Source organism: Copadichromis virginalis, linkage group LG3 (assembly GCF_057382275.1).
Source record: "Copadichromis virginalis isolate Kocher_CV1m ecotype Utaka linkage group LG3, C_Virginalis_male_GT1.1, whole genome shotgun sequence".
NCBI lineage: Eukaryota > Metazoa > Chordata > Actinopteri > Cichliformes > Cichlidae > Copadichromis > Copadichromis virginalis.
Genome location: NC_140620.1, coordinates 12,230,981 through 12,303,069, shown reverse-complemented (window position 1 = coordinate 12,303,069; position 72,089 = coordinate 12,230,981). Strand labels below are relative to the sequence as shown.

The 72,089-nt window shown below is 45.5% G+C and overlaps 3 protein-coding genes and 1 long non-coding RNA gene across 4 annotated transcripts; all 4 read right to left on the bottom strand.

Moving 5' to 3' along the window:
• Positions 1 to 7,777: 7,777 nt before the first annotated feature.
• On the bottom strand, positions 7,778 to 9,160 carry LOC146712816 (nuclear factor 7, ovary-like). The gene has a single exon (XM_085437090.1). It carries the CDS (start codon positions 9,158 to 9,160, stop codon positions 7,778 to 7,780), a length of 1,383 nt encoding a protein of 460 aa, XP_085293216.1.
• Positions 9,161 to 36,382: 27,222 nt separating this feature from the next.
• On the bottom strand, positions 36,383 to 38,136 carry LOC146712815 (uncharacterized). The gene is made up of 2 exons (XR_014919260.1): positions 37,371 to 38,136; positions 36,383 to 37,238 (listed from the first exon to the last, which is right to left on the bottom strand). It is a non-coding gene; the product is annotated as an uncharacterized LOC146712815 (long non-coding RNA).
• Positions 38,137 to 48,945: 10,809 nt separating this feature from the next.
• On the bottom strand, positions 48,946 to 50,644 carry LOC146712814 (nuclear factor 7, ovary-like). Its single transcript, XM_085444593.1, has one exon. It carries the CDS (start codon positions 50,642 to 50,644, stop codon positions 49,253 to 49,255), a length of 1,392 nt encoding a protein of 463 aa, XP_085300719.1. The 3' UTR covers positions 48,946 to 49,252.
• A 13,629-nt stretch (positions 50,645 to 64,273) lies between these two features.
• LOC146712813 (zinc-binding protein A33-like) lies at positions 64,274 to 66,424 on the bottom strand. Its single transcript, XM_085452637.1, has one exon. It carries the CDS (start codon positions 66,419 to 66,421, stop codon positions 65,000 to 65,002), a length of 1,422 nt encoding a protein of 473 aa, XP_085308763.1. The 5' UTR covers positions 66,422 to 66,424; the 3' UTR covers positions 64,274 to 64,999.
• Between the last annotated feature and the right edge of the window lie 5,665 nt (positions 66,425 to 72,089).

Genomic DNA, 72,089 nt, shown 5'->3' with positions numbered 1-72,089 from the left:
GTCATACAGAATAGATATCAGAGCTTTACACAGCCTGACTTCTGCTAAATGGGTCAAACTGGGCAGAAAGTCTACAAACACATAACATCCTTATAGAATATGATGTAACACTATAGATCAACTTACCTCGGAATATATAAAACATATAAACAATTACAGCAATATGATGCAACAAACACAGCAGTGCTACTGATCCAAAATATTCAAAGCTTCATAGAACTGAAACAAACATTTATTTTTAGCTCCATTCTGCTGCTGATACATACTTTAGGTTTCTGAATGTTAAACTTGTTTCTGAAAGGCCTTTAAATTGGGCCTTGAAGGATACAGACCCTGAATTGGGATACAGCTTGTAACATCATACCAGCAGTTCTGAATACTTCCTGGAGTGATTTTAACAGTCCAGCAAAGTAAGCACAGCTGGAGCAGATCACACTAACGATGAAACATTTCCATTAACATTGATAAATCATAAAATTCTTGTTGCCTTAGGTAGTGGTGTGTTAGTGCCAGCCTCATATATATGTGAACAACCACTTCTTACCTCATATATAAACAATGGCCCTGTTATGATGTCACAGGTGAGGCCGGAGACAGATATCTGCTCAGAGTGAACAGAGCCAGGTCAATAAAGAGAAACTGGCAGTAAATGTGAGGACTGTCTTCCCACACACCAGGTCTCCCAGTTTGTACTCACTGGCTGGTGTGAAGATCCTCAGCTGTTTGTGGCGTCGCTGGCGTGGTGGCTAATGTTGACCATTTCCTTTCAAAAAGGACAAAGTCTGAACAGCTCTCCTTCGGCTCATCCCCTCACACCCACTCTCTTTCTCACATACACATAAACAGATGGGAGTGCGTGACATACAGAAGTCCACATTAATTATTGACATGCTTTTATGGCGCCATTGGCTCAATAATGTAAAGTTGGGTCCATATTTATTTTGACACTGTGAGGTTTCGTTTTTTTTACTTGCTTACTGAAACACATTTCAATTATAGTTATATAATGAACATAGACATCGAGACTCACAGCTGCATTTGAGGGTATCCACATTTAAACTGGATGAAGGGTTTAGGAGTTTCTGCTCCTGAACATGTCCCACCCTGTTTTTACAAGGGTCAATCTTATCTCTACGTCATCCTCGTCTGCAGTGTTGGGAAACATCCTCTGAGTGAAAAAGTATGTCAAGATGAAATGTTTTCTGAGATTTTTAGAAGTTTAGATTTAAATCAGTTTACATCTGTCACGGCCAGGCGGATCAGCTGCACGCTGATCGCCCTCGGCCCACGCCCTCGGGAGATGAGACACCTGGGTCTCATTAAGGGGAGCAGCATTTAAGCTAGGAGGTGACTGCTGTTTGTCGCTGGATCGTTGTCTACCACGCGTTAGTGAAGTCAAGCTACAGCAAGTTTAGTGAAGAGTGTTTTCCCTCTGTGCGTCGTCCTTAACCCTGTCTCCCTGTCTACAGAACCTCTTGGATTTTTCCCCGTGTGTTTCCCGTGTGGCAGTGTCGGAGTGTGAGCCTGTGATCGTGTGAGTGGATATTCTGAAGAACGTATGCTTTCCCTTGGACTTCCCTGGAGACCCCTTCTTCCCCCACTCAGCTGTATATAACACCCCCCCCCCCCCCCCCCCCCCCCCCGCACATTCTTGTATATACACCTGGTGACTTGTAAATAAACTCTTCTTGTAAGCATCAGTACCGGAGTCCTGCGCTTGAGTCCTCCTCCCAACCGTAACAATAACGTTCCAGCCATCATGGACTCAGCGGACTCAAACCCCACCCAGCAACCCGTCCTCACCCCGGAGGCAATTCTGGAACGCCACGAACACATGCTTCGGCACATAAATCAACAACTGGCCGCACTCACTCAAGCCCTTGCTCAACGTCTACCGCCGGTAAGCCCACCCTCACCCCCTCCGTCTGTTTCTCCTCAGCTATCGGCTCCCAGTCCCTCTGCAGCCGCTCCGCCTGTTTCCCCCACGCCGGCCCCCACGGAACCACCCGAGCGATCGTTACTAGCGCCGGAGCCTTTCTCGGGTGAGTTCGATAAATGTGGTGGATTTTTGACTCAGATCACACTACAATTCCGTCAGTTACGAAGAACATATGAGACAGATGGGGCCAAAATCGCCTTTATGGTTCAACTGTTACGTGGGCAGGCATTAAAATGGGCGCAAGCTGTTTTAAGAACAGCCCCGGACATTTCTTATGAGGACTTCCTCACCAAATTTAAAAGTGTTTTTGAAAGAGGCACCGGAGCGGAGGCGGCTGCCCACAGACTGTTAAATTTAAAGCAGGGGAGGCGGAGTATGGCGGATTTTTCGGTCGAATTCTGGACCTTGGCCGAAGAGACTGGCTGGGGGCAGTCGGCATTGATAAGTACTCTCTTGAATAATGTTTGTGATGAGTTAAAGAGAGAACTGATGATAAGAGATGTTCCTAAGACCTTGTCTGATGTGATTACACTATGTGTGAAGTTGGATGAGCACCTACGGGCGCGTCGGGGAACCGGAAACTACATTTCCCAGAGGCCCCCGGGGCGCATGGAGACGTCAGGTGGGGGCGCGCCTAGCAGCAGTCACTCGTTGGACAGCACGAAAGAAAGTGAACAGCCCATGCAACTGGGCCGCTCCAGACTGTCGCCCAAGGAGCGGTATCTTCGCTGGAGAGCTGGTGAGTGCTATTATTGTGGCCGCAAGGGCCATATTGCCATGGATTGCCAGGCGCGGCCAAAAGACAGCGCCCGCCGGTAGTGAGGGGTGTACGGGTGGGCGAGGTCACATGTTCTCAGTCTCCTCCTCGTCTCATGATTGCGGCTAAGCTAATGGTTCGTCTCAAGACTCATTCTCTCGACGCTCTGATCGATTCCGGGGCAGAACAGAATTTTATTGATGCCTCGCTTGCGCTAAAATTAGGTTTTAGCACGGAGCCTCTGTCTCATTCGCTCCAAGTCACAGCCCTTAGTGGCCAGCGTCTTCCTGACATTACTCATGTCACGGAACCGATTTCCCTGTCTCTTTCTGGCAATCATGTTGAAACCATACAGTTGTATGTCTTTAAAGCCCCACTCACACCACTAGTCCTGGGTTTTCCCTGGCTATATCAACATAACCCAGTGATTGATTGGAGGAAGGAACGTATTTCGGGGTGGGGGGAGGAGTGTCACATGTCCTGTTTAAAAGCCGCCACCCCCGCCATGAGCCTACCACCCAATAGAACTACTTCAGAACCGCCTGATCTGTCCTCCATACCATCTGTTTATCATGACCTGGCGCAAGTGTTTTGTAAAGATAAGGCACGCTCCCTTCCCCCTCACCGGCCTTACGATTGTGGGATTGACCTCCTCCCAGGCGCACCACTCCCGACCAGTAGGTTGTATAGCCTGTCTCGACCGGAGCAGGAAAGCATGGAAAACTACATCAATGAGTCACTTGCCGCTGGTCTCATTCGCCCCTCGTCCTCGCCTGTTGCCGCTGGTTTCTTTTTTGTCACCAAGAAAGACAAAAGTTTACGGCCCTGTATTGACTATCGCGGCCTCAACTCCATCACAGTTTAAAACAAGTATCCCCTCCCTCTGCTGAGTTCCGCGTTCGAGCTTCTCCAGGGTGCCACCATCTTCACAAAGTTGGACTTGCGCAACGCCTACCGTCTGGTGAGGATTAGGGAGGGAGAAGAGTGGAAGACGGCTTTCAACACTCACCTGGGTCATTTCGAATATCTTGTGATGCCTTTCGGTCTCTCCAATGCTCCGGCTGTGTTTCAGGCTCTCGTGAATGACGTGCTCCGGGATTTCATCGACCGTTTCGTTTTCGTTTACTTGGATGACATCCTCATCTTCTCCCAATCTGTCGCCGACCACCAACGCCATGTCAGGCAAGTCCTTCAGCGTCTCCTCGAAAACCGTCTCTTTGTTAAAGGGGAGAAGTGTGAGTTTCATGTCTCAACTATTGCCTTCCTGGGCCACGTCATAGATCGGGGTAACCTCAAGACTGATCCCGCGAAAGTTCAAGCCGTTGTGGCCTGGCCGACCCCTTCCAACCGTAGACAGCTTCAAAGCTTTCTGGGGTTCGCGAACTTTTATCGGCGCTTTGTTCGCAACTACAGTACACTTGCCCTGCCTCTGACCCATCTTACTTCCCCCAAGGTTCCCTTCTGCTGGGATGAGCTGGCTCAACGAGCATTCACCCGTCTGAAGGACCGCTTTGCCTCGGCGCCCATCCTCGTCCAACCCGATCTCGACCGGCAGTTCGTTGTGGAGGTGGACGCCTTGGACGCTGGAGTGGGGGCGGTGCTTTCCCAGCGGCACGGAGGTAAGCTGCATCCCTGTGCCTACTTTTCACGCCGTCTCACCTCCGCAGAGAGCAACTATGACGTGGGAGATCGAGAGCTACTGGCCATCAAGCTAGCCCTGGAGGAGTGGCGCCATTGGCTGGAGGGTGCTGCCCAGCCATTTGTGGTCTGGACCGATCACAAGAACCTGGAGTACATTCGATCGGCAAAACGCCTCAACGCCAGGCAAGCCAGGTGGGCCTTATTTTTTACTAGATTCCAGTTCACGATCACTTACAGACCCAGTTCCCGCAATGTCAAGCCAGACGCCCTCTCACGCCAATTCGCCGCCTCCGAAGACGCGACCCGGGACTCTCCCATTCACTTGTGTAATCGGGGTCCTGACCTGGGAGATCGAGCCGGCTATTCGAGAGGCTCAGCGGACTGAACCGGACCCCGGAACGGGACCTCCAGGGTTGCTCTTCGTCCCCTCCTCAGTAAGGTCACGAGTGTTACATTGGGCTCATACTGCCAGATTCACCTGCCACCCAGGGGTCCACCGCACTGTTACTTTCCTCCAACGTTTCGCCTGGTGGCCTTCCCTTGCCAAGGACGTCCGCGAATATGTTTCCGCATGCTCGACCTGCGCTCAAAACAAGAGCGTCCATCAACCACCCTCTGGCCTCCGTCACACATCGCTGTCGACTTCATCACAGGTCTGCCCGCCTCGTCAGGTAACTCTGTTATTCTCACCATTGTGGACCGCTTCTCCAAAGCTGCTCATTTTGTCACCCTCCCTAAGCTCCCCACTGCTCTAGAAACCGCCTGGCTACTAACTGACCACGTGTTTCGCCTCCATGGAATCCCCGCGGACATTGTGTCGGACAGAGGACCGCAGTTCACGTCGCGTGTCTGGAAGGAGTTCTGCAATGCCCTCGGAGCTCAGGTCAGTCTCTCCTCTGGTTTCCACCCGCAGACAAATGGCCAAACGGAGCGTGCCAACCAGGAGCTCGAAGCGGCTCTCCGGTGCCTGGTCTCCTCTAACCAGTCGACTTGGAGCGAGCAACTGTCATGGATTTAGTATGCTCATAACAGCCTTACCTCCTCTGCCACCGGTGTGTCCCCTTTCGAGGCGTCCTTGGGCTATCAACCGCCGCTCTTCCCGGCCGTCGAGGGTGAGCACTTTGTTCCCTCTGTCCAGCAGCATCTTCGGAGGTGTCGGCGCACCTGGAGAGCGACTCGGGCCTCCCTTCTCCGCACGGCGGAATGCAATAAGCGCCTGGCAGATCGCCACCGGACCCCTGCTCCCACCTACACACCTGGACAGAGGGTTTGGCTGTCTACCAGATTTGTTCCGCTCAGGTCTGAATCCAAGAAGCTGTCTCCCACTTTCATTGGTCCCTTTGAGGTCGACTCTGTGGTTAACCCCGTCTCTGTCCGTCTTAAAACACTTAAACCCCCGGGGAGCAGCCATTTGGCTTTTCTACCTTTAAAACCCGGAGAGCAGCCAAATGGCTTTTAGCTAGGCTTTAGCTTCAGCCAAGTGGAAGCTAAATTGGCTAGTCATTCATATGTATATTAGGTTGTTACCAGGGAATTCTGGAGGGAGGGGAGTGGGGGTGTGTGATTGAGGGGGTGGGGGAGCTGCTAAAAGCTGTGAACTTCCTTTTGTGTTTCATCTTGAAGCATTCTCAATCATCCAGGGAAATAAATCTCCAAAAGTCACCAACTTGGAGTGTTTCAGTTTGCCATCTTAGGGAGAAATCAACACACATGGGTGTATGTCCTTTGTTGCTGAGATTTATTGATAAAAACAGTACAAAAAACCAACCATTTGTACACATATTTACAAATAATAATAAAAAGTGAGTGAGTACATTTCAACATTTTCAGCAATCACTCACAATCCTGGCACTGCCATGGTATCTGTAGTCTGCATTTACCACATGTGTATCTGTTGCAATGAACACATCGCACAGTGGCATGATTGTTCTTGCATTTGTGTTTGACCTGACACATGGCTCTTTTTCCAGGGCTAGGAGTGGAGGGTTGTGTCCAAAGCAACTGTTCTTTTCTTGCCTTCTTTGCAGCTACATGAGAGTGAGCCAACTCTCTTGCAAGCTCCACCAGGAAGTCCACCCGTCTTTCCTTCATCCCGATGCATGCTTGATACAGCACATGTGCATTCAGTGCTGCCATGTCAATCATGTTATAAAACACGGCAACTGGCCAGCGCCGTGTTCCTCTGCGGACAGTGTACTCCCGAACCATCTGGTCCATCACATCCACGCCACACTTTGTTTTGTTGTAAAGGGTGACAGTGTTTGGCTTCCTTTTGGTAGTGTTATCAGTCTGAACCACGCCGTGCATGCTGCTAAGAATATAGACTGTCTTCTTCCGTTTGGCCGCATACGCCGTCAGCGTGGCAGCAGAGGTTGAAAACACCTAAGAAATAAGATAAATTGTTATTTCCATAGCCCTTTTGCACACAATGAAACACATAAACATAGAACCACAAAAGACCTGCAACATACCTGAGATATGCAACATACCTAGGAACCACAGAATAATGTATGAACTAAAAACATAAAACTAAGAAAGTTGGATCAAAATGACCCAGGACCATGACATGGAATATATAAATGATTGGGGAGATAATCTCTCACTCAGAGAACCAAGGTTACAGAGAAACCATATATTCACTACACGTGTTCACAGCTGAAAATCTCACAGTGGTTGGAAAGCATGAAGGAAAATGGTGGAGCAACTTTATTTGTAAAGACTTGCTTTTTTTGCCTGATTGTTGAGTATGGGACTGTCAGCAGGGTGAAAAGATTGATTTTCTCCTCAGATGTTGAATTAAAGCACACATGAAGGGATTATGAATGCAGGTTCATGTTGGATAATCATGTGAAGTTTACAGGATTCAGACTGGAAATGTAAATTCTCTGTAAGGCTCTAAAAGAGCGCTTTGCTACTTTAAATCACTTCCCCTTATTTATTTGTACTGACAGTGAACAGTCTTAGTCCACACACACACTTTCAGTTCTTCTTCTACTGTAAATGAAGGAAAAACGAGCTGATTAAACAAGCTCAGTCATTACAAACTTCCTGCTGATGTTTCCATGTGAAGCAGTCGGAGATATTCCTCTGGCTGGACGACACGCTCTGCTTTGATACAAAATAAAGCTCAGATGATTTTCTCTACACTAGTTTATCTCATGACTTTGAATCCCCCTGAAGATACTGACAGTGAAGCACGTACATAATATTCCAGCCTTTCAACTCTGATCTTATTTAGTTCTATTAATACACTGAAATCTCATTTGTGTCATGAAGAAAGTGTTTAATCAAACAGAATTCAAAGATCAGAAACATTTCATATATGGAGTTAAACATGAATCATTGTTTCACCAATATATTTATTGTTGTCATAAACAGACAAGAAGAGAACAACAAACTGCTCCTGCCATTCAACACATGTCAGTCCATATCCCAGCAAACTAAATCATCTCCATTGACACCTTCATTGGCAACACCTTCATTTTACCATCAGTTTCAATAAATGGAAACATCCTGTGAGTGAAAGTGTGTGTGAAGGTGTGTATGTGTGTGTTAGTATCAGGATCAGAGAACGACAGCTTTCCTCTGTTCCAGTCCAGATTCACTCTGATCCTCTGGAGCTTCTTTGCAATTGGGAGAGCAGTGTATAGAGCTGATTGTGAGAGTGTGTAGTATTTACTTAGACTAAACAATATTGCCCATAATCCAAATGTTATGATTCCCTTCCTCTGCACAGAATCTGCTAACACACCCAGTCTCCACCATGTACTGTCTCCAACATCAACATCCCAGCTGTGAGTCCCTGAGTTAAAGCCCTCAGAGGCAAGAACAGGGAGGAAAAAATCAAACCTCTCTGGATTGTCAGGAAGCTGCTGCCTCTCTTCTCCTCGTGTCACACTGGTCAGATCTTCTGACAGGATGAGCTCTGGATGAGCAGTGTTTGGGTCCAGAATGAGAGGAGTGCAGGAGACGATGTCCTTCATGTTGTTCCAGATGTTGAAGGTCAGATTGCCCAGGTGTTTGGCCTGGTCTATCAGAGCTCCTGAGGGCAGCTGTGGATCATCCAGCAGGGGGCAGCGCTGGACTCTTTCCACTGCAGCCTTGTAGTTGTGCAGGAATGAGACGTCTTCAGCTCTCAGCTCCTCCTCTGTGGCTCTGACTGTGTCTGAAAGAGCTGCTATCTCTCTGCTCAGAGCCTCCATCTTCTCCTTCATCATCCCACTCTTCTGCTCCTCTTCCTCCCTCAGTGCAGCCAGCCTGGCCTCCTCTTCCTCTGCTAGAAACTGCTGAAGCTTCTTAAACTGCTCCTTAATCTGCCTCTCTGTGTGTCGGGCCTGGACCTTAATGTGTTCTGCTGTTTGATCAAACTTCACTTGAACTTCTTCACAAACCTTTAACTTCTTCTTTAAGGGCTCCAGAGTTTCCTGAAGTTCCTTCTTGTGTTGTTGTGCAGCTTCATCGATGGGTCTGAATCTGTGATTGGTGTGTTTTTCTGAGTCTCTGCAGACGACACACACTGGCTGCTGATGGTCCAGACAGAAGAGTTTGAGTTTCTCAGAGTGCAGACTGCAGAGAGCCTCTGAAGCTCTCTGATCTCTCTCCTGTAAGAACGACTCACACAGGTTCCTTAAAGCCAGATTTAAAGGTGGTTTTGACCTTGAAGATCTTCTCTTACAAACTGGACACTCGTGTGTTGGTCTCTCTCTCCACCATCTCTTCAGACAGTCTTTACAGAAGCTGTGGCTACATGACAGAAGAACAGGATCTGTGACGACCTCCTGACAGACAGGACAGCAGAGATCATCCTCTGATCTGGAAGCCATTGAGTCTGTGAGTGAAGCTGAAAACAGCAGACAGGAAGTACAGTCAGTCCTGGCTCCCCTCCCTCCTCTACCACCTTCACTGAAACTTCCTTTGAGTCGTGTTTTTGCTCAAACTCACATTCAGTGTGTGGAGCGTCAGCAGCTTGAAGCAGCAGTGTTGAAGTTTTCCACTTTTCTCTCCTGTAGCTGGACTCACTCAGAGGAAGCTGCTAGTTTGGTCTGAACTCAGTCTGATCGTCTGTGCGTCTCTCTTTAATCAGGAAGAGAAACAGCCTGTTTCCTCGTTTTTCTCAATTGAGTCATGTGAGGGGCAGAGCTTCATACACCTTCCTTTTACAAAGTCTGTGCATCTCTCTTTAATTAGGAAGAGGAACAGCAGATTTCCTGGTTTGTTGCAGGTAAATCATGTCAGGGGTGGATCTTCATTCGCCTTCCTTTTATGTAGGCTGTTTCTTCACTCCTAAACGAGTTTTTCATACCTTAACTTAGACATTTTACCTGGTTGTAGCTGAGAAAAAGGTTTTGGTTGATTTCACTTGCACAGGCCACGACATAAAAACGTTTTTGAATTTTAGAAAATAAAGTGTCATTCACTGGTGTAGCTGTTTGTGAGTTTTTTTTAAAAAAACTGTTACTTGATCTTCAAGTATGTTTTTCTGTTTATTTGACTGCATTACATTAGAGAGTAACGCAGGAATAGAAACATTTGATTTCATGTCTTTAGTGACAAGAATACAAGTAATCAGCTCATTAATTATAAATCCCATGAACTTGTTTCTCAAGTCAGGAATCCTTTTTAAAATTATATTCTTACAGAACACCAGAACAATAAACAGTTACTGAACAGTTAGTGAACATTTACTGAACAAAAATCCAAAACTTTTTCATATTAAGAAAATGTTTGCAAGACATTCAGACTTCAGTTTAATTTACTAAAAGATTAAGAACTGAGGAAACCTGTCAGGGTAAATAGGATTCATCTTTTGGGGTCTGTCATGGTCTGCCCAGCTGGCCCAGGTTGTCTACATGTGTTTTCTTGTTTTCCTTTCTCTCTCAAGCTCACCATGCGTTGCCTGGGTGGATCTCATTGCGGGCTCCTGCCCCTGGCCCTCAAACCTTTAAGTCATCACGTTAAGTCATCATGCACCTGGGGTGCATTACCTTATCAGCATCCACTACATAAGGCTGTGGCTGGGAACCTCTCCACGCTGGACTATTGAATAATCTCGTTAGTAAGCCTTCGTTCGCTTGGTTCTAAGTTTCCTCTTCATGTTTCACTGGTGTGACCTCTTGTTCCTGTGTGCAGGTTTCCCCGTTCCTTGGAGCCCTGGGCGAGCTAAGTCGCTTGTGTGTAGCATTTGGAGCTGTGCAAAGAATCACCCGTGTGTGAAGAGCCTCTATTCCTTGACCTCCCCTGTGCCCCCCTCTGGATTCCCCTCTCTCACCTGTGTATACAAGAACCCGGTGTTGTGTGTAAATAAAAGGAACTGTATTGTGCTTTTCGGTCTGCGCTTGAGTCCTTCCTGCCTTGTGACAGAATAGTCCACAACTATGGACTCTGCAGACTCTGCTTCCCCCGCGCTAGCTGCTGTCACTTTGGAAGGATTACTGCAGCGGCATGAGCTTGTTTGACTTTTTTGTGAAGGCGGAGAAGTGCGAGTTTCAGGTGGACACTGTGGCATTCCTGGGATTCCTCATCACACAAGGAAACTTAAAAATTGACCCAGTGGTCTAAGCAGTTCTGGACTGACCCCAGCCTCCAAACCGTCGACAACGCCAGCGTTTCCTGGGCTTTGCCAATTTTTACAGATGGTTCATTAAAGATTTCAGCCCGATTGTATTAGCGCTCATATATCTCTCCCAAAGTGTGTATTCAGTGGAATAGGGCAGCTCAGGAGGCGTTTACCTGCTTAAAGGAGAGCTAGCTGCTGCTGAGGGTTGTCTTCAACTCCAACCAAAAGTTAATCTACATGGTTAACAAATGTCTGAGCTTTATCCTGTGTATCAGTCTGGCTTGGGCTACCATTATTCTCCTGACAGGAAGTGCTCTCATTCTTCTCATCAGACTTGTCGACAGATGTCACTCATTGCTCAACAGCCCAATGATGACTTTGAATTGATTATAAAAATACAAACGACAACTTCCCTATTACTGATTTGTCTCAAAGGTAATGAATCAGAAGAGTCGACTCCCGTCGAGTGACAAACCTTTTTTTTTAACAAGATTTGCTGTGTTACAACAGCCTTTAACTGTCTTACATCGCATACAGCACCATTTCTATGATGAATATAAACACAGTTATGATCTGTGAAAAAAGTCAAGATTGTGTGTTTTGTGGTTTAATATTTTGTGCCCCGGGTTTCTCATTGGCTCATTTTCTTGCAGAGCCTCAGGACGTGCATGAATGATTTGTTGACAAACAAAGCAAACCCTGCAAACCCTTGGCCTTCTTTTAATGACCTTCATGATGTAGTCAGCTGAAATGGTTTTCACTTCACAGGTGTGCCTTGTCAGGGTTCATTAATGGAATTTCTTTACTTCTTAATGGTGTTCAAACCATCAGTTGTCTTGTGCAGAAGTCAGGTTGGTACACACTGAAAGCCCTGTTTGACAACTGCTAGAATTCATAATATGGTAAGAACCAATAAGCTAAGTAAAGAGAAATGACAGTCCATCATCACTTTAGGAACTGAAGGTCAGTTAATCTATGACGAAACTGGCTCACATGAGGACCACTCCAGGAAAGGAAGACCAAGAGTCACCTCTGCTGCTGAGGATAAATTTATCTAAGTCACCAGCCTCAAAAATCACATGTTAACAGTACCTCAGATTAGAGCTCAGATAAATGCCACACAGAGTTCCAGTAGCAGACACAGCTCTACATCAACTGCTCAGAAGAGACTGCATGATTTGGGGCTTTATGGTCAAATCGCTGCTAAGAAACCTCTACTAAGGTTTCTCTACTAAGTACCAAGATGGCGCGGCCACGTCCAGACGCCTTCCTGACCGCTCCGCTCCGACTATCCACTTTTCTTGTTTTTTACTTATTTTTTGCTCTGGTTTACATCCCAAAATCCTCTAGTCTTATAGTATACGACAGCGGATCACTTGTAAACATCGGTGCCAAGGTTGCACATCTAATCTTGGACACTTTTAAACCTGACCCTTCCTGGCCGCCAGAGATTCTACGCGGCGCGGAGAACAACAAAGGACGGGCCGCTCATCCGAGGCGCAGAACAAAGAAGCGCCGGGGAAAACGCGCTGGTATTAGGAACAGACTGAGACAGCAGGCACATCGCGCACCACTGCCCAGTATCCTACTGGCCAATGTACAATCCATGGAGAACAAGCTCGATGACCTAAGAGCAAGGGTCACCTTCCAACGTGACATGAGGGACTGCAAAATTCTGTGCTTCACGGAGACATGGCTGACCCCCACCGTGCCGGACGAGGCCGTAACTCCGTCGGATTCATTCTTTGTGCTCCGCGCGGACAGAACGGCAGAGTCGAACAAAACCAAAGGTGGAGGAGTGTGTTTCATGGTAAACAGAAAGTGGTGTGATGCCAGGAGCATTTCTACTCTCTCCAGCGGCTGCTCGCCACATCTGGAGTTCCTGAGCATTAAGTGCCGCCCTTTCTATCTGCCCCGTGAGTTCACCTCAGTCATCGCCACGGTGGTCTACATCCCACCCCAAGCGGACACAGGTATGGCTTTGTCCGAATTACATGATGTGCTGAGCTCGCTTCAAAACAAGGACCCGGGCGCAGCCCTCATTGTAGCAGGAGACTTTAACAAAGCGAACCTCAGACAAGTCATGCCAAACTTTTACCAGCATGTCTCGTGTCCAACAAGAGGGGATCGGATTTAGGATCACTGCTACACGCCATACAAGCAGGGCTACAAAGCTGTCTCACACCCGGCTTTTGGGAAGTCTGACCACAACGCCATCTTCCTCATTCCCCAGTATAAACAAAGCATACGGAGGGAAGACGTGACCACGAGGGAGGTAAAACGGTGGACTGCCCAATCAGAAGCTACGCTACAGGACGCACTCAACGACGTCACTGGGACATGTTCAGAGCATGCGCAGTCGACATCAACGAGTTTACGGAAGTAGCAGTATGCTTTGTCAATATGCTAGCGGAGGAGATTATCCCCACTGCGTGAGTCACCACATTCCCAAACCAGAAACCGTGGATGGACAGATCGATCCGCACTGCAGTAAACGCCAGGACCGCCTCCTACAACGCGGGTCTCGCCACTGGCGATATGAGCGCCTACAAAGCGGCCTCATACGGCGTGCGGCGCACGGTGAGAGATGCCAAATGCTGGTACCGGGAACGTGTGGAGTCCCGCTTCCACCAGGGCGACACACGGAGTATGTGGCACGGACTACGCACCATTACGGACTACAAAGCCAGGGACACTGCGCCGATCAACGCCGACTCTGCATTCACCAACGAGCTGAATCGGTTCTACGCCCGTTTCGAGGTTAGCCAGGCGGCTAATGCTATCTACCGCCTGACTACCGAGGACAGTGATGTCATCAGCGAGAGACCGGTGACCAGCATCGCGGAGCATGACGTCCGAGCGGCATTGAGGAGAGTGAACACAAGGAAAGCGGCGGGGCCAGACGGCATCACCGGCCGTCTGCTGCGCTGCTGTGCTGACCAGCTAGCAGGTGTGTTCACTTACATCTTCAACGAGTCCCTGGCGAAGTCTGTGGTCCCCACATGCTTCAAAAGATCCACCATCATCCCTGTGCCCAAGAACAGCAAACCCTCATCCCTGAACGATTACCGGCCAGTTGCACTGACCTCGGAAGTAATGAAGGTGTTTGAGAGGCTGCTGAAGAACATCATCTCCTCCTCCATCCCAGACACCACAGATCTGCTGCAGTTCGCCTACAGATCCAACAGATCCACAGAGGATGCCATCGCCCACGTCCTACACACCACTCTCAGCCACGTGGACAAGAAACAGGGTAACTATGTGCGAATGCTGTTTGTTGATTACAGTTCAGCGTTTAACACAATAGTGCCCTGCAGACTGTTCACAAAGCTCAGGGATCTGGGACATAACAGCCGTCTGTGTGCATGGGTGTTGGACTTCCTCACTGGCAGAACTCAGGTGGTGAGGGTGGGCAGGTGCTTCTCCAACAGCATCACCATCAACACAGGAGCACCTCGGGGATGTGTCCTCTCGCCACTGCTCTACTCCCTCTACACTTCAGACTGTGTGGCCACCCATGGCTCCAACACCATTGTGAAGTTTGCTGACGACACAGTGGTTTTGGGTGCCATCTCCAACAACGATGAGGCGGCCTACATGGATGAAGTGAAGAATCTGGCATCGTGGTGCCAGGACAACCACCTCCAGCTGAACGTCAGCAAGACCAAGGAGCTGGTGGTGGACTTCAGAAGGGGTCAGCACAGAGACTACAAGCCCATTATCATCAATGGAGCTCCAGTGGAGAGGGTGCAGTCCTTCAAGTATCTTGGTGTCCACATCTCCTCAGACCTGACATGGGCTGCCCACATTCAGGTCCAGACCAAAAAGGCTAGGCAGCGCCTGTATCACCTACAACAACTGAGGAAGTTCAGGGTCTCTCCAAAGATCCTCAGGATTTTCTATACAGGCGCTGTGGAGAGCATCCTCACACAGAACATGACATCGTGGTTCGGGAACAGCTGTGTGAAGGACCAAAAAGCTCTCCAGAGAGTGATCCGTACAGCAGAACGCTGCTGCAGGATTGCTCTCCCCCCGCTTCAGGACACCTACACCAGGAGATGCCGGACTAGAGCAGCGCAGATACTGAAGGACCCGTCCCATCCTGGCAACAAACTGTTCCAACTTCTGCAATCTGGTAGAAGGTTCCGCATCATCCGGGCAAGGACAGAGAGACTCAAGAGGAGCTTCTATCCCCAAGCCATCCGTGCCCTAAACACACACACCCGCCCTCTCACATCATCTATAATTGACTGAGACAAGACTCTCTTCCAGACACTCTAAACCAAGGCACAATGTACATTTCAATTCCTTTAATTTTAAATATGTTTATATTGTCTATCCTGTAAAATAGTCAGATATCTATTCATATTAATGTACAGAATTCACCTGCTTGCTGCTACTACTGCACATTCACCCAGTGTATATACTATATGTATATATATATATATATATATGTATATATATATGTATATATATATATATATATATATATATATATATATATATATATATATATATATATATATATATATATATATATATATATATAATATTCTTCCTCTACACCCCCCCCCCATTTTTGCACATGTCGAGGAGCGTGTCAGGCTACATTTCACTGTGTGTTATACTTGTATAACTATGCATGTGACAAATAAAGAACCTTGAACCTTGATTCTTGAACTAAGGAAAAGCAACAAGCATAAGACATTTGTTTGGGCAGTAAAGGTGCAAGAATGGTCTCTACATGCAGGATTCCCACTGTGAAGCATGGGGGAAGAGGTGTGATGAAGTGGGGGTGTGTTGCTGGTGACACTGTTGGGGATTGTGATTGAAATTTCTTCATTTTATGTATTGATCGCATGTTTTAATAATATCACTTTTTTGTCACTTATATAAATATAGTATAGCATCACGAATACATACGCACAGTGGGGCATTCTAAGTTCATGGGAATGTGAGACTCCTTGTCCTCATCTGGGGGAGGGGGGAGGATTCGGGATGTAAATTTTTCAGATGATAGCTAAGTGAAAAATAAAGTCATAACTTTCTCTTTGAAAGGAAGGTTTCAAGGATGGGGCTGAAGGCTTAATAATCTCTGAGCCGAACAACACATGAAGCAATCATAACCTTGATGGTTTATCCTTTCTGTCAGGTTGCGCTGGTTTTGGAATTTCTGCCCGAAATTTCATCATCTGCAGGCTTCTTCAAACAACAGAATACAAACTGTTGGCCCTGGTCTAGGAGAAAACAGGTTGATGAGTATTTATGGGTTTAGTACATGGGACACAGTTTCTGTCATGGCCTTCCAAAGGGGGAACAGTTCTATCTAAATTGTGCAGCAATGCACGGAGACTTTTAAATATAATTTTCTACTTTCACTGAGGGGAAAGGCCACATGAGGTCACTGTCTCAGGCACAGCTGATTTAGATCTCTGTGGTGGCCCAGAATGTTTCAGTTTTGTTTATTGCTCGGGTTTTAGGTTCCCTTGAAAAGTAATATTGTTGATGTTAATTTGGTAATGCATTTTGAATGCATTTAGATTTTCCTTTTATATCAGTTTATGTGTTTTATTCCACAATACTGATAGACCGAATATAATGTGCTCATTTGCTTTAAATTGGAGATTCAGTTTATTTTGTGTTTTTGACATTTTGTTTCCAAATGATTTGTAAATTCTTAGTTTTTGTGTTACAGCACTGGAAGGAGGTAATTTTAAAGCTGCATATCACCAGTGTGTTTCTGCAGTAACTACAGAGGATGGCTGTTTTCATGTTTTGGATTTATTCAAAACTTTTGTTTCCTTATTCAAAGCTGAAAGCCCAAAGTGGGTGTGACTGGGCAGAACCTTGTTGGGGATCTTGTGTGCCTTGGTTTTCTATGTACTGCTGGTTTGACTGCACCGTAGTGTGTGTAAAGATGAGAAGTATATGTGAATTAATAAACTATTTTACACTCTGAAGTATAAAAGACCTGAGTACCTCTTTGGTAATAGATATGGGTGAAACTGGATGAAATTCCCAGGGTGGCGTTGTCAGCTTTTTTTCTTGTAAGAGTAAAGCCTTTGAGCTTGCAGTCACTACACCGCCACACTAGCATGTGTGCATTCCCTTTTTACCCCCTCATTATCGCTCCCACGCGTTGCCACACATGCACACCAGAAAATTCAAATTTCAAATTCAAATTCAAATATTATTTGTCACGTACACAGTCATACACAATACGATATGCAGTGAAATGCTTAGACAACTGCTCGTGACCTAAAGAAAAAAAGAAAAGGCTATGAATAAGATAGGAAATAAATATGAAAATTAAAAAGGGTAACTTTAACTAGGAAGGAATAAAGTAAAATATATAAATTAAAGTTGAAAATAAAATAACTGTACAACAAAATACACAGTATTTTGTGCCTGAGTGACCGAGCCCCAGGCCGAGAGGCCGGGGGCACCCCACCTCCGAAGTGGCCCGAGCGAGCCCCAATAAGCGGCCGCCAAGGAGTGAGCCGGTGTGTACCCGGACGCCCACCCCCAGATACAAAGAACCACCAACGCACCGACACCTGAGGGAGTCCGCCACCGGCAGGGGAAGTGGTGGTGGGTGGAGAAAGTCCTCCAAAGGGCCCGAGATGTCCCCAGAGAGGTGGCGTCTGATACCCAACCTGATATATAGACACAGACATACAGGCACACACAGACACAAACATCCATTCCCACCCTCATGCTCTCATGTGCACTTCACACTCAACCGACGTGGAGACAGACATAAAGAGACGCTGTGATTGAAACTCTACGTGCCGCCATGACCACCCCGTTTCCCTGAATGTAAAAACCTTCGCAATTTAACATCACAAAGGTCTTTAGATTCCACGGACTGGAGATCGCATCAATCTGATGAAATCCCTTGGAGGAGTTTGTCAAAGTACGGTGCCTGAAAAGAGGGGAAAATGTCGCCAAAATTGCACGTTAATTTTAAAATGGCTGACTTCCTGTTGGATTTGGGATATTGCTCCAAGAGACTTTTTTGTACATCTTGATATCTCCTATAAGCTTACCAGGTTTCAGACTCATACATAAAACACAGAGCAGGGGCTGTGGTTTTGAAATTTTGTAGGGGGCACTGTGGAGCCATTTTGAGATATTCAATGAAAATGATCACATAACAAGAAAGCCTTCATCACATTGGAGGTGTGTGCCAAATTTCAAGACTTTTTAAACTTTCCAAGCCTCTGAAAAGCCACTTCATTTTTCATGGTGAACCGCGTTGCCATCACGGTGCGCCATTCAGTTTAAAGTCACAATTTTCGCACTGAAGCATCATGAAGGACTATTGGTGATATTCACCGCTTTTGAGGTGGCCACGATGAACCTGTGAAAATCAGTACAACAAAATTAAAGCCATGACATTTCCTGTTGCCACTAGGTGGCGCTGTGCGTATTCCCGACAATGGGCACATCAATCTGTTCAGGGCGGGTCTGACATCATGCCTGTAAAGTCTGGTACTGATCAGACTGGATTTCACTGAGTTATACTAATTTGTGTCTTCATGGCGAGACATAAAAGTTCGCCATACTGCTGGTGTAACACCCTTTCGCGAAAAGTCACAGTTTTCACTGTAACCCAAGACCAACTCCTTAAGGCTTTCCTGGAGAAATTTGAGGCTGCAGATGTAAAACATCACAATACTGTCCCCCAAAGTGTAAAACATGACATTTCCTGTTCCCACTAGGTGGCGCTGTCCCTGATGTCAAATGTGGCAGTTGAAATATGTTCAGGGGTGGAGCCTTATCACATGTCTGCTCTTTGGTCAAGGTCAGAAAATGTATGACAAAATAAGAGTCAATAAGATTTTCATGGCGAGTCATCGAAATTCGCCATGGCGCCAATGCCTCACCGTATTGTGAAAACTCAAAAGCTCAGCAATTTAAGATGGCCCAGGTGTGTAGTTGACACTGACCAAAGATGAGGCTTATTCCTCAAAAAGGAAATTCATTTCAATGAAAAAATAAATAAATAATAATAATAACAATAATAATAATAATAACAATAATAATAAACGGAGCAGATACAATAGGGCCTTCGCACTCTCAGTGCTCGGGCCCTAATTAATGATGAGAACTACACTGTTCAAGGTTTTCTCCAACTCCAACCAAAAGTTAATCTATATGGTTAACAAATATCTGAGCTTTATCCTGTGTATCATTCTGGCTTGGACTACCATTATTCTTATGCTCATCCCATCACACCTATTAGCAGATGTTATAAGTGTTATATATGTTTTATATTTCAGATTCCTGGCTCATTGCTTTTCTGACAGCTCTGCAAACTGCCTTCTCTTAATGAGCTTCATGATGTAGTCGCCTGAAGTTTTAACTTCACCTGTGTGCATTTTCTGGGTTCATTTGTGGAATTTCCTGGCTTTTTTTTTTTTTTTAGCCTGTCCCGTTTGGCTCTTTTTCCATTAGAATTATTGTCTAAAGGGGAAGAAAGATGCCCAACGGATTTACTTTACGAAATGGACCATCCCAGTGTAACGTCGGGTTGCGTTTAGTAGTTGAGAGGAGGCGGCAAAACACTTAGTAGGGTAGCCAAAAGAATACACACTCACACTGGCGTTGGGAATTCCACAGCGTGTTCTTTAAAATTAATATACCTTCTCTTCATCAACCATATAAGCCCGGTTGAATGGCTGCAGCTTAACAAACATAGCGCACAGTGTTCGTACAGCCCATAATATTGCAACCAAAGGTGTCTGGAGAGGTAAAACATATTGTGTAACTAGTCTGTCAAATGAAATAAATTCTGTTCCTTCTAATATATGTTCTAAATATTTGATTCCTTTACCACTCCAATCTGGAAAGTTGATCGTATTATTGTTTTGTAATATGTCAGGGTTGTTCCAGATAGGTGTACATTTGCATGGGATTAATGAAGACTCCGTCAATTTTAGAAACTCCCACCATGCCACCAATTTCCTGGCTTCTTAGTGGTGTTGGAACCATCAGTTGTGTTGTGTAGAAGTCATTTGGTACACAGCTGACAGCTTTGACAACTGTTAGGATTTATATTATGGCAAGAACCAATCAGCTAAGTAAAGATGGCGCCGGTGAGGTCGGCTGCCGTCACGACTGCTCCGACCACTTTTTCTTTGTCTTTGTTTTTTAAGTTAGTTTTCAGTGTTTCTAAATCGGCAAAATCATCACCATTGGGTACATTAGGTATGACCGTGACACTCTTGTTTCTATTGGTATACAATGTACTCACAATTCAAAGTTTTTAACTCCGGATCCGAGCTGGCCGAGTGAGATCTCGAGGGAGAACAAAGGGAAGCGGCGGCGGCCTAGAGGGAAGCGAGCCGGCGTCAGGAACAGGCTAAGAGCTCGTGCACACCGCACACCTCTGCCTAGCATCCTGCTCGCCAACGTCCAGTCACTGGAGAACAAGCTTGACGACCTCAGGGCCAGGATAAAGTTCCAGAGAGACATTCGGGACTGCAATCTCCTCTGCTTCACCGAGACATGGCTGAACCCAGCGGTGCCGGACCACGCCATCCAGCCGGCCGAGTTCTTCTCGGTTCACCGCATGGACAGGACACGGGACTCGGGGAAGTCAAGGGGAGGCGGCGTGTGTTTAATGGTGAACAACAACTGGTGCAACAGTGCGAACGTTGTTCCTCTCACACGCTCCTGCACACCAAATCTGGAACTACTGTCCATCATGTGTCGTCCTTTTTATCTACCTCGGGAATTTACATCGGTCATTGTAAGTGCCGTTTATATTCCACCACAAGCGGACACGGTCACCGCCTTATGCGAGCTGCATGAGGCACTCACACAGCACCAGACACAACACCGGGATGCTGCGCTTATTGTGACGGGGGACTTTAATAGCGCCAACCTCAAACGCGCAGCGCCGAACTTTTATCAACACATCACCTGCCCCACCAGGGGTGAAAGGACACTGGACCACTGCTACACTACGGTCAAGGACGGCTACAAGGCACAATCCCGCCCCCCGTTTGGCAAATCTGATCACGCCTCCATCTTCCTCATGCCAAAATACAAACAAAGGCTGAAACAGGAAGTTCCGGTTCAGAGGAAGGTCGCGCGCTGGACGGATCAATCGGTGGCCGCGTTACAGGACACACTCGATGACGCAGACTGGGGCATGTTCAGAAACAGCTCCGACGATGACGTCAACGTGTTTACGGAAGCGGTTGTGGGATTCATCGGGAAACTAGCGGATGATACCGTGGAGACAAAGACTATCACAACGTTTCCCAACCAGAAGCCGTGGGTGGATAAAACCATCCGCCACGCTCTGAGATCCCGCACCGCTGCCTACAACACGGGACTCATGACGGGGGACATGGACCCGTACAAAGCCGCGTCATATAACGTGCGGAGGGCGGTGAAAGAGGCGAAGCAGCGCTACGGGAGGAAACTAGAGTCACAACTCCAACAGAGTGACTCTAGGAGCCTGTGGCGGGGACTAAGGACAATAACGGACTATAAAGCACCAACAACCGGTATGACGAACGCGGCCGTGACTGGCAGACGAGCTGAACACTTTCTATGCTCGCTTCGAGGCTGCAGCTAAGGTCTCCAACAATGCTAGTGTTAGCGGCGCTAACGGCTGCAGACAGGAAGATACTGCCAGCACCGGAAACGTGCTCGTCATCTCTGAGCATGAAGTAAGGAGAGCCTTCAAGAGAGTGAACACCAGGAAAGCAGCAGGACCAGACGGCATCCCAGGTCGTATCCTAAGAGACTGCGCATACCAGCTAGCTCCTGTGTTCACTGAGATATTCAACATCTCTTTATCTCAGTCGGTGATCCCCACATGCTTCAAAGAGTCCATCATTGTTCCTGTCCCGAAGAAATCCCACCCTGCTTCTCTCAATGACTATCGCCCTGTAGCCCTCACCTCAGTAGTGATGAAGTGCTTTGAACGCCTGGTCAGAGACTTCATCATTTCTTCACTACCAGACACACTGGACCCACTACAGTTCGCTTACCGTCCAAATCGTTCCACAGACGATGCCATCTCTCATCTCCTCCACACATCACTCACTCACTTGGACACTAGAAGGGGGAATTATGTTAAAATGCTCTTCATAGACTACAGCTCTGCATTTAACACCATAATTCCCTCCACACTCACCACCAAGCTGGAGCATCTGGGACTCAGCTCATCTATGTGTCAGTGGATCTCCAACTTCCTAACTGGCAGACCACAGGCAGTAAGGATGGGCGGACATGTCTCAGCCTCCACCACTCTCAGCACTGGAGCCCCCCAGGGGTGTGTTCTGAGCCCCCTGCTGTACTCTTTGTACACATATGACTGTGTGGCCACTACCAGCTCCACCACCATCATCAAGTTTGCTGACGACACCGTCGTGGTGGGCCTGATCTCTGATAACAACGAGACGGCCTACCTGAAGGAGATTAGGAATCTGGAGAACTGGTGCCAGAGGAACAACCTCCTTCTAAACGTCAGTAAGACAAAGGAGCTGATAGTGGACTTCAGCACTAAGCAGGAGAGGAACTACCAGATCCCCGTCATCAACGAGTGCCCAGTGGAGAGAGTGGACAGCTTCAAATACCTCGGAGTTCACATCATGCAGGACCTGTCATGGTCCTGTCACATCAACACCGTGGTGAAAAAGGCCCGACAGCGTCTCTACCACCTCAGACGCTTGAGAGACTTCCAACTGCCCTCCAAGGTGCTCAGGAACTTTTACTCGTGCACCATAGAGAGCATCCTGGCGGGAAACATCTTAACCTGGTTCGGGAACAGCACCATGCAGGACAGACGAGCTCTACAGAGGGTTGTGCGGTCAGCTGAGCGCACCATCCGCTCCGAGCTCCCTGACCTGCACTCAATCTACAGCAGGCGGTGCTGGACCAAGGCCAGGAAGATCGTGAAGGACCTCAGCCATCCCAACAACAGACTGTTCTCTCTGCTGAGGTCAGGAAAGCGATTCCGCTCCCTGAAGACCAACACAGAGAGACTGAGGAGGAGCTTCTTCCCGCAGGCGATACGGTCTCTCAATCACACCACCACACAGTACTGACCCACACATACAGTTCTTACACACACACTGGACTTTCTGGACTTTGGTTTTGCACAACACTGGTCACTATATTCTTCATTTCCGGTTAATACTTGTACAGCTGCTGTTATTGTGTATATATTTATTTATATTTAGATTTCTTCATACATTCTTATATAGTTCTATATTGTGTATTGTGTATTTTGTTGTACAGTTATTTTATTTTCAACTTTAATTTATATATTTATCTTTATCTTATTCTTCCCAGTTAAATTTACCCTTCATTCTAATTTGTGTTGTACAGTTATTTCATTTTTAACCTTAATTTATATTCTATTCCTTCCTAGTTAAATTTACCCTTTTTAATTTTTCATATTTATTTCCTATCTTATTCATAGCCTTTTCCTTTTTTTTGTTTTCTTTAGGTCACGAGCAGTTGTCCAAGCATTTCACTACATATCGTACTGTGTATGACTGTGTACGTGACAAATAAAATTTGAATTTGAATTTGAATTTGAATTTGAAGAGAAACAGTCCAGTCAGTAAAATTGCTAAAAAAATTGTTAAAACTTTGAATGTGTCCCCGAGTGCAGTAAGTAAGTAAGTAAGTAAGTAAGTAAGTAAAATTTTATTTATATAGCACATTTCTAGATAGAGATCACAAAGTGCTTTACAAGATATAACAGATTAAAAAGACAAAAATACAAACAAAGTTAGCAAAAGGCAGTTTTAAAAAGATGTGTTTTTAGCTGTTTTTTAAAAGTAATCAATGAATCAGCGGATCGTAAGTCCTGAGGAAGAGAATTCCACAGTCTGGCGGCCACAGTAGCAAAAGCTCTATCACCCCTAGTTTTCAGTCTCGTATACTGAATGACAAGTAGGCCCTGACTACTCGACCTCAGAGACCTACTAGGGGCATAGGGCTGTAAAAGTTCAATGATATATGGTGGTGCTTGTTGTTGAAGAGCCTTGAAAGTTAAAACCAAAATCTTAAACTGGACTCTAAATTCAACAGGAAGCCAATGTAACTGCATGAGCAACGGTGTTATATGTGAAAATTTAGAAGCTTTCGTCAAAAGTCTTGCTGCAGCATTCTGAACGATCTGCAGACGCTCCAAAGAACCTTTATTTAAACAAGTAAACAGGGAATTGCAATAGTCCAGTCGTGAAGAGATAAAAGCATGAATAACAATCTCCAGTTCGGTATAGGATATAATAGAGCTCAATTTAGAAATATTTCTTAAATGATAAAAGCAAGACCGAACAAGAGATTTAACATGACTATCTAACGTAAGAGCAGGATCAAGGATAATCCCTAAGTTCCTGACAGATGGTTTTACAAACGTTGAAAGAGGACCAAGAGCATTTATTATACTGGGTATATGTCTATCTGGGGCACATAAGAGGACTTCGGTTTTACTTTCATTTAGTTGGAGGAAGTTTTCAGCCATCCAGCCTTTAATGGTTTCCAAGCACACATTTAAAAGCCGCAGCTTAGAAGCCTCTTCCGGTTTAAAAGATATATAGAGTTGGATATCGTCCGCATAACAATGGTAACAAATATCCTCAAAAGGGCTCAGAATGTGCTGGAGAGGGAGTAAATAAACTAAAAACAGTAATGGCCCTAGCACAGAGCCTTGTGGCACACCAAAAGACAGGGACGCAGAAGATGATCTATACTTAGAAACTGCCACAGAAGAATATCGTTCAGAGAGATACGAGGAGAACCATTTCAATGCAGTCCCAGAGACACCAACCCAGTGTTTCAGCCTGTTAAGTAAAATATAGTGGTCAACAGTATCAAAGGCCGACGTAAGATCCAACATTAAGAGAACAGAACATTTACCTGCATCGCTTTGTAACAAAATGTCATTAGAAACTCTAAGAAGGGCTGTTTCAGTGGAATGAACTTTACGAAAGCCAGATTGAAATTTGTCGAAAATACTATAATTATCTAAAACTGCTGTAAGCTGCTTAGCCACGATCTTCTCTAGAATCTTAGCAATTAACGGAATTTTTGAGATCGGTCTATAATTGCTAGGGAGAGATGGGTCCAGCATAGGCTTTTTTAACAAGGGATGTATAACAGCAGTTTTAAAATAGGCAGGGACTATGCCCGAGGCCAAGGAGGTATTAATTATAGTAAGAATACAGGGACCAGTAGAGTAAAAGACATTTTTAAATAATGATGCAGGTAAAAAATCAAGAGAGCAAGAGGATAATTTTGTTGCACTAACTATTTTTCCCAGCTCTGGTAGTGAGACAGGTGAAAAACCTTCTAAAACAACAGGCCGAGCTGGCGTGGGAACAGACAGCGCAGACGCTGAAAAAGACAGGTTTTTCCTTATGTTGCTAATTTTTTCTAAAAAGAAAGCAAGAAAAGTTTCACAATCTTCAACAGAAGAAATAATAGCAGCAGGTGGAGCAGGAGTAATAATATTAGTAATAGTATCAAATAAAACTTTAGGATTACCTCTGCTCCTTGCAACCAACTGAGAAAAGTAAGCAGCCCTCGCAACTCTAATAGCATTGTTAAAGGAGGCTAAAAGATCCTTTAAATAGAGGAGATGAACATTTAAGTGAGTTTTCCTCCATAACCGCTCAGTTTTACGACAATTACGTTTTATAAGACGAATGTTGTCATTTAACCAGGGTACAGACTTGGAAACAGGCACAGGTCTCATTTTAATCAGACAGATTTCATCTAAGATCGAAAGACAATGATAATTGAATAGATCTATAGAAAAATCAACATCGTTTTGTGGGGATAATGTTAAATTAAAAACATCAGAGAACTTCTGTGCTGTGGAGGAGTCTAAAGTGCGGGAAATAACTGTCCGATGAACAGGAGACATAGGCTCATAAAAAGACATATTAAAAAAGACACAATAATGGTCAGAAATAAAAATGTCCTTAGAACAGATATAATCAATATTCAGACCCAAAGAAAAAACAAGGTCCAGTGTATGGCCTTTGTTATGTGTGGGGCCAGATACATGTTGGATAAAATGAAAAGAGTCCATGATACTGGTAAAACTCCTAGCAAAGCGGTCGGACTCATCATCAATATGTATATTAAAATCTCCCACAAGAAGCAATTTAGACAACCTCATAGTAGAGGACAGAAAATCACTAAACTCGGCTAAAAACGAGCTGTTTGGGCCAGGAGGGCGATAGACCAACGCACAGTAAAAAGGATCCTTCTTTCCAATTTTGATGAGCTGCAGTTCAAAAGACAGAAAGTGTCCAACTTTCACTGAACGGCAGTTAAAACGGCTCCGATATGCCACCGCGAGGCCTCCTCCACGACCAGATCCTCGAGGCTGGCTAATGACAGAGAAGCCATTTGGGCACATTTCAATAGTAGACGAATAATCCGACCCCCGTTGCCAGGTCTCAGTCAAAAACAGGAAGTCCAGATTTTTAGAAACAATAAAATCGTTAAGCACAAACGATTTATTCGTCAAAGATCGGGCATTAAAGAGCGCCATAGACAGCGGGGTGAAAACATTGTTGTTGGAAGAAGCTAGAGTTTCTCGAATTAAAGGGCGTAAATTCTCGGGATCAGACCCTTCACGTTCATATATTCCACTCACCGAGGGGATGAAAAGCCAGTCGGCAGGAGAGTCTGGATGAACCCTTCTGAGATAACACGGCCTTGGAAAGCCGGGCCTCCTATATCCAAGTAGGGCCTTGGGAGACAGATTCCTCTCCATATAGCTGTCATGTGCGTAGGCAACGGAAAACGCCCGACATCGCTTTCCAATTCGTCCCCGCCGCCAGAGGAGCCTAAGCTTCACCTGGATGCCCGATCTCTTTCCTCTTCTTCTCCGTAGTCTACGGGGAACGCTGAAAGCGCTGGCCGAAGATCCAGTCACAGGCAGAGGGTGGAAGGTACCAAAGGAGTGCGGAGAAAAGTGTGGAGAATGGAAAGTCCCACAAAAGGAAGGAGAAAAAACATCTTTGGCCGTCATTGACGAACGGATGGATAACAGCGTCAGACGATCGTAGACCAAGGTAGCCAGTACATCATTAAAACAGTTAAAAAACAGCAGAGTAGAAAGAAAAAACACGACAATAGAGCGAGACCAACTACACCCGGCAGCGGCGAAGCCAAACACAGGCGCCATCATGCAGTCACAAAAACCATCAACCACTTCAACGAAACAGGCTCTCATGAGGACCACTCCAGGAAAGGAAGACCAAGAAGATAAATTCATTGAAGTCACCAGCCTCAGAAATCACAAGTTAACAGCACCTCGTATTAGAGCTCAAGGATGGAGGGTCCGAAACAAAAAACAAGGAGCACAAGAGTCCAAAAATGCAGGAAAACAGATCAAAAACAAAACCAAACTAGAGCTCAACAAGAGTCCATGAAAAGTTCAGGGGGTCGACCCGGAGGTCGACAGCAAAAGAGCCAAAACAGTTCAGGGGGCCGGCCGTGCACACGGCAACGGCAGTGGTGCAGACAAAGCAAATCAGGAGGCCGGCCACACGGAAGGCAACAGAGCAGATCCGGAGGTCGGCCGCGATGCTAGCGGCGGCGACGAGCTCTCTCAGGAGGCCGGCCTCGACGGCCATGTCGCCCAACCAGAGGCCAGGAAAGTGGCCGGCAGAGGCGAAGCGGAACAGGATGAGCTGGAACTGATGATGGTGTGGCAACCGCAGGACCAGACAAGGCAGGACCAGATGAGGCAGGACCAGATGCTGAAGCTGGACCAGGCAAAGGCGAAGCTGAAGCTGGGCCAGGCGTGGATGAAGACACGGAGGCTGGACCAGGCGTGGATGAAGATACGGAGGCTGGACCAGCCGTGGATGAAGACACGGAGGCTGCTGCAGGCGTGGACGACGGTGATGGTTGAACGAGTAGAAACTGACCCAGAACCGTGACAGGTACTGAGAATGCTTAGGTATCAAAAAATGTAAGAAATTTTTTCATCTGTCATAACAATAAATACATGACTAAATATACTTATACCCCTTGCTTTTATGTTAGGGCTGTCAGCGTTGCACGTTGCACGACTTAAATGTGTTAACAGGGCCACCACGATTAACGCAATTACTGTCATGGAGCGCTGTGCGGCAGGCAGGAGTAGGACCCAAAATGCAGGACTCACAGGCACGAGGGAATAAACTCAAAAGGCAGCTTTATTGCGGAACAGAAGATGATAGGCGATACAAAACTAGACTGGGAAAAACTAACATAAGGCTCACTAGGAAACACGGGGGAATCACACACAGCATGAGGGACGACGTCACGCTGAACAGAGGGAGACGCAGACAGAAATACACAAAGGGTTAACGAGGGGAGTGGGAACACACGGGGAACACAGGTGACACTGATAATCATAACGAGACAGGGCGGGGTGAACTGAACACTGACGGGAGAGGTGAAACAGGAAGTACAGGAGGAGAGAGAGCACGAGTAGAACACCAACGTAACAGGCAGGGGAGGCATGGAATAAACACGAAAGGGGACGAGGGCTCATAAATACATAGAGGGCACACAGGGGGAAGAGAGAGCACGGGGAGAACTTAAACATAATGGGCAGGGGAAGCATGGAATAAAATACAAACATACAAGGAAACTAAGAACACTGGGCCAACATGGCCCAGGACCATGACAGTACCCCCCCCTCAAGGGCTGGCTCCAGACAGCCCAAACACAGAAAAACAAAACCAAACAGAAAACAACCCAGGGCGGGCGGCGGGGGCCCAGGACGGAGGGCTCGGAACAGAAAACAAAGAGCACAGAAAACACCGGAGCCCAAGAAAACAACCCAAAACACAGAGCAGTTCAGGGGGCCGACCGTGCGGAAGGCAACGGCGGCGACGCGGAAACAGTTCAGGAGGCCGACCGCGCGCAAGGCAACGGCGGCGACGCGGAAACAGTTCAGGAGGCCGGCCGTGCGCAAGGCAACGGCGGCGACGCGGAAACAGTTCAGGAGGCCGGCCGCGCGCAAGGCAACGGCGGCGGCGAAGGAGACGACGGAGCAGTTCAGGAGGCCGGCCGCGCGCAAGGCAACGGCGGCCCTCCAGTCCCAGGCGTGCCGGCCATGGCCCGGTGGGCGCAGGGCCAGACGAGGCAGCTGATGAGGATGCTGGACCAGACGAGGCAGCTGATGAGGATGCTGGACCAGACGAGGCAGCTGATGAGGATGCTGGACCAGACGAGGCAGCTGATGAGGATGCTGGACCAGACGAGGCAGCTGATGAGGATGCTGGACCAGACGAGGCAGCTGATGAGGATGCTGGACCAGACGAGGCAGCTGATGAGGATGCTGGACCAGACGAGGCAGCTGATGAGGATGCTGGACCAGACGAGGCAGCTGATGAGGATGCTGGACCAGACGAGGCAGCTGAAGAGGAGGCTGCGGCAGACGAAGGCTCTGAAGAGGAGGCTGCGGCAGACGAAGGCTCTGAAGAGGAGGCTGCGGCAGACGAAGGCTCTGAAGAGGAGGCTGCGGCAGACGAAGGCTCTGAAGAGGAGGCTGCGGCAGACGAAGGCTCTGAAGAGGAGGCTGCGGCAGACGAAGGCTCTGAAGAGGAGGCTGCGGCAGACGAAGGCTCTGAGGCCGGGCCAGGCGAGGTTGCAGAGGCTGAGGCCGGGCCAGGCGAGGTTGCAGAGGCTGAGGCCGGGCCAGGCGTAGCAGAAGCACAGGCGGATGTAGCCGGGCCAGGTGATGACGAGGCGGTCGCAGATGGCGGCTGGACAGGCTCCTCGGGCCCTCCAGCTGATGCGGCGTGAGGCTGAACGGGCCCCTCGGACCCTCCAGCGGAGACAGGAGGCTGAACGGGCCCCTCGGACCCTCCAGCGGAGACAGGAGGCTGAACGGGCCCCTCGGACCCTCCAGCGGAGACAGGAGGCTGAACGGGCCCCTCGGACCCTCCAGCGGAGACAGGAGGCTGAACGGGCCCCTCGGACCCTCCAGCGGAGACAGGAGGCTGAACGGGCCCCTCGGACCCTCCAGCGGAGACAGGAGGCTGAACGGGCCCCCCGGACCCTCCAGCGGAGACAGGAGGCTGAACGGGCCCCTCGGGCCCTCCAGCGGAGACAGGAGGCTGAACGGGCCCCTCGGACCCTCCAGCGGAGACAGGAGGCTGAACGGGCCTCTCGGACCCTCCAGCGGAGACAGGGAGGTGCTGGCCGGGCTCACTGGAACCCCCAGCGGACGAGGTAGATGGCGGCGTGGGAGCCGCGGAGTCCTGGATGAGCTCATCCGAGCTTCCAGCAGGAGCTGAAGTAGAGCCAGAGAGGTTTGGGACCCCTGGCTGAATGTTAAGCCGAACAGAAGACCGTATTGCTGTCGGGGACTGGGCCAATGGTTCAGGTGCGAGCTGAGCTGCTGGACACACGGGGACCTGAGCTGCTGGACACACGGGGACCTGAGCTGCTGGACACACGGGGACCTGAGCTGCTGGACACACGGGGACCTGAGCTGCTGGACACACGGGGACCTGAGCTGCTGACGGTGGAGGAGTAAACGACTGCACAGGGGACTGAACTGATGTCTGTAGTAACGGTGGTGGTGAGAGTGGAGTAGGAGTAGATGACTTCACAGGAGAATGAACCAGAGGTGAGTGCACAGGAGACTGAGCTAGAGGTGGTAGTGGTAGTTGAGGGGAAAGTGGAGCTGGTGATTGAGTGGATGACTGTGCTAAGGGATGCTGCACTGGGGACTGAGCTGGAGGTGGTAGTGGTAGTTGAGGGGAAAGTGGAGCTGGTGATTGAGTGGATGACTGTACTAAAGGAGGCTGCACTGGGGACACTGGAGACTGCACTGGGGACAGCAGGGCTGCAGGTGACTGCACTGGGGACAGCAGGGCTGCAGGTGACTGCACTGGGGACACTGGAGACTGCACTGGGGACACTGGAGACTGCACTGGGGACACTGGAGACTGCACTGGGGACACTGGAGACTGCAGTGATGGTTGTAAAGTTGGAAACCGAGCTGACGATAAGGCTGATGATTCCTCTGCCAACTGAGCTATTGACTGGGCTAGGGATTGAAATAAGGTTTGTAGGAAGTCAGGCTGTGGATGTGACTGTGCTATGGGAAGCGAGGCTGAATGTGGTGGAGGTGGCGACTGAGCTTCGGGCCGGGCGGCTAACAGAGCTTCGGGCCGGGCGGCTAACAGAGCTTCGGGCCGGGCGGCTAACAGAGCTTCGGGCCGGGCGGCTAACAGAGCTTGAGACGAAAATGGTGGTGGAGTTGGTGTCTGGGCTACAGGCGGCTTCTGAGCAGGAAACACAGGACACTGAGCTACAGGTGGCTGCTGAGCAGGTGACTGAGCTGAAAGCGGACGGGCAGCTGACTGAATAAACATAGCTCCAGAATAAACAGTTCCAGATGAAACAGTCTCGTGCTTAAAAGGTGCGGAGGTGAACTTAGAAACATTATGAGCCCTGGAAACACAGTCATATTCAAACTCGCTATTCGTTTCTGATGTGTTACGGACCTGAAAAACAGCGGACTCAGGAGCAGAATATTGTCCGAGCTGGTCCGACTTGGAAGTGGTATGGAAGAAACAGTTAGTGTCACTCACCACCGGAGTTTGCTCAGAAACGTTAGGGCGGCGGCGGCGTGAGCGCCGTTTTCGCCGAGAGGGGGGAGGAGATGAGCCGGGCCGCGAATCCTCCAGCGGACCGGGCTGAACGTCCTCCGACCCCTCACACTGGAGAGGCAGCTCCGGGCGGACGCCTACGGTGGAAACAAGGAAGTCCCGGATGTGGGGGTGCAGCGCGCCGAACAGCCACGGGAGTCCGGACACCATCCGCTGTAGACGGGCGGCTACGACCTCCCGGTGTTCGTCTCCTGGCAGCGCCTCCCACTCCTGACAGTGGTACTCCACCGTATAGATCAAATCCTCCCGGAGCTCAGCGGAGGGGTTGTGAGTTGCTGGGTCCATTACTGTTGACGTCGTACTGTCATGGAGCGCTGTGCGGCAGGCAGGAGTAGGACCCAAAATGCAGGACTCACAGGCACGAGGGAATAAACTCAAAAGGCAGCTTTATTGCGGAACAGAAGATGATAGGCGATACAAAACTAGACTGGGAAAAACTAACATAAGGCTCACTAGGAAACACGGGGGAATCACACACAGCATGAGGGACGACGTCACGCTGAACAGAGGGAGACGCAGACAGAAATACACAAAGGGTTAACGAGGGGAGTGGGAACACACGGGGAACACAGGTGACACTGATAATCATAACGAGACAGGGCGGGGTGAACTGAACACTGACGGGAGAGGTGAAACAGGAAGTACAGGAGGAGAGAGAGCACGAGTAGAACACCAACGTAACAGGCAGGGGAGGCATGGAATAAACACGAAAGGGGACGAGGGCTCATAAATACATAGAGGGCACACAGGGGGAAGAGAGAGCACGGGGAGAACTTAAACATAATGGGCAGGGGAAGCATGGAATAAAATACAAACATACAAGGAAACTAAGAACACTGGGCCAACATGGCCCAGGACCATGACAATTACGCTTTTTTTTTTTTTTACCTTAAAAAGGTTTACTTTTGTGTTTTTATTCCCTCTTCATATTTACTTGTTTAATGTTAAGCATGCAGTGTCTGGGAGGCGTTACCTGTAAAAAGTATTATTTAGACACTAAAAAATATACTTACAAGTCCTGTTTTAGGGGGACACCACAATACACTGCAAAATGTCCAAATGTCCCCGTATCCCAGGTACTGTGACAGGTCAACTGTCCTGATTTGTGATTGAGGTGAGAGACAAACGACCACGTATCCAAGTGCGTCAAAACAATGATTTTATTAAACACACGTGTGGAGGAAATACACCGTCACAATCCTCAGCATAAATCCCCCAAGAAAGCATACTAAAAATGTTTTTATACGTCAGAGTATCACGCCCCTTCAAAGCGTCAAAGCAGATACATAACATGCATAAGTTACAATAACCACAACTCTTCTGTTGACAACTTCTGACACATTCAAAAAGAACATTTTCTCTGTCTCCACGCCAGGTGCTTCCTGTTGATCTTATTGCTCTCGCTTATCTCTGGAACATCAGAAGCACATCCTACAAGAAACTGTCGCTTATGCAGGCACAAATGCAGTTACAAGCAAAATATGTCTGAACTCTTACCTAGAAATGAGTCTATATACTGTCTGTGTGTGCAAGCAAACTGTCTCGACCTCACTGCACTCTGTCTCACCTCTCACCTCGTCAGATAAAGCTTGTAACCTCTTACCAGACAGAAGGCCAACTCTTCTGTAAGCACATTTTGCAATATGTGTAATAACATAATTGAAACTATATGTGTAATATAATGAATAAATGTTTTAATCAAATGCCACTACTCAAAGCTTAATAAAAAAGGATATAAATGAATAAAAAGGATATAAATGAATAAGCGTTATATTAAAACTATATAACCCACCCCCGCACACACACAGAATGGTTTACAAAGAGATGATGTTGCTTTGGTACAACTAAGCTTCTCACATACCTTTGATATTAATAAACACACTGATGATTATGGTGTCAATAATAATGATACTCTTCACACATAATATCTCAGATGAAATGGGATAAAGGTCAAAATAATGATGATGATGATACTTTCCACAAAAGCAGACTGAAGTAGGTCAAAGGTCAAAATGGATGTAGTTATAAACAGTCAGCAGTGTGTTAGGTTTGCACAGAAATCAGTGAAGGACTTTACCCTGAAAAATTAAGAGTGTAGTGTAGAGTTTAATGGTTTTCACAGAAAAGGAGGAAGAAGAGATGGCTGAGATTCTGTGGCTAGTATTTCATTGGGGACTGGGGTTTCTATCAAATCACTTTGAGTGTCTCTGTGGTGATAACGTGTTCACAGCTGAAAATGACACAGGGGTCTAAATCTTTGGACAGTGGTTTGACAGCAAGAAGGAAAATGGTGGAGCAACTTTATTTGTAAAGACTTGCTTTATCGGCGCTGTGAACAGCCACTTTATTTCCTGCTTTGAACTGTTTGTTGTGACTTGAAAAAATCAGAGGTTAAAGCAGGGTCTAAAATCAAAATCGACAAACCTCCAGTCTGTATCCCTTCCAGTCAACTAGAACTGACCCTTGCCCTCCTGTTGCACATCTAAGACACGCCGGACTGAGTAGGCCGGCTTTCTGTGGATGAGCTGGGTGGGAGGCAAGGGGTCATAACGTGGGCACAGAGGACATGAAATCAACAGTTTTATTTGGGGCATGTGTAACATGGGATGAACCTGCATAAATGAGTGAAAGCTTGAGCATGACAGCTGTAGGACTTAGTACTTTGTCAATCTTGAACGTGCCGATGAAATGAGGTGAAAGTTTGCGAGAAGATGTCCAGAGGGGAATTTATCTTTTGCAGGCAGCCATAAGTCTTGTGGAAGTATTTAGGAGCCGGTGTATGCTGTTGGTTGACATAATGAAGCTGCTGTGTCACCGAACGAAGCAGGGCCTCCCGCGTCCATGACCAAGCCCGACAGTAGCACTGAAGGTGATGTTGTACGGCACAGCAATTTCAGTCTCCTGCTCTTGGAACAGCGGGGGTTTATAACCTAAAGATGCTTCAAATGGAGAGAGACCTGAAAGCTGAAGAAGTGAGTGTGTTGTGAACATATTCGACCCATGGAAAGTAAGTGTACCAGGAGACCGGGTTCTGGGTAGTGACACAGCGGAGAATGGCTTCTACCTCCTGATTGAGGCGCTCAGTCTGAGAATTCGTCTGAGGGAGATATCCTGAACTGAGATATGGCTTGGCAGTTTATTTTGTGTTTCAGACATTTTCTTTCTGAATGATTTGTAAATTCTTATTTTTGTGTCACACCACTGATAGGAGGCCCTTATTGAAGCTGCAAATTGCTGGTGTGTTTCTGCAGTAACTACAGAGAGAAAAGAGGACAAATTTTTTCACGTTTTGAATATATTCAAAACTTCTGTTTTCCTTATTCAAAGCTGAAAGCCCAAAGTGGGCGTAACCTTGGTGGTCTGGTTTGCATGCACCTTAGTGTGTGTAGAGATGAGATGTATATGTGAATCAATAAACTATTTTACACTGAACCATGTCTTTGTCTGGAGTATAATGGACCTGGGTGCCTCCTTGGTAATCAGCATAGTTTTGAACTAGATATGGGTGAAACTGGAAGAAATTCCCTGGGTGGCGCTGTCAGGTTTTTTCTTGTAAGAGTAAAGCTTTTGAGCTCGCAGTCACCACACCACCACCTTGGCATGTGTGCATCATGATCGTGTTCCCTTTTTTTCCCTCTCATCATTGCTCCCTCACATTGCCACACATGTACACCAGCATATTAAATGGGAATTATATAACAGAAGAGATGCTTACTGTTTGATCTAGAAGCATTTGAGTGAGAGTAGTCCCAACCCAAAGGCTGACTGACTGCCATTATGATTTCGCAGAATACTTTTAGAATAGAATAGAATTAGAATAGAATTCAACTTTATTGTCATTGCACATGCACAGGTACAGGGCAATGAAATTACTTTTGGAGAAAAGCATCAACAACAATCCCCTGAAAACATTTTTAACACTTTGAAAACATAAACTGTCACATGTGTAGAGCAACTTCTTTGAATATTCATGAATTTAAAGTATGCAGTATAAAGTTTAAATTTTTCAGTTTCCAGTCTTAACACAGAAGAATGTTCATTGTTTTAAAGCTGTGTGCACACATATTTGAATTTGTAAACAACTTGGACTTTTGACCTACATAAGATTACCATCTGTTAGTGTATTGTTTTTAAATAATAATGGCTTTTCCGGACAAAGCGCATTGCTTACTTTTGAACCATCCTGTAAGTGAAATCAAATTACAAGTGGTCATTTTTGTAACTTTCCACTACAGACACAGACAATTTAAAAGTAATTAATCCAGGCCTTCAAACCACAATGTTTCTATTTGAAGGTGAGCAGATAAAGACACTACCAACCAGAGTATACCATTACAGTTTTTTACAGTCGCTAACAAGCGCCTACCCATACTTCAGATACTTTTTCTAAACTCTTAACACAGACCCACACCTACAAAACACAATTGGCCAAATGGATAATATCCTTCCCAAAAATACACTTTGTTAAATATATACTAACTCCTCATTTCAAAATTAGAACACATCTTTCTCTGCACACACTAACTGTACAAAAACACTATAAATCTGACTCAAAATGAAATTAGTCTGTCAAAGAATAACACTTGTTTTCACTTCACAAGGTACATGCAGTCAATCAAAGTACACCAGGTTTCAAAATACTGGCTATTATTGACATTACAAAAACTGCATAGACTTTTATGTTTCAGTGTCACAGGTATTTGCATGCGAAACATGCAATCCACCATATTGACACCAGAAATGTCTTGGTTGGTAACTGTATGTCCACATGTACAGTAATGTTCACATTCAAAAGCATTCCAGTAAAAAGCAAACAAGTTTTTGTTTCTTTACTGTTTACCACAGGAGGTACAGTAGAAACACGGTATGATAGGACAGAGAAAGTTTTACAGTATTGCTTACAGTGAACAAAATATCCATGAAACACACAAGAGCATTCTGAACAAAAAAACAACAGCAAAAAGCCAAGATAAAAAGGGGGGGAGGGGGGCTAAAAAAAAGGCAAAAAAGTTGCATCTAATCTCTGCGATCTTCAGGGTTAGGCCACATGTTTTCATCAACATCACATCTGATGTCAGCCAAGTCGATGCACCTGGGATAAAACCGCCTGGTATGTCGGATCCACCCTTGGCAATCGTCAACTGTGATGTCCCTGGAGCCAGCATCCATGGCTTCAAGGAGGGACATCTGGTCATGTGGCTGATGGTCATAAACCTTCCACCGCCATGCAGAAAAGAACTCCTCTATGGGGTTGAGGAAAGGTGAATAGGGTGGAAGGAAGAGACTCACCAGTCTTGGGTGGACTTCAAACCATGTTGTTATTGCTTGCGAGTGATGGAAAGCCACATTGTCCCAGGTAATTACAAAGGTCCTCATGTTTTCACCCTCCTGACCCTGCTCTGGAACCAGGCGCTGGTGGAGATCATTGAGAAAGGCAAGCAAGCGCTCTGTATTATAGGGTCCAACCTGACATCTGTGAAGGAGTAATCCTGCATTTGCAATTGCTGCACACATGGTAATGTTTGCCCCTCTCTGTCCTGGCACATCAACTGTGGCCCTTTTTCCAATTACATTCCGTCCACGTCGACGCCTTTTGGCCAGATTGAATCCTGCCTCATCGATGTCTATGAATTCATGAGGGGCCTGGTTGGCCTCCAATTCCATAACTCTCTGAAACAAAGTTTATGTAAGTCATGTTAGTACTGTATACCATACTGTACTGTAACCTAGTATTGTGTAGGTTACCTACTTGCAAAGTGCAAAGCTTATAGAACTGGACATTGGATTGAATATACACTGTACCTGGACATATTGTCGTCGTAGCTCCTTGACCCTCTCACTGTTCCTCTCAAAGGGAACAGTGTAGAGCTGCTTCATCCGCACTCTATGTTTGGACAATGTCCGCGAAATGGTTGTGAGGCTGATTCTATCGATATTGTCGAATATCTCATGGTCCGCCACAATTCTGGTTTGTATTTCACGCAGTTTTATTGCATTATTTGCAGTAACCATTTCCACAATGGCAAGCTCCTGATCATTACTGAGGAGCTTTCCTCTTCCCCCAGAGGGTGGAAGACGTTGCATTCTTTAGAAAGACAGACAATTCAACATATGCATTACTGTATGACCATATTGACATGTCAAGTGAGAATAGGAACAATCCATGTAAAATGCAATACTTACCTGTTGGTTTGTTGAAAGGTGCGTATAATGGAGGCAACCGTTGACCGCCTCAAATTGGGCTGCACTCTTTCACCAGCCTCTCTTAGTGAAAGACCATGGTTGATTACATGGTCAATGATAGTGGCACGGATTTCATCACTGACTACTGTTCTTGCAGCCCTTGGAATGCCACCACCACGCATTCTTACACCTATACCTTGCCCTCTCCTTGGGCCTGCTCTTCTCTCTGGGCCCCTTGCTCTTACTCCTCCTCGACCAGACATTACAGTGTTTGTCTTTTTTTTGTTTCCAAAAACATCACTCCTCAAGGTCTTGCCTTATGAACCCCACTGAGTCTAAGCCAGAATGGAAGAAGGTGTGGTTGGCCCAATTTACCCAACATAAATCAGCTGTGTGTCAATTATTCAATTATTTGTTTGTTTACAGCTGAGATATATTTTTGATATTGATATTGTTTTTGTACTGATATCATTGCAGGGGCAGAGGTTTTTATACTGTATCTACGGTTTGGAATATTGTTTTTGCTATTGTGGGATGTTGTGTGTTAACATTCGTAGATACTACAAGAACAGTCCATAGTTTTGTTGGGAGGTATAACTTGTCTGTTAAGAAAATGTAAGCATTGTGGAAATGTGTTCACTGACTGCATATTGGGTGAACACGACATGAAATGTGTGAATGGTATGGCCACAACAGACCGATCCTGTGCTAATTGTGTTTAGAGTTTTGCAAATGTGACAACTGTTTGGACAAACGCTTGTTAGCGACTGTAAAAAACTGTAATATACTATGCTATTACTTGATATATGACCTGGCAGTAAATACTGTACATTAGAGGATCACCTAGGCAACCAGAGCAACCAGTCGTCAAATGGGAGAGCAAAGCCTCCACAGAACCTTCTTGGAGTAAAACCACCGCAGCATCCCGACTGCAGGGTGACAGAGCTGCAGTTGTTCTTACAGTTTTTTCTGATTGCTTAAGCACATTTTTTGTAACTATTGGCTAATTTTGCAAAACTCTTCACACAAATAAGAAAACCTGTCACCCAATCATCAAAACATTGTAGTTCTCTTGCAAAAGCAAACACAGCTAGATTAACTCTTCACACCTTCGTAAAAATGGTGTTTCCGTATCAAACAGTACACACAAGCCATCATCTACTAAGCACACAATGCGCCAACTGCACACTGATGGTATGAATACAAAACACATCTGGCTTTTGCTTTCTCTGTGCACAAGGTAGGCTATGTCAGTGTGAGCTCATACTTCTGTCATAGATCCATAAGCATAGAGGGATCCAAACTTCAAGTACTGGTGTTTATTCAAACACATCAAAACAAACATAAGTGTTCATTTCCAAGTATAGGATTATTTGCAATCGCCATAATGACTATATGGGTTACTTGGTCTGCAGTGAACATGTTTCCTCTGCCCCCAGCATCTGGTCATCTAGCAATTCTGTAAAGTAACAATTTCAGTATTTTTACATCAATGGTATTGGTGTGTTTCTCATTGGCATATGACAGTGCTACAAATCTTTGTGCAAAGTGACTGTACTAACCGATTCCCATTTCAAAATGTCCTTATGGTGCTTGCTACAGTGTAGCGGCTCGAGTTAGGCTGGACCCGTTGGCCAGCTACCCTCAGGGTCATTCCACGGTTGATTACATGGTCCACTATTGTAGCTCTGATGTCATCAGCAATTCTATTTCTTACTCTTCCCTTCCTCTCCCCCCTCCTCATCTTCCTCTCCCCCTCCTCGTCTTCCTCTTGCTCCTCCTTGTCCTTGTCGTCCTCTTCATCCTACTTCTTCACCTCCACGTCCTCTTCCTCGGCCTCCTCTACTTCTCACTCTTTCTGCTCCCTCCATTGTACTCCGCACACACAGCTTACCTGTATTATAGTGCTTAGGCTGATTGCAAAGTGAACTAATTATCTAAAAAAGTTTTCACATGTGAAAGTGTGCCAGACAGTTGGCAAATTAGTGTTAATGATAGCCATACATGTGTATACTTTTGCTAGGAGTGTGTTGGAAATTTGGTAATTGAGTGTTGTGCAGTGAATTGTGCCTACAGTTTTGCAAAGTGTGTGTTACAAAATTGCAAACTGAGTGCAAAGCAGTTTTTGTGCTTTTAGTTTTGCAAACTCAGTGAGTGGTTTTGCTATAAGTCTGAATAGTTTTAGAGATTGTGCTACAGGAATCACAGTTAGGGTTTAAGCATTCAGAAAAAACTGTAACTGCAGAGCAGTGGTGTCAAGCACAAGATCTGGGGGCCATAATTGGACCGGCAAATAAATTCAACCCACCAAAGAGGTTTGGAAAGTTTTCTTTTTATCTGTAACTGACTTTTACATCCCTGCTGCAGAACAGTAAATTACAGTTTTTCTCAAATGCTAAGACAAAAAAGCCAATCCCCTAAACCAAATGACCAGTTGTCTAAACACATTTACTAAATCTAACCATCATTTACCAATATCATAAACACATGTCACATGAAGACACAATTCACAGAACACAATCCTCTGTTGTCATAAATCTAAACACATCTTTCCTTGCTAAAACACAAGTTGCAAAAGAACTCTGCTCATATTCTCAAATGAAAGCTCATGTGATGCAACATGCTTGCCACAGTCAGCAATATTTAAACACAATGAACACACCTGCCGTCATTCATTACACACAACGACTCAAAATTGAAGACACTTGTTGCTAATGCTGTGACCACATGTATAAAAGCAAGTTCAGAGTGCACAGTATGCTGAAGAGTCCAAACAAACACAAAGGATGAAGGCAGAGTCAGGGGAAGAGGAATTCGATGCAGAGGAGGGATAAGAGCTGGCCCTGGAAGAAGAGGAGCAGGCCAACGAGGAAGAGGAGTTCTAATGAGAGGAGGAAGAGGAGCAGGCCAACGAGGAAGAGGAGGAGGCCAACATGGGAGAGGAGAAGGTCCAGGAGGGAGATGTTATGGAAATTTTAACAATAACCTGCAACACACCCAGTGAGCTTGATTTGAAGTGGGTCTGTGCTCTTCACTCATTTAGGCCACAGATTTATTTAGTTTTCCTTTTTCCCTTTATCATAAAACATGTGACATGTTGTCATGCACTTCACAAAAGAAGTTTGTTCTGACGTATTCAGAGTTGTGTATCTAGGTACAGGATTCACTCGCACATCAAAACAGGAAACTCAGTGTTTTAGAGTCTCCACTCAACACACAACAAACTCCAACACATCTCATTCACTCGTGCTAGAATTCAGTCACCTTTCATTAATCTAAGAACGATCAACTAATTTGCATATCAGCTATTAACCCACTAAGTTGACAGGACGATAGAAAAGCATGTTCAAAATAGTATCACAAAAATAGAATTTCCCTCATACAGTAAATTACTTGTGCTGCATCAATCAAGCAGGAAGCTTCTCCCAATTTACTATATCAACAACTAAATTTATTGTCTGATCACTGGTTGGTCAAACCAGATTTTTTTTTCCCACAAAACTTAAACTGTTGTCCTGCAACCTAGAGAGTTAATTGTCAACATTGGACAAATTCATCATTTGATAACAAGTGTCTGTTAAATTGACACTATTTTAACACTGATGAAAGATAACAAGCTGATCTTCATTGCATGTGTTTTTGTGTTATTAGGCAGGTTTAATGCATGTCTGTGGAGCTGCATCTCCAGCAGAGCATGTTCTTAAAGCTGCCTTTCCTACACACTTCTCTGCTATTATTTGATCATTTCTTAACTAATGTGCTATGAGTCCACTGGTCTTTGCATCACTTCTCATCACACTAAGTGACTTGGACGAGATGAAAATAAATTTCCTGTTGTTGTAAACTATTTTTTGCAACTTTTTTGTATTTAAAGTTTTGAGGGATAAGCCTCTTAAATTTCTCCAAGTAGAAATATATCTAAAAAAAAACAAAAACGATTTTCAATTTTTTTGTAGTTTATTGCACTTTTTTGCAATTAATGTAGTTACTATGGACTTAATGCATACATTATGCATTATGCATAATGCATTATTAAAATATGGGCTATATAAAATCAAATCAAATCAAATCACTTTTATTGTCACATCACATGTGCAGGCACACTGGCACAGCACATGCGAGTGAAATTCTTGTGTGCGAGCCCCACAAGCAACAGAGATGTGCAAACACAACAACACAAACGAGCAAAATACAAGAATGGCTAATCTGAAACTAATAAATATATGTACAATATATAATAGTATATGCATTTCTGGATGTGTATACTAAATATTTTCCTACGTGTGTGTGTGTGTGTGTGTGTGTGTGTGTGTGTGTGTGTGTGTGTGTGTGTGTGTGTGTATACACATTTTTACAAATTAAATAGTAAAAAAAAAATAATAATAATAATAATAATAATAAAATATATAAAATATACAGAGTTGAATATGTGCAAAACAAGTGGCATTTATATACAGTGTGGAGTGCATAATGTTGAAGTTCCAGTAGTGAAGCTGAGGTGTCTATGACGTGTTCAGCAGTCTGATGGCCTGATGGAAAAAGCTGTCTCTCAGTCTGCTGGTTCGGGACCGGATGCTGCAGAACCTCCTTCCTGATGGAAGCAGTCTGAACAGTTTATGGCTGGGGTGACTGGAGTCCTTGATGATCCTCCCCGCTTTCCTCAGGCAGCGCTTCCTGTAGATGTCTTGGAGGGAGGGAAGCTCACCTCCAATTATCCGTTCAGAGCACCGCACTACTCGCTGGAGAGCTTTGCAGTTGTAGGCGGTGCTGTTGCCATACCAGGTGGTGATGCATCCAGTGAGGATGCTCTCAATGGCACAGTGATAGAAGGTCCTGAGGATGCGGGGGCTCATGCCGAATCTTTTCAGTCTCCTGAGAAAGAAGAGGCGCTGTTGCGCCTTCTTCACTGTTTTGTTTGTGTGTACTGACCACGTAAGATCCTCAGCCAGATGTACACCAAGGAACCGGAAGCTGCTCACTCTCTCCACAGCAGCGCCGTTGATGGTGATGGGGGTGTGTACTTCTCTGCACCTCCGGAAGTCCACTATCAACTCCTTTGTCTTTGCGACGTTGAGGGTGAGATGGTTGTCTTGACACCAGTGGGTCAGGGCGCTGACCTCCTCCCTGTAAGCCGTCTCATCACCGTTGGTGATAAGACCCACCACTGTAGTGTCGTCCGCAAACTTCACAATGATGTTGGAGCTGTTAGTGGCTGTGCAGTCGTAGGTGTAGAGTGAGTACAGGAGAGGGCTCAGTACACACCCCTGTGGTGCACCAGTGTTCAGTGTGATGGGGGATGAGGTGATGCTGCCCAGTCTGACCACCTGGCATCTGTCAGACAGGAAGCTAAGGATCCAGCTGCAGAGGGAGCTGCTCAGTCCTAGATCCTGCAGTTTCCTGTCCAGCTTCGAGGGAACGATGGTATTGAATGCTGAGCTGTAATCTACAAACAGCATCCTCACATACGTGTCTCTCTTCTCCAGGTGTGACAGGGCAGTGTGTAGTGTCAGGGCTATGGCATCATCAGTGGACCTGTTGTGGCGGTATGCAAACTGTAGAGGGTCCAGTGAGTCGGGTAGTGCAGAGCAGATGAAGTCCCTGACCAGCTTCTCGAAGCATTTGCTTACGATGGTGGTCAGGGCTACAGGTCGCCAGTCGTTCAATGAGGAGATGGTGGAGGATTTGGGTACAGGGACGATGGTGGCCATTTTGAAGCAGGCTGGGACTACAGACAGAGAGAGGGAAAGGTTGAAGATGTGCGTGAACACTCCAGCCAGCTGAGCCGCGCATGACCTGAGGACGCGGCCGGGAATCCCGTCCGGACCAGTAGCTTTGCGTGCGTTCACCTTCCTGAAGCACTTCCGCACATCCTCCTCAGACACAGTGTGCGCACTGACGTCATCCGCGGTGCGCACACTGTCCGGTCTCATGGTGTTCGCTGTGTCGAATCTAGCGTAGAATACGTTTAGATCCTCACACAGAGAGGCCGTGGTCTGCGGTGTGCTGGTTTTCCCTCTAAAGTCTGTGATCGTGTTTAGTCCCTGCCACATACTCCGAGGGTTGTCAAACTGTTGTTCCACCCTGTCCCTGTACTCACGTTTGGCTGCTTTGATCGTCTTCCGGAGTTGGTAATGTGCGTGTTTGTAGTCCGATGTGTTCGTGGAGGCAAAGGCGGTGTTCCGTGCCGCCAGTGCCGCGCGAACATCTCCGTTAATCCAGGGTTTTTGATTTGGGAAGGATTTGACTGTTCTGGATGGGACTACATCTTCCACGCATTTCCTGATAAATCCACAGACTGAGTCTGTGTATTCATCAATGTCTCTGGCGGCCACGTGAAACATTTCCCAGTCCGCGTGATCAAAACAGTCCCGCAGCGCAGACTCCGATTGGTCCGTCCAACAGTGCACCGCCCTCCGGGTTGGAGCTTCCTGTTTCAGCTTCTGCCTGTAGGCGGGCAGGAGCAGGATGGAGCAGTGATCTGATTGGCCGAATGGGGCGCGGGGGAGGGCTTTGTACGCATCCCGGAAAGAGGTGTAACAGTGGTCGAGTTGCCGATTTCCACGTGTGTTGAAAAGGATGTGTTGATGGAGTTTTGGTGAGACTTTCTTCAGGTTTCCCTTATTAAAGTCTCCGGCTGTGATAAACGCTGCCTCTGGGTGTGCGGTTTCCTCGCTGCTGATCGCGCTGTACAGTTCCCTGAGTGCACGGTCAGTGTCGGCTTGTGGGGGAATGTAAACAGCCGTAATAATCACTGCTGTAAATTCCCTCGGTAGCCAGAATGGCCGGCACTTAATCATCAGGTACTCCAGGTCCGGTGAGCAGAAGGATTTGACCGGGTGCACGTTCGCATAATCACACCAGCTGTTGTTGATCATGAAACACACACCACCGCCTCTGCTTTTCCCAACTGCTATAACAGTTGTATTGATGTATAGCAACTTGAAATGCTCCCAAAAATGACAGTATGTAAAAATATAAAGTAAGCTGTGGCAGACTTGGTTCTATGGTAGGTCTTAAAGGGTTAAACTATAACTTTCTTCCGACCGCTGCATGTGGAAAATTGATTCAGGTCTGATTCAGTTTTTGTGAACAATCCTTTCTTAAAAGCAGAAAATGAGATTGTAGTTGTTTTTGGCTGATAAACACAAAACCTTTTTCCTATTATTATTTTTCATCTACAATGTAAATTTTGTCTCTTTTTTACTCCTTTTTTTCCCTTTACAATAGCTGGTGACCTGCAGAATCACCGCTCTCACAATCAGAGGCAATTACTTTTACACAGCGCACAAAAACACCGTGACGTTAGACACATTCACACTCACTTTTTTCATCTATGTAAATAAATCATTTGGCCAATGGCATGTGCCATGGTGATCCATAAATATGATCACAAGTTTATTTAATTATTTTCAACCCAACAAAACAAATAACAAAAACATGATGCTGATGCTATGAACACTCTACACACATGAGTCAAGATGCAGAAAAACTGCTGCGCATCTGAAAGAAGAAGCTGAACTCACAGAAACGCTGCACACTCCAGTTATCACAGTTATCATAGTTCTGTTTCCCTGTCTTTGAAGAGCTCTCAGACAGCTCTCGATCTGATAATGTGTAGCTTGCTCATCAGCTCAGAAGAGACCGCAATGCAACCTCACACAGTGGTTGCGTGCTTTTCCCCACACAGTGGCAAAGACTTGCACTTTCATATTCAATTCAGCTTCTCCATCATGTAGTTTTCAGCTGCTTCATACAGGGTTCAGCATATTAGTTGTTTTCATAGGTGTGCTCTATATCTCAGCAATGGCTCATAATAAGACGACAGTCTTTCACACAGGTCAAGTGCCTCTATGCACATCATTAGTTTAAATATTTACCTATTTTTACTTCATCTCATATGTCATTGTACCGAATTTGAGCAACCCTAAGCTTAATGCAGATTACTTTTGACAACTGACACAGATGTACACAAACAACACAAAATAGGCCTATAACTTTCCCCAGCCTTCGTGAACCCGCACGGCCGTGGAGCTCCTGGACTCGCGTGTACCCGCGCAGTCACTGAGCTGCACCTGCCTGCGTGAAACCGCACGGCATAGGCATCGCTCTCTTTTGATTATAAGCCTGCGATTAACTGCACGGCTCAGGTCCGCGTGAAACCCGCGCGACTGTACTCGCGTGAACCCGTGCAGCTAAGGAGCCGTCGCTATCTTTTATTTAAATACTTTGCGCTGCCCGAGCGAAGTCCAGCATAAACGTCTGTCACCCACTGACGCACTCTTGGTTGCTTAGGAACCCATGATAACAACAACAGCCCGTGTCACAGACCACGTGTTCTGCTCCGCACCCACTCACACAAACACACTCAAACACAACAACAACAACACAAAATAGGCCTACCCCGGACTCACACCGGACCGCTCGGGACACTAACCCAATCTTTCGGGACCCTAACCCAGTTGTGGGACCCTAACCCAGTTGTGGGACACTAACCCAGTTGTGGGACCCTAACCCAGTTGTGGGACACTAACCCAGTTGTGGGACACTAACCCAGTTGCGCGACAAAACCCAATGAAGGGACGCTTGGGACACAAACCCCTTGGGCCCTTGGGCGATTTTACCAAAACTTCTTTTCCGGGACCCTAACCCAGTTCTGCGGTTATAGAGTCGCTCTCTCAACTTACTCAGCGTTGCTTAGGGTGTAATATCAGCCTCGAATCCCGCCAATCGTCATTCATCGAGGAGAAAAGACAGACAGCTAATCCACCGGCCCGATGACAAATTCTCACGTCTCGGGACTTTACTACAGGAACTTCCTGGCTGACGTCAGTCTTTCAGCGTGTCTCTTCTCCCCTCGGTGAATGTCGACTCCAGGGCTCCGGCTCTCGAAGGACCAATTAATGATAGGTTTGTAGCTTGAACCTATTCGCTGGAACGTTGAAGACAATATAATTACACAGCAAGCAAGACACGAGTAGGCAAAGTTCTTCATGTTTCTCGTGCACGGGAGAGAACCGGACAAACGCCGTTCCTTCGCTTGACCCCAGTTGCTCTAGTCCGCTGCCCTATAACACTGCTCTTTTATTGAGGTTACATGAATATGCATAGGTTCATTAACATATGACATCTAAATACAAACAAAGAATACCTTGCCTGTGTGTGTGTATGTGTGTGTGTGTGTGTGTGTGTGTGTGGGGGGGGGGGGGGGGGGGTCAGAGTATGACCCCATAAATGACTTCCCTAAACCTGCTGGTCTGGAAGTCCAGCAGTTCATCTAAACAAAAGGCTCTTAGACTAAAACAGACATAGATACGTTTATCCTACCATAAAACAATAAGACAAGGTACGACCTCTCCCATGCTCCCAGAGTGCTCTCTAATGCACACAAAGTTTGCAGACTATCAAGGATCAAACCTCTACCAATCTAAAACTAATTATAAAACTCTAAGCATATATAAGTAGATATTTCTAAGCATAAATGACAATCAACAATACAAAACCTAACAAACAAGTTTGTATTATAATGTATGGTGTTTTCATGTTTGTTGGTTTGTTTTAATTTTGTTTTATTTTGCGGGCTGGTTATTAGATGCTGCTCCAGCCACCCAGAGAATCCCCCACCGCCCCGCCATCTCTTCCCTGTGCCGCAAGCAGCAGGCGAACCTCGCAAATAAAGGGCACCCTTACTCCCAGCAAATGGCTGTAAGAACACCGATCGGTGCCTATGCCATCCCCAAAATGCGCTGGCTGTCGGGGCAGCATGAGTACGAGCAACACTTTTCTTTTTGCTGCCGCCCCCGACCACGATGCCACCCCAGGCAACCGCCCGTGTCGCCCGTATCAAAAACCGCTACTGGATATAAACCAAGTGTAGGTGTAGTTTATTTTTGGTATGCTGACTTTTTCGTACTGGGAACTAGCTAGCATGAAGGAGTTTTTATACACTTGGGTGGGTGCTATGATGTTACTGATGTTAAATTTTGATGTTAGATGTTTAATTAGTAGAGTTGTCAACCATCCCCTAAAAATGGAATTGTCTCATATTCAGAGAAAATATTACGCGTTTCGTATTGAGGTGAAAAGGAAACCGGGATGTCCCGTACTTCAGCTACAATGAAAAAGAAACAAAGCTGGAGTTATTCTGTGTGTTTGCTGCACAGCTGTCTAATCTTATCTCATTCTCTCCCCCTCCCTCTCCTGTTTCTACTTCAATCATGAAACTGATCAATGATCAGCTGATCGGCTTTTCTGTCGCAAGTCCTGTCTCTCTTATTTGTTTATCGCCCACTTTGCGCCAGAAAGAAGAAACCAGTGGATGTCATGCTAAACAACAGCAGCAGGTTTAAACTTGATCAGTTGTTGTTAGAATTTATTTAATATCACTTTTATATTAATATCACCCTGCTGACAGTCTCAGCAGGGTGAAAAGAAATGGAAATGAGATTGATTTTCTCCTCAGACATTGAATTAAAGCACACAGGAAGTGATTGTGAATGCAGGTTCATGTTGGATCATTATGTGAAGTTTACAGGATTCAGACTGGAAATGTAAATTCTCTTTAAGGCTCCAAAACAGCGCTTTGCTCCTTTTAATCCCTTTCCCTCCTTTATTTGTCCTGACAGTGAGCGCTCTGAATCCACACACACACTTTCAGTTCTTCTTCTGCTGTAAATGAAGGACAAATGAGCTGATTAAACAAAGTCAAAGTCAAAGTCAACTTTATTGTCAATTCTGCCACATGTACAGGACATACAGAGAATAGAAACTTCGTTACTCTCAATCCCTAGATAAAATAGCAAACGAACATTCAGCTCAGTCATTACAAACTTCTGCTGATGTTTTCATGTGAAGCAGTCGGAGATATTCCTCTGGTGGACGACACGCACTGCTTTGATAGTAAATAAAGCTCAGAAATTTTTCCTTACCCCTGTCAACACTAATTTATCTCATGACTTTGAATCCCCCTGAAGATCCTGACAGTGAAGCACGTACATAATACTCCAGCCTTTCAACTCTGAGCTTATTTAGTTCTATTAATACACTGAAATCTCATTTGTGTCATGAAGAAAGTCTTTAATCAAACAGAATTCAAAGATCAGAAACATTTCATATATGGAGTTAAACATGAATCATTGTTTCAACAACATATTTATTGTTGTCATAAACAGAGAAGAAGACAACAACAAACTGCTCCTCCCATTCAACACATGTCAGTCCATATCCCAGCAAACTAAATCATCTCCATTTACACATCAAATAGAAACATGAATCACTTGTAATGATTAGAAACTTGATAGAATTTCAAATCTAGTTTGGGGAGTCATTCAGTGAGAAACAGTGAAATGATTTTCCATGTGAAAAGGTGGACAGCAGAAACAGAAAGAAACAGTGAAACTAAAAGAGAAACAAAGAGCTTTGGAACAACGAGGCAGCAGGAGGACAGCTGCAGTTTAACAGCTTCAACTCACTGACAGGAAACAACATTAGAAACATCATCATCCTCAACTCATCTGCTGCACTGACACTGACACCTTCAACGGACACACCTTCAATTTACCATCAGTTTCAATGTATGGAAACATCCTGTGAGTGAAAGTGTGTGTGAAGGTGTGTATGTGTGTGTTAGTATCAGGATCAGAGAACGACAGCTTTCCTCTGTTCCAGTCCAGATTCATTCTGATCCTCTGGAACTTCTTCCGTACTGAGAGAGCAGTGAGAGGAGCTGATGGTGAGTGTTTGTAGTATTTACTTCCATCAAACAATATCTCCCATAATCCAGACAGTATGTTTCCTTTCCTCTCCACAGACTCTGCTAACACACCCAGTAACCACCGTGTACTGTCTCCAACTTCAACATCCCAGCTGTGAGTCCCTGAGTTAAAGCCCTCAGAGCCCAGGACAGAGCAGAACAAATCAAACCTCTCTGGATTATCAGGAAGCTGCTGCCTCTCTCCTCCATAACTCACACTGGTCAGATCTTCAGACAGGATGAGATATGGATTTGCAGTGTTTGGGTCCAGAATGAGAGGAGTGTAGGAGACCATGTCCTTCATGTTGTTCCAGATGTTGAAGGTCAGGTTGCCCAGGTGTTTGGCCTGGTCTATCAGAGCTCCTGAGGGCAGCTGTGGATCATCCAGCAGGGGGCAGCGCTGGACTCTTTCCACTGCAGCCTTGTAGTTGTGCAGGAATGAGACGTCTTCAGCTCTCAGCTCCTCCTCTGTGGCTCTGACTGTGTCTGAAAGAGCTGCTATCTCTCTGCTCAGAGCCTCCATCTTCTCCTCCATCATCCCACTCTTCTGCTCCTCTTCCTCCCTCAGTGCAGCCAGCCTGGCCTCCTCTTCCTCTGCTAGAAACTGGTGAAGCTTCTTAAACTGCTCCTTAATCTGCCTCTCTGTGTGTCGGGCCTGGACCTTAATGTGTTCTGCTGTTTGATCAAACTTCACTTGAACTTCTTCACAAACCTTTAACTTCTTCTTTAAGGGCTCCAGAGTTTCCTGAAGTTCCTTCTTGTGTTGTTGTGCAGCTTCATCGATGGGTCTGAATCTGTGATTGGTGTGATTTTCTGAGTCTCTGCAGATGAGACACACTGGCTGCTGATGGTCCAGACAGAAGAGTTTGAGTTTCTCAGAGTGCAGACTGCAGAGAGCCTCTGAAGCTCTCTGATCTCTCTCCTGTAAGAACGACTCACACAGGTTCTTTAAAGCTTGGTTTAAAGGTGGATCATCCTTTGAAGATATGTTCTTACAAACTGGACACTCACGTATCTGTTTTTTTCTCCACCATCTCTTCAGACAGGCTTTACAGAAGCTGTGGCTACATGACAGAATAACAGGATCTCTGAAGACCTCCTGACAGACCGGACAGCAGAGATCCTCCTCTGATCTGGAAGCCATTCCAGAGTCTGCGAGTGAAGCTGAAAACAGCAGACAGGAAGTACAGTCAGTCCTGGCTCCCCTCCCTCCTCTACCACCTTCACTGAAACTTCCTTTGAGTCGTGTTTTTGCTCAAACTCACATTCAGTGTGTGGAGCGTCAGCAGCTTGAAGCAGCAGTGTTGGAGTTTTCCACTTTTCTCTCCTGTAGCTGGACTCACTCAGAGGAAGCTGCTAGTTTGGTCTGAGCTCAGTCTGATCGTCTGTGCATCTCTCTTTACTGAGAAAGAGGAACAGCCTGTTTCCTCATTTCTCTCAGGTGAGTGACGTGAGAAGGCGGAGCTTCATTAAATTTCCACTTATTTCACTTAGCTCGGCCCACATTCTCATTTTAGGTTTGACAGCAATTTTAGCAGACAAAGGTGAATCTCTTAGACATGAACTGAGCTACGATTTGGGAAAAGCCTTGGAGGGGACTGGCGGGGGACCTGGTAGATCTCGATGTACTAATAAGAAGTGAAGAAGTGAAAGGATTCAAAAGCGGAAGAAGGGTGGGGCAGGAAAAAGAGAACAAACAGCTTGTATAACTGGGGGATCATATACAGATATGTTTGTGTAGATAGTGTTTGGAGGCGTAGGCCTGCTCCTAAAAGATATTTTATCTCCAAAAATGTGAGTGTGAAAGCAGAGCGCAGATAGCAAAAAGACATTGACATGATGTTAAATCAATATCAGGCAATTCCGTTCAATTAACATTGAAATCTGACATTCATTTTACATCACTTCTGCATCCTCAATTAATATTGAAACAATGTTAGAGTTGTATATCGGATCAATCTTCAAATTTGACATTGATTTTACATCACTTTGGCACCCTCACTTAATAATGAAAAAAATCCTGAATTCTAGTGTTTATTTTCCACAACATTTGCACCAATGGTTAAGATTAAAATTATAATTACATCATGATTAAAAATAAAGAGGACTTAATAGGTATTTCATTCAATACTAAACCACTGCAAATTAATCAATCAATACTTTAAACTGCGTAAAAGACATTTGTGTATCATCTAAAAACAGGATTACCGTATATGTTAGACATTGTCTTTCAGCTTACCATGTTCATTATAATATCCCTATAACATTAAGCATCAAGTCATTATATGTCACGGGGTAGAAAGGGACAAGTTATCTAGGTTTTTTACTATGTTTGCTGTGTTTTACCTTTTTAATATTTTAATATTGTACAATGGTTTATTTGTATGAGTTTTACTGCATGTTTTTATGGTATTTATTGGTGACTTGTCCTGGAAAGACTCCGCCCCTACCTGATTATAAACCTGATCACACCTGGGAGGTCCCGGGGGCCAATAAGAGGGCCTGGAAGACCACAGAGGCTTGAGGGGAGGCTTGAGAGACGGGCAGGAGTGAGTGGTGTCAGGCGGCGGCGCCTGCAAGCCCAAGGGTTGGAGCTTGGCGTTCAGGAGGACGATACAACACCAGCGACTAGGGACGCGGAGCGAACAGGCGGACGGCAGTAGCAGCAAGAGCCCAGCTTGTGCACTGCGGGAGAGCAGAGGCGGCGAGACAGCTGGTGCCGATTTGCAGTTTTAAAGAAGCGGCGGGTGGAGTTGAGAGCTCTGCCCACCCGGGGTAAGTCTTCGACTTATCCCCTTCTTACGACTGAATACTGCCTGAAAAGAATAGTGACTGCCGCTTCCTCCCTTTCTCCAGCGTACCGGGACGCGGAATGCTGGAGAAAGGGAGGACTCCGCTGGGTTTCCCTTTTACACCACTTCGCTTTTTTAGTTCTTTGTGACTTTTATATCGTGGCGGATGCCACTGGACTTTTAATGTTGCGTTTTATGGATTTTTATTGTGTTACCCCTTAGCCAGGGTTGTTTTAATTTCTTTTGCATTTTTAACTGTTTGTATAATAAATTATATTTTAATTATACAGTTTTTAATTCAGTGCATTCCCTTGGCGGCCCCACTGCTCCGTTCGTTTTTGAGGAGGGTTTCCCTTCTAGAATAACACCTGTGCTAAATCACAAATACCTCCTTTACATCCGTTACATATGTAATTAACAAAATAACAATAGACATTTTTGCATCAAGAAAAAAATATTATCCTATGAAGACGTTTTTTGTTAAATGACTTATTTACAACTCATTGTTTTTAGTTTACTCCAGGATTGGGCTGGATATCGGGCATCCTGCCCCCCCCATCCGGAGCATAGCGGAGTCATTTCTGCATTCCTTAGGCGAAGTCAAACTCAGAAACTGCGTTTACCCCCACCTGCTGAGTCATATGGAGGACCACAAGAGCCACACGCATTGAAATAAAGATTTCTGTGCTTAAATAATGAATTGTAGAATAAATTCTGCATTTGTAAATTCATTTTTGAATTGCACTTAAATAAACTGCATTTCTGGATGGACCTGGGCTCCCTTGCCTTGGTGGGTACCAGATGACGGGGGTGCCTACTGGGGTCAGCGGGGGAGCTGGCCCTAGGGAGGGGCATCCTCCCCTCCCTTCTTTTCCTCCCCATCCCCGGCTACCTCCCTCTTCCCGCTCCACCACACTCACCCACACAGGTAGGGCCTTGGGGTGCGGGTGTGTCACAAGGGTGCAGGGGAGACATCCCCCCCCCCCTCCCCCTCTGTCCCCTTCTGGCCACCTGTGCCTCAATTTTATCTCACAACTTAGACATCCACATTACTTACACTCTCATAACACACACATATATATAGGGCCTTGAGGGTGGGCACGTTAACGGTGTCCAGTGGACGGTCTGTGTACTCAAACCTACCTCTGGCGCCGGTGCCCACCTCTCAATTTTAAATCCATGTAGACATTGAGGGTTCTCGGGAGGGGCCGTGCTAACACCTGCTGCTCTCTGGCAGCAGCACCATGCTCTCCCTTGTTTTAAATGCACTTTAGAACAACACGCAGCAACACTACACATGAGCGGGAGGAGGGAGGTATGGGGTCTTCACACACCCCCGTTCTCTGCTAGCCATCGGGGCGGGGGGGTTGGGAGGAGATGTTAGCTGTCCGATTGGCCTCCCTGCTGCTGCGGAGCCTGGGACGGTCTGCTTGCCTCCACCCTGGGGGGAAGGGTAACATCTCTGGGTTCTGTTTCCCCCTCTGGGGGCGAGGGTACCTGGACCCGGGGTATAGAGTATGTTTGGGGAGTGTGATTGTGTGTACATATCCATTTATGTCAGTCCTTACGTTGGTCTGTTTGTCTGTGTCTATATGTCAGGTCGGGTCTTAGACTCCACCTCTCTGGGAACTCCCAGGCCCTCCAAGGCCTATCTCCCCTCACCACACTCCCTGCCGGTGACTGATGCCCTCAGGGGTCGGTGCATTGGTGGTTCTTGGTGTCCGGGGCTGGGCGCTCAGGTATGTACCAGCTCACTCCCGGTGGCTACCTGGCGGGGCCTGGCGCCTGTTGCTCGGTCAGGCCTCCTCCGGGGTGTGGGGGGCCCTCGGGCCTCTGGCCTCTGGGCCTGCGGCTCGGTTCACTCTGGCACAGCTGGCTGCCGGCAGAGCCGGCGGGCATGCCGGTGCAGCCCCCTCTAGCTTCTGCTCGGTGGCTACTGGGTGACGCCTCGTCTGGGGATCCTCAGCCCTTCCCATGAGGGTAGCACGGATGCCCCTCCGGTGGTCCTCCTTGGGCTCTCGCACTCTGGGGCCTCTGGATGTCTGGGGCCTGGATCTCCTCCATGCCTGCTTCATGCCCTGGGGGACGAGGCTATGGCTCGCTACATCCTCTTGCAGACCATTACATGTGGAAACCATTTGAATACAAGCGCGCTGATCCACACAGGTATGCACATGGGTGTTCACTGTTCGTAGACTTAAATTACACCTTTCTTGGCTGCTACTTCAAAGCACATTGTGCGCTGTCTGTCCTGCGTGCTGCACAACAACATTGAATATTTAGTATTTACTGCTGTTTACACTTAGCTAGATTAATGCGATGGTGTTGTGTTTAGTATGTTGCTTTGGGTTTTTTTGCTTGTTTTCTATTCTTCTTCTCTCAACAGGTGATCCAGGAGATTTTTTTTCCTCCCCCCTTTCTCACTGTCCCTCTCCCCTTCTGTTTTTCTTTTCCTTCCTCTTTCTCTCTCCCTTTCCTATCCCTCACTCATGTCTGTCCCGTCTGTAACATCTGAAAATAAAATATAATAAATAATAAAATCAAAGGTCGATCAAATGGACCAATACGGCAATGCCACGATGATCCATTTGGCAAAGTAAATCCACTGGGTATCCTTGTTGGTCTTCAGACAACAATTCTGATGGCTAAAGAACCAAATGGGACAGGCAAAAAAATAAACTGCATTTCAAAATCCATTTCCCTTTCCTGTTTGCTCAGGGATTAACTTCTGGATTAGTTGCTGGATTAGGCTTTCTCTCCTGCATGAAGTCCAGGTGCTGGTTTTCTAGTGTGTGCATCTGATGGCCCAAAGCTGACTCTGACCTGTAACACCATCCATGGCTGCAGTATGGAACAGATGTGGGTGTGTCCTCATCTCCCAGAGGAGTCCAAATCGTCATCAAACAGCCCTACAGACACAAAAACGTGAAAATATAAACAACCAGACTATCAGCAGTGATTTAAGTACTTTAAGACCTCTGTAAAAGGTGTGTCTCTCTTCTCCAGGTGTGACAGAGGTCACACCTGGAGAAGAGAGACACGTATGTGAGAATGCTGTTTGTAGATTACAGCTCAGCATTCAATACCATCGTTCTCTCGAAGCTGGACAGGAAACTGCAGGATCTAGGACTGAGCAGCTCCCTCTGCAGCTGGATCCTTAGCTTCCTGTCTGACAGACGCCAGGTGGTCAGACTGGGCAGCATCACCTCATCCCCCATCACACTGAACACTGGTGCTCCACAGGGGTGTGTACTGAGCCCTCTCCTGTACTCACTCTACACCTACGACTGCACAGCCACTAACAGCTCCAACATCATTGTGAAGTTTGCGGACGACACTACAGTGGTGGGTCTTATCACCAACGGTGATGAGACGGCTTACAGGGAGGAGGTCAGCGCCCTGACCCACTGGTGTCAAGACAACCATCTCACCCTCAACCTCGCAAAGACAAAGGAGTTGATAGTGGACTTCCGGAGGTGCAGAGAAGTACACACCCCCATCACCATCAACGGCGCTGCTGTGGAGAGAGTGAGCAGCTTCCGGTTCCTTGGAGTACATCTGGCTGAGGATCTTACGTGGTCAGTACACACAAACAAAACAGTGAAGAAGGCGCAGCAGCGCCTCTTCTTTCTCAGGAGACTGAAAAGATTTGGCATGAGCCCCCGCATCCTCAGGACCTTCTATCACTGTGCCATTGAGAGCATCCTCACTGGATGCATCACCACCTGGTATGGCAACAGCACCGCCAACAACTGCAAAGCTCTCCAGCGAGTAGTGCGGTGCTCTGAACGGATAATTGGAGGTGAGCTTCCCTCCCTCCAAGACATCTACAGGAAGCGCTGCCTGAGGAAAGCGGGGAGGATCATCAAGGACTCCAGTCACCCCAGCCATAAACTGTTCAGACTGCTTCCATCAGGAAGGAGGTTCTGCAGCATCCGGTCCCGTACCAGCAGACTGAGAGACAGCTTTTTCCATCAGGCCATCAGACTGCTGAACACTTCATAGACACCTCAGCTTCACTACTGGAACTTCAACATTATGCACTACACACTGTACAGTAATGCCACTGTTTTGCACATGTCTCAACTCTGTATATTTTTATATATTTTATTTTATTTTTACTCTATTTAATTTGTAAAAAATGTGTATACACACACACGTAGAAAAACATTTAAATGGTAAATGGCCTGTATTTATATAGCGCTTTACTAGTCCCTAAGGACCCCAAAGCGCTTTACATATCCAGTCATCCACCCATTCACACACACATTCACACACTGGTGATGGCAAGCTACATTGTAGCCACAGCCACCCTGGGGCGCACTGACAGAGGCGAGGCTGCCGGACACTGGCGCCACCGGGCCCTCTGACCACCACCAGTAGGCAACGGGTGAGGTGTCTTGCCCAAGGACACAACGACCGAGACTGTCCAAGCCGGGGCTCGAACCGGCAACCTACCGATTACAAGGCGAACTCCCAACTCTTGAGCCACGATCGCCCCATTTAGTATACACATCCAGAAATGCATATACTATTATATATTGTACATATATTTATTAGTTTCAGATGTAGCCATTCTTGTATTTTGCTTGTTTACGTTATTGTATTTTGCACAACTCTGTTGCTTGTGAAGCTCGCACACGAGAATTTCACTCACATGTACTGTACCAATGTACCTGCACATGTGATGTGACAATAAAATTGATTTGATTTGATTTAAAAATTATTTACAGTATATATCACAGAATTTAAGGCCTTTATAATCACAGAGCATACAGAGAAAAGTACTGAACTGAATCATTTTCAGCTTTTGTTTTTCATGATGTATATTGTATTAATAATTAAATTTCATTATCTGTGTCTTTACCACACATTTGCCACACAGGTGTAGATACTGTAGGTTCAGTGAATGCTTAAATTGCACTGATTAGAATATACTGGACATTCAAAGCTAAGATTCAGCGCACTGATATGGGTAGTGATGCGGCAGAGCGTGGCTTCTAGCTCCTGATTGAAGCGCTCAGTCTGACCATTAGCCTGAGGGAGATATCCCAAACTGAGATAATAGACCCCTAGGGCCGTACAAAACCTCTTCCAGACCTGTGGAACAAACTGTAGTCTCTTGTCTGACACTATTTCCATAGGTATCCCATGTAACCTGAATACCTGTTCAACCAGTGTTTTTGCGGTTTAGGAAGCAGTGGGGAGCTTTTCTGGGATTATGAAGGTAAGCATGGTTGTTTTCCCAGAGGAAATGGGTGACCAGTGACAAAGTCTAATATTATATTTGACCATGGCCTGTGAGGTGTGGAATAAAGGCTACAAAAGTCACGCAGGATGCAGAGTCTGTGCCTTATTTCTGGCACACCATGAACAGAATGGTATGCGTTTCAGAGGTGGAGTTTGGTGAATATTGTGCAACTGAAATGTAGAGCTGATGAGTGGAAGGGGGTATTTTTTTATGTTTTTTTTTCTTTGAGGCCCTGAAAGTCAGGGGCAATGCAAGTCATCCTTTTCCCCTACAAAAACAAACCCTGCACCCATTGAAGTTTTCCATGGCAACTCATTCTAGTTTTGACAGATTGTACTGGTGACTGGTGGGTAGACTGGCACTGAGAAGGAGTTTTATGGTGCAGTCGTGGAATGGTGGAAGTGACAGGGCTTTACTGTTATTGAAAACCTCTTGGATGGAGGTCATGATAAATAGCGGCCACCCCTGAACCCTGAACCATGAACAGATGATGAAGAAAGGCAGCGTCTCTCTATGGTTACCATTAGCACTGGCCAGAAAAGGGCAATCCAGGGGCAGGAGAGGTATATTTAACTGACTAGCCAGATACAAATCAAGGGGTTATGTTCACAGCCTGAATCAACAAGCGCCTGAAATAAGTGAGTGACCTGGTTTATGATTAATGACACAGAGAGAAGAAGACAGGGCTTGTGAATCACATGAGGACATCAGTAACTATAACTCTTTTCTCCCTCTCTCTCCCTCAGACAATTATCAATACAAAGGGAGAGAGAGGCTAACGCCTCAAAGGTGGCTGGCTTGTCAGGTGAGGCCATTTGATCTTTCATAGCTTCATTCAGTGAACAGAGGTAAACTTCCTGAAGGGCTTGACCCGGCCAGCCTGCCTCTGCAGCTGCGGTCCGAAATTCTATTACATAATCTGCGATTGTACGCCGGCCCTGACGGAGATTTAATAATCTCTGAGCCGAACAACATATGAAAGAATCTTTACCTCAATGGTTCATCCTTTCTTTCAAGTTGGGTAGTTTTAGGGATGATGTTTCGAAGTCTTTATCTTCTAGAAATTCCATTGTCTGACGGCTCCTTTAAATACAGAGAATACAAACTGTTGGCCCTGGTCTGAGATAATATAGGTTGATGAGTATTTATGGGTTTAGTACATGGGATACAGTTTCTGTCATGGCCTTCCAAAGGGGGAACAGTTCTATCCAAAGCGTGCAGTAATGCACAAAAGACTATTAAATATAGGTTTCTACTTTCAGTGAGGCCTAATCACACCCCCATCATCTGACTGGAAATGGTCAGTGTAAATGTTTTAACAGGACTTTGCACAATTTATTGCACATTCTAGATACCTGGTTTGCACTTATATATTTTCTTTCAGCGGAGCCACTACTGCTACTCTGGGCTGTGTTACAGAAGAGCTACTGCTTTGCCCTTCCCTTTTTTTCCACTTTGTTTATTCTGCTTTGCGTGTGGTTAAGGGAGTGCCCAGCTCTATAACGTGATGGGTACTAGTTAGCATTAATCTTTGTTTATTGCTCGGGTTTTAAGGTCCCTTGAAAAATAATGTTGTTAATGTTAATTTGTTAATGTGTTTTGAAGGCACTGATTTTTTAATTCTATAGCACAACCCACACTACTGGATAGTTTGTTTGCTTTAAACTGGAGATTCGGTTTATTCTTTTGTTGTATATCACCAGTGTGTTTCTACAGTAACTACAGAGGGTGAAGAGGACGACTGTCTTCATGTTTTGGATATATTCAAAACTTTTGTTTCCCTTATTCAAAGCTGAAAGCCTAAAGTGGGTGTGACTGAATATAATAGAATAGAATAGAATGCCTTTATTGTCACTATACAGTTGTACAATGAGATACAGAGCATCTCCTACTCAGTGTAAACATGCTTGGGGGGGTACACTTCTGCAGCGCTATGTACATATGGACAGTATTAACATAGAGAAAAACATATATATATAAAATGTACAATATACAGTAATATGGGTGGTGCTTTCAGGTTTTTCCTTGTAACAGTAAAGCTTTTGAGCTTGCAGTCACCACACCACCACCCTAGTGTGCGTGCATCATGATTGCTTTCCCTTTTTACCCTCTCATCATCACTCCCTTGCGTTGCCACACATACACACATGTTAAATGGGAATTATACACTTTTTGATCTAGAGGCATTGAGTGATAGCAGTCCCGACCCAACCCTTCCAAAATATCAAATCAAATCAAATCAAATACAGAAATGGTCAAATCATTAGTCATAGATTAGGAAAAGTTGTTCCGTCCACTCATGTCCTCTGATTCTTGCTGGAAGACAGAATCATCCATTTCTGTGCTCACATTCTGCTGTAACATGTCTCCTCATGTTATAGGTGAACTCTCCTATGTCTCTTTCATTCTCACTCATGTGTTTGCACAGCTGTGGACATCAGCTACCTTCATCTTTTAGGTGCCACATAGTGTCAAAATGAGTGGATGGTGTTACATTAAAGTTGTAAAACATTGCACTCTCTTTAAAGCAGTAAAAACAATGAAAAATGAATAATGAGCACTACAAAATATAAATGAATAGAGGTGTTATGATCATAGTGAACAGGTCAGTATATGAAGGTCAGAGAAGCTGAAAGTAAATGCTCTGTTGCCCACTATGTGTCATGGTCCTGGGTCAGTGACCCATTGCTTTGAGTTTATTGTTATTATTTTCTAGTTTCTTCTGATTTTGTATTAGTTCTCAGGGTTTGATTCTGGTGTTCAGTGGTTTATTACTCCAACCTGTATTCTCCCCCCTCATGTTCTGTTCGTGTCCCTGAGTTTGTGTTTGTAAAACAGTTTGTGAGTTTCCTGTTTTACTTTGAAGCTAGCTTCTGCTGAGCGTTGTCTCCACCTCCAACCAAAACTTAATCTACACGGTTAACAAAGGTCTGAGCTTTATCCTGTGTATCATTCTGGCTTGAACTACCATTATTCTCCTGACAGGAAGTGCACTCACTCATCTCATCACACCTGTTAGTCGATGTTATATGTTATATATATATATATTTAGATTCCTGAACCCCTTCACCTTGTCTCAGTGACCTTCATGATGTAGTCACCTGAAATGGTTTTCCCTACACAGGTAGGCCTTGTCAGGCTTTATTTGTGGAATTTCTTGCCTTCTTAATGGGGTTGGAACCATGAGTTGTATTGCACAGAAGTCAGGTTGGTACACAGCTAACAGGCCTATTTGACAAGTCTTAGGATTCATATTATGGCAAGAACCAATCAGCTAAGTAAAGAGATAATAATTTGTATGTGATAGTCCCCGTAGGGAAATTGCTCCTCTGCATTTAACCCATTCGCCTAGAGAAGCAGTGGGCAGCCACCAATGCATCGCCCGGGGAGCAGTGTGTAGGGATGGTACCTTGCTCAGGGGTACCTCAGGATAGCTGTTCAGTAGGGTTGTACCCATAACCTTCCAATCATGAGGCAGCTACTCTACCTATTGAGCTATCCCTGCCCCAAGCGAGAGAGAAACTACAGTCCACCATTACTTTAAGAACTGAAGGTCAGTCAGTCCGGAATATTGTTAAAACTTTGAATGTGTCTCCAAATGCAGTCACAAAAACCATGCTACCAAGTGCTACCACAAAAACTGGCTCACATGAGGACCGCCCCAGGAAAGAAAGACCAAGAGTCAACTCTGCTGCTGAGGATAATTTCAACCAAGTGACCAGGCTCAGAAATCACAAGGTAAGAGCACCTCTGATTAGAGCCCAGGTAAATGGCACACAGAGTTCCAGTAGCAGACACATCTCTACATCAATTGTTCAGAGGAGACTGTGAATCAGGCCTTTATGGTCAAACAACTGCTAAGAAACCACTACTAAGAAAAAGCAACAAGCAGACGCAGAGCTCTAGACTAACGTTTTTCCATGGTTGCACTGGTACACCTAACTTTTTTTCTTAGGCGCACCATCACAAAAGTTAGGCGCACTCAAACTTTTCAACCACATCACTTAACACCAAAGTTCCCACTGTGAAGCATGGAGGAGGAGGTGTGATGGTGTGGAGGTGCATTGCTGGTGACACTGTTGGGGATTGTGATTGATATTTCTTTATTTTATGTATTGATAACATGTTTTAGTAATGTCACTTTTGTGTCATAATAATAATAATAACAATAATGATGGATTCCATTTATATGTGGGTGTGATTTATATGTATATGTGAAGCGCTTTTCGAGACCCTCAATGCACTTCACATATACACATATATACATAACGGATAGCATCACAAATATGTTCTACACACATACAAATACAAACAGTGGGGAATTGTAACTTCATAACCTATCTGTTAAACAGATAGTGAGACTTATTGTCCAGATGGCCTGACCTCCACAATCACCTGACCTAAATCCAGTTGAGATGGTTTGGGATGCGATGTACCGCAGAGTGAAGGCAAAAGGACCAACAAGTGCTCAGCATCTCTGGGAACTCCATCAAGACTTTTGGAAAACTATTTCAGGTCATGACCTCATGTTGGTGGCTAGTAAATGGTTTAAATAAGCTGCTGATTCTAAACATTGTCATCAGGTGTCCCTGTGGATCCTCTACAGTGAGTATAAGTAATATTTTTTACAGCTACATGTGGTCTATCTCTATCTGACACTTTGATGTTCATCTACATTCACACAGGAGTTGTCAGGACAAACAAGGTTGTCTCTGCAATGCAGAAGTGTTCCTCAATGAAAACAAACTACAGATAATTGTGCTCAGAACCAAATGGTTTTTTTTTCTCATTACAGCAGCTTTTTCCTTTAGAAATATAATCTTGTCATCATATATTATTTATCCATGACTGTTTACATTTTTTCTTTTCAAACATTTCTTTTATTATTCTCAAAAATAATTTCTGAAGTTGGCAAATAAAAACAGAAGTAATAATGTGGAAAAACGCAGTTCTTTCTGATCTTTAGTAATCCAGTATTCACAGATATTATCAGAAACACAAATACAGTATTTCAAATATTTAACATCTTCCTGCATTAATCCAGACACAAAACTGCCAAGTTTGAAGCTGGCTCATGTGCACACATGCAGCTTCAGTTTAGAGACAAACGGCAGCCGCACAACCGACAATGTGTGTGCATTCATAAGACCAAACCACACACACTCACACCCCACACTCTCGCCCACCCATGGGGCCCATTCTTGAAATATAAAGAATGACAACTTTATTCCTGGACTCTGGCAGTTTGTTCCTCTTGCATCTGAAAAGTTGCAAGTGTTCTGACCTGACACTCTGAAGCGATTGCTGCCAGCTCAGATTTGCTGAACCCTTCTAAACAATGCCTGTTCACTCTACTCTCCCCTCTCTCCATTCCTTTTTTTTTTTTTTTTTTTTTTTTTTCTAAATGACATCAGAAACAGCAGTATGCGACATTACGTGATGGCAGAGCTTCAGTTCATCCTTTGTCATTTTTTTTTTTTTTTTTTAATAAATAGGACAGGGGGAATGAATGAGAGAGAGAGGGGGAGAGAAAGAAAGAAAACCAAAGGGGAGAAGAGACGGTGAGAAGGGGGGGGGGAAGAGAGACAAAAAAAAAAAAAAAACTCCTGGGTCACCTGTATGGAGAAAAAAAAAAAACCAAACAAACAAACAAAAACAAACAGAGGAGACAGCAAACAACAAAGAGCAACATAATAATAGAGAAAACAAAGCACCATCACAATAAACTAGCTAGTCATAGATATCAGTATTTACTAAGTAATAAACGATATTGTGCAGCACGCAAGATAGACAGCGCACAGTGTGCTTTGAGGCAGCAGCCAAGAAAGCTTTAGTCCGCGTCTGTGAATACCCATGTGTGCATACCTGTGTGGATCAGCATGCTTGCATTCCAAAGGTTTCTCCATGTAATGATCTGCTAGGGAGTGTGGGGGGGCCATAGCCCCGTCCTCCTCCCTCTCTCCATTCCTGCTGAAATCAGTCTTGACACACACGACTCCAGTAGCACCATGCTTACTTCCTATTTTTCACTATTTGACTGTTGTTGTGTTCAAATATTTAAGAAGAAATATTTGTGGTTTAGAAAGATTTAATTTGCTTTGGCAGTTCCTGTTCCTTTTCCTGAAATAAGAGAAACATGGACACAAAAACACACCCTGTGTAGCTTTGACTATCAAATGTTATCCTTCAGTTTATTCTAAGGCCCAGTTCAGGACATCTTGTTTGGACTCTGTGACCCAGAGACTTATAAAAAGCCATCACTGGTGTATGTGTAAGCATGCTGAAAAACCCTCTGCACTCTATGTCTACCGGCAATATTTCAAATCCAAACATTAACACTGAATGAAGCTCTTGACTCTGAAAACATGAAGCGCCAACCCATTTATGAGCAAATTTGCATCGTGTATATATTAAAACAATAACACACAGCTTTATTTATTTTATAAACAGCCATCCATCCATTCGCTTTCGCTTATCCTTTTCAGGGTTGTGGGGGGCGCTGGAGCTTATCCCAGCTGTCATAGGGCGAGAGGCGGGGTACACCCTGGACAGGTCGCCAGTCTGTCGCAGGGCAATTTGATGAACAATTTATAATTTTTACATAATACTCCAGCCTTTCAACTCTGAGCTTATTTAGTTCTATTAATACACTGAAATCTCATTTGTGTCATGAAGAAAGTCTTTAATCAAACAGAATTCAAAGATCAGAAACATTTCATATATGGAGTTAAACATGAATCATTGTTTCAACAACATATTTATTGTTGTCATAAACAGACAAGAAGACAACAACAAACTGCTCCTCCCATTCAACACATGTCAGTCCATATCCCAGCAAACTAAATCATCTCCATTTACACATCAAATAGACACATGAATCACTTGTAATGATTAGAAACTTGATAGAATTTCAAATCTAGTTTGGGGAGTCATTCAGTGAGAAACAGTGAAATGATTTTCCATGTGAAAAGGTGGACAGCACTATTAGGGACCAATAAGCCAAAAACACAAAGGTCCAAACTATTAAAAATTGTGTGTGTGTGTGTGTGTGTGTGTGTGTGTGTGTGTGTGTGTGTGTTTAAGAAGAACACCATCCCCCCCCCCTGTGTGATCGCAAGACATGGTTCAGTCCATTTTATTGGCTTCTTCTTGTAAACCAGCTCAACCTCCTCTTTCACTCAAACCCAGAAAGACTGGAGCGGAGGCCAAAAAACTCAAAAAGAACAAAAAAATAATTAATACAGCATGTACCCATATAAGATAACAAACAATCCAAAACAGATTTTACCATTTGTGCTGTAGCTTACTGCTGTCATGCAATACAAATAAACTTAAAATTTTGAACTGAATAAGCTATAGTCACAGAAGCTTTAGAGCACAATGTTAAAAAGGACAAAAAGAATATCTTTGAAATATTTGGGGTTTTGGCTACATGCAGCACTGACAGGAAAGCACATTAGAAAAAAAACCATCCTGAACTGACCTGATCTGCTAATGGTGCCGCTGACACTGACACCGTCAGCGTCACCGGCAACACCTTCACTTCATCACCAGTTTGAATGAATGGAAACATCCTGTGAGTGAAAGTGTGTGTGAAGGTGTGTATGTGTGTGTTAGTATCAGGATCAGAGAACGACAGCTTTCCTCTATTCCAGTCCAGATTCACTCTGATCCTCTGGAGCTTCTTCTTTACTGAGAGAGCAGTGAAAGGAGCTGATGGTGAGCGTGTTGAGTATTTACCTAAACTGAAAATCACACCCCAAAATCCAAACTCTTTGTTTCCCTTCCTCTGAATAGACTCTTCTACCACACCAAGCATCCAGCTTGTATTATTTCCAACCTCGACATCCCAGCTGTGAGTCCCTGAGTTAAAACCCTTAGAACCCAGGACAGAAATGTAATAATCAATCCTCTCTGGATTATCAGGAAGCTGCTGCCTCTCTCCTCCTCTCACACTGGTCAGATCTTCAGACAGGATGAGGTTTGGATGAGCAGTGTTTGGGTCCAGAATGAGAGGAGTGTAGGAGACCATGTCCTTCATGTTGTTCCAGATGTTGAAGGTCAGGTTGCCCAGGTGTTTGGCCTGGTCTATCAGAGCTCCTGAGGGCAGCTGTGGATCATCCAGCAGGGGGCAGCGCTGGACTCTTTCCACTGCAGCCTTGTAGTTGTGCAGGAATGAGACGTCTTCAGCTCTCAGCTCCTCCTCTGTGGTTCTGACTGCGTCTGAAAGAGCTGCTATCTCTCTGCTCAGAGCCTCCATCTTCTCCTTCATCATCCCACTCTTCTGCTCCTCTTCCTCCCTCAGTGCAGCCAGCCTGGCCTCCTCTTCCTCTGCTAGAAACTGGTGAAGCTTCTTAAACTGCTCCTTAATCTGCCTCTCTGTGTGTCGGGCCTGGACCTTAATGTGTTCTGCTGTTTGATCAAACTTCACTTGAACTTCTTCACAAACCTTTAACTTCTTCTTTAAGGGCTCCAGAGTTTCCTGAAGTTCCTTCTTGTGTTGTTGTGCAGCTTCATCGATGGGTCTGAATCTGTGATTGGTGTGATTTTCTGAGTCTCTGCAGATGAGACACACTGGCTGCTGATGGTCCAGACAGAAGAGTCTGAGTTTCTCAGAGTGCAGACTGCAGAGAGCCTCTGAAGCTCTCTGATCTCTCTCCTGTAAGAACGACTCACACAGGTTCTTTAAAGCTCGGTTTAAAGGTGGATCATCCACTGATATTTCCTTACAAACTGGACACTCGTGTGTTGGTCTCTCTCTCCACCGTCTCTTCAGACAGTCTTTACAGAAGCTGTGGCTACATGACAGAATAACAGGATCTCTGAAGACCTCCTGACAGACCGGACAGCAGAGATCCTCCTCTGATCTGGAAGCCATTGAGTCTGTGAGTGAAGCTGAAAACAGCAGACAGGAAGTACAGTCAGTCCTGGCTCCCCTCCCTCCTCTACCACCTTCACTGAAACTTCCTTTGAGTCGTGTTTTTGCTCAAACTCACATTCAGTGTGTGGAGCGTCAGCAGCTTGAAGCAGCAGTGTTGGAGTTTTCCACTGTCGCTGCACTCACTCGTGCAGCTACAGCTACTCACTGATCGTCTGTGTGTCTCCCTTTACTGAGAAAGACGAACAGCTTATTTCCTGGTTTGTCGCAGCACTTGTGTAAGGTCAGAGGCGGAGTCTCATCCACCTCCTCCCATACATGCTGTTGCTTCATCCTGAACAGCGGTGTATTTTCTTGTCTTAACTAAATAACAGAGGTGTGGACTCGAGTCACATGACTTGGACTCGAGTCAGACTCGAGTCATTAATTTTATGACTTTAGACTTGACTTGAAAAAATGTTCTAAGACTTGTGACTTGACTTGGACTTTTACACCAATGACTTGGGACTTGAATTGGACTTGAACCGGTTTACTTGAAAAGACTTGATATTTTACCCCAAATATAAAATTTAACATGCATATTATATAGAGATTGAAAATGTGACGTCATTCACGGGTAGAACCGCAAAGGATTCTGGGAACTCGTGGCAAGAGGTACTAGCGCACGCAGGCTTTCAATTAAAATCAGTCACACAGCGATAAAAAGAAACACAAAAATGTCAAGAAGCTGTTGTATTATTAACTGCAATAGCCGGTCGCATGACAGCCACGGGAAGCCGACGGGTAAAGAGATCGGTTGTTATCGGATTACGTCGTTGAAGAGAAATTGTTCGAGCCATGTTTCCGAAGTAACAAAGACGTGACGGATGGCCTGGATTGCAGCCATTCAAAGATCAAATATAACGTCCCAGAACACTCCAGCTCACAGGTTAGTCTGCTCCAAGCATTTACACAAAGGTCAGTCTTCTGTTGTAGTTAATGCGTCATTTTCATAACATAATTGGTGATATAGGTTACAAGCAAGTCTGGCGCTGAACAGAAATTGTCGCGCTATGCTCCTTTATTTATTGTGTTTATTGTGCATAAATAGTGAATTGTCCTGACACAATATTGCGTTTCGCTTCTGTTATTATGGTACACTGACAAAAACATATACTTTTATTCACAGGGTAAAACAGGTTTTTTGTATCACTAATTGCCCAGTACGATTACAGCATACAGTATTATTGTCACTGCTACATTTCTGTGATGCTACCAGAAATTATTTCCACTACTAATTAATTACCGTTGAGCTCAAAGGTCCTATTAATAAACGGTTAAGGAATGTGTATTTATGACAACAATTTGTGAGACTGGTAAACTTATGATACGTACGATGGTCTTTCGTTCTACACGGTGCATTTCAAGGTCCTGTACCCATCCGTCGGTAAACTGTACCTGGGCTTGTTGCAGTGACCTGAAGTTACTAAACTTCATGAGTGTATGCACTCACTCCAAGAACCGTATGATTATAAATATGCATATAAATATGCTACGATGAGATAGCTGACTTCATCTAACTAGCAAATGTTTTCAAGGCTACGTTGGTGATGCAGTTTTTTTTTTTTAAATGATATTTTTAAAAAAAATATCATTTATTTATGTATGATATTTTTGTCATGCGATTTCAAAGCCGGTCCTACAACCGCATCCAAGAATAACATGCAGCTTATCTCAGAACTGTCGGTGAAAATTATTCTTGGAGCTAGGTTTAATTGAGCTGCATTTTAAAGAGGTGCAATTTCACAATTTGTGTATATTTTCTAAGTTCACTATTTTGTCATGTGTTGAGAAAAACACAGATTAAAAAATTACATGGTCTAATATTTACATTTAGCATATAACTGCAACATGCTTTTTTTCGTTTTTTTTTTTTTAAAGACTCGAAAGGACTTGAAATTCAAAGTTTCAGACTTGTGACTTGACTTGGACTTTTACACCAGTGACTTGAGACTCGACTCTGACTTGCCTGACATTACTTGAGACTTGACTTGAGACTTGAGGATAAAGACTTGAGACTTACTTGAGACTTGCAAAACAATGACTTGGTCCCACCTCTGCTAAATAATAACTATGAATCCAAATTTGTGTGTGTCCTCTGTGCATTCCTGGTGTTATTAGATCGGGGACATTACATACATACAACAAGGCTCCCCTATCAGTATGCTTGGGAAGACCATACCTTTTGCTAGCATTCAAATGACACTATTTTCAGGAAACTGAGATCAAGTATCATTCATAGACAGGTGACACTAACAGGAAAACCCTACCCAAGTCATTGTTTCAGGTATTCACTGATCACATGAACTTTGTGGACCAACACATCAGGTTTACCAAGGAGAATGTGGAAAACATGACAGGTTAGCCTTCCTAAACTGTGAGATTTCCATCACCAATAGGGGACAAAAGTTGATGTGTACAGTAAACCAACACATACACTTATCAAACACTCAAGCACAAACTGGATGTCATCAGGACACTCCAACACAGAGTGAACACCATCCCCACAGATATAGCGGCCAGAGACACACACAGTGATATTTGAGAAGTGAAATGAAGTTTTTTGGATTTACAGAAAGTGTGCAATAATTGTTTAAACAAAATCAGGCAGGTGCATAAATTTGGGCAGCACAAAAAAAGACATGAAATCAATATTTAGTAGATCTGCCTTTTGCATAAATTACAGCCTCTAAATGCTTCCTGTAGGTTCCAATGAGAGTCTGAATTGTGGTTGAATGTTTTACAAAACATTCAACCACAACATTCAACATCTCTTACAAAACATCTCTAGTTCATTCAGGTTTGATGGCTTCTGAGCATGGACAACTCTCTTTAATTCACACCACAGATTTTCAATAATATTCAGGTCTGGGGACTGAGATGGCCACTCCAGAACATTGTACTTGTTCCTGTGCATGAATGTCTTAGTGGATTTTGAGCAGTGTTTCGGGTCGTTGTCTTGTTGAAAGATCCAGCCCTGGCGCAGCTTCAGCTTTGTCACTGATTCCTGGACAGTGGTCTCCAGAATCTGCTGATACTAAGTGGAATCCATGTGTCCCTCAACTTTGACAAGATTCCCATTCCCTGCACTGTCCACACAGCCCCACAGCATATTTTACTGTAGAATAGAATACAATAAGACTAAAATACTTTACACAACTATACAGAATAGAATAAAATAAAATACGATATACAGTAGAATAAAATAGAATAAAATATACAATAGGATAAAAATAGAATACACATGCTGTATACAACTGAGTAAAAATACAACTTTGTCAGAAAAGAGTATTGCACTTAGTGTTATTGCTATTGCACACGTGTGGATGTGTGTGTTTGATCAGTTAAAGTCTTTATTATGGAGTCTGACAGCAGTGGGGAGGAAAGACCTGTGAAATCTCTCCGTCCCACACCGTGGGTGCCGCAGTCACTGAAGGAGCTGCTCAGTGCTGTCAGAGTCTCCTGCATGGGGTGGGAGACGTTGTCCAACAGGCACACACATATACAAACATCCATCCCCACCCTCATGCTCTCATATACACTTACTCCACACTCAACCAACGTGGAGACAGACATAAAGAGACGCTGTACACACGATCACACTCCCCAAGCGTACTCTAAGCCCCGGGTCTAGGTACCCTTGCCCCTGGAGGGGGGGAACTGCACCCAGACCCAGGTGGTGTTACCCTTTTCCCTGCGGTGGGGGGAGGCAGACCGCCCCGACTCCGCAGCAGCAGGGAGGCCCCACACTCCAGACCGCAGTCGGACGGCCAACTCCTCCTCCTAGCCCCCCCGCTCCAGCAGGTCGCAGAGAATGGGGGTGAGAGAAGACTCCAAACCTCCCTCCACCCGCTCATTGTAGTGTTGATGCATGTGTGTTCTAAGGTGCATTTAAAACCCAGGAGGGCATGGAGCTACCTGCCAGAGAGCAGCAGGTAAGCGCATGGTCCCTCCTGTTGGCCCTCAATGTCTACGTGTATTTAACATTGAGAGGTGGGCAACGACGCCAGGGGTGGGGTGTACACCCTGATGGTACTTTGGGTTCCGTGTATCGTGCCCACCCCCAAGATCCTATATGTATGTGTAATGAGAGTGTGAGTAATGTGAATGTCTAAGTTGTGGGATAAAATTGAGGCAGAGGCAGCCAGAAGGGGACGGGGGGGACGGGGGGGACGGGGGGGGGCCTCCTCTGCACCCTGGTGACATACCCCTACTCCAAGGTCCTGCATGTGTGGGTGGTTGTGGCGGAGCGGGAAGAGGGAGGCAGCTGGAGATGGGGAGGGAAGGAAGGGAGGGGCAAGTGACCCCTCCCTGGGGCCAGCTCCCCCGCTGACCCCAGTAGGCACCCCCATACTCCGCGACCCACCAGGGAAAGGGGGCCCAGGCCCATCCAGACCGGGGCCCAGCGCAGCAGCGCCTCCCGGCCCCACAGAGCCCGGGACAGTCCACCCAACCCCACCACAGAGAAAACTGCACCCACCCCACCATCCACTCTTCTTCCAGACTACATAAGACAATAAACACCCAGGCTGAGATCTTCCTCCACCTCTCCTGTGTCTCCCCCTCCTGCAGAGAGAGCCCCTGAGGAGAGGAAAGCTCCTGCAAGATGTGACAATCTTCCCCACCAGTTGAAGAGCCCCCCAGGTGGGTGCTGCAGTCACTGAAGGAGCTGCTCAGTGCTGTCAGAGTCTCCTGCATGGGGTGGGAGACGTTGTCCAACAGGGATGACAGCTTAGCCGCCATTCTCCTGTCACTCACCACCTCCACTGCACTCAGAAAAATTATGGTTCTTAAATGGTTCTTCAGATGTCTTCATGGTTCTTTAAAGAACCATCATACGTCAAAGAACCTTTTTTATTTTGTGGATGGTTCTTCAGCTATTACAAATGGTTCTTTAAAGAACAAAAGGTTCTTCATTCTTAGCAGTCTAAGTTTGGTGGTGTAAATGGCATAAATATTTATTCACTATAATGAGGCTGTGAATTATACTCTGTGTTTTCTTTGTGTGCATGTGTGTGCGAAGGGGGAGGGCGGGATACCTGGAAATTACCCTTTAAGAGAAGATAGGAAACTGAATATTCAAATAAAAGTTAGAAATATTTGCTTAAAAATATACTGGTGGCAGGGGTGGGGGCCAAAGCCTAAAGACCCTAACCCCCCACCCCCCACCCCACCCACACACACACACACCCCTAACCCCACAAACACATTATGAATATGGTGAGTTAACAAACAGTAGACACAATACACACATTCAAATACTGTACTTTAGTTTTAAATTTTAATAAAGCATTACTATTTTCTACTCCAAGGCATTCCTTTAAGATTATTATGTATTTTTGAAAATATAGCATAATGATAATACTAGTTATTGTAAACTTTACAAACCACCCAGCAGTATGTAAAGTCAAATTATAAAATACAAGTAAATAACAATTGCAGAACAGAATGTCAGTGTAATGAACACACACTTTGTTTTGACAAAGCACACTGCTTAGGTAAATGATCTGAGTAGTTGTTCATCACTGAGCAATTTGTTAATATGTGTTTTGAGCCAAATAAATGACAGGGAGAGAGTAATGTCAGAACACGTCATACTATAACCTCCCGGGAGCGGACGGAGGGGGTC

Coding starts and splice junctions, on each gene's coding strand:
- LOC146712816 (XM_085437090.1), bottom strand. CDS start 9,160: ATGGCTTCCAGATCAGAGGATGATCTCTGCTGTCCTGTCTGTCAGGAG.
- LOC146712814 (XM_085444593.1), bottom strand. CDS start 50,644: ATGGCTTCCAGATCAGAGGAGGATCTCTGCTGTCCGGTCTGTCAGGAG.
- LOC146712813 (XM_085452637.1), bottom strand. CDS start 66,421: ATGGCTTCCAGATCAGAGGAGGATCTCTGCTGTCCGGTCTGTCAGGAG.